Source organism: Vitis vinifera, chromosome 2 (assembly GCF_030704535.1).
Source record: "Vitis vinifera cultivar Pinot Noir 40024 chromosome 2, ASM3070453v1".
NCBI classification, from domain to species: Eukaryota; Viridiplantae; Streptophyta; class Magnoliopsida; order Vitales; family Vitaceae; genus Vitis; species Vitis vinifera.
The window spans coordinates 9,775,001-9,835,026 of record NC_081806.1 but is presented as its reverse complement, the minus strand read 5'-3'; the positions used below and the strand labels follow the sequence as shown (position 1 = coordinate 9,835,026).

Sequence of the window (60,026 nt, the reverse complement as noted above, 5' to 3'; positions counted from 1 at the left end):
ATTGAAATTTTGTATAAAATTATTTTGATAAAATAAGTGCAAATGAAATTACAAAAATACATAAAATAAATGACAAGAGAATAATGCAAATTGAATTATTAAACTGATTAAAAAAATGTTTAAATTAAGAACAAGAAATTTCAAAGAGTTTTATTAAAAAAATAATGTTGAATGAATGATTTCAATTTAATTATGTACAAACAAAAAGTTTAAATTTATTTGCAACAAATTATTTTGATTGCATTTTCATGTCATCAAATTTTATTTTCAAGAAAATTATTTACACTTATTTTATCAAAAACATTTATTAAAAATAATTTTTATTTACAAGAAAATGATTGTTATTTACCTTTGTTAGGAAGTGAATTGTTACAATTTTATTTACAAAAGTATCTCAATTTGATTTTTATTTATAAAAAAATTAATTTCTTTATAAACTTTATTCATGAAAATATTTTCAATTCAATTTTATCATAAAAATGATTTTTCCAACTTTGATTTGTAAAAATGACACTCATCCAATTCTTATTTAAAAAAACTCTAAGACCCCTATTCGTGAAAATTACTTTTAATCTTATTTTAATTAAAGAAAAATAATTTATTTGAAAAATATTTTTTGGACAATTTTATTAAAAATTAACTTTTTGGACAATTTTATTTAAAAAACAACTTTTCGAACAATTTTTATTAAATAAATAAATTTTCAAATAATTGTTACTAAAAACAATTTTTTGAAATTTTTCTTAAAAACAATTTTTTTTTGGATTTTCCTAAAAAACATTTTTTTTAACTTTTATTAAAAAAAACCATTATTTTATTAAAATGTATTTACTGAATTATTCTTCTTATTTAAACAAAAAAATTTATTTGTTTGATATTCAATTTTGTATACACTCAATAAATATATCCAAACGAATATTTACATAAACCAATATAAATAAAATTAAATAGAAATAGGAAATAAAATGTGTACCCTAACAAGCTTACAACAAGTTCAATATCTCCTTGAACCTCCTTTTCCTCCATGAAATTCAACCCTCTTTGCATCACAAATCCATTATTGGCCAACAAAATATCAATGTAAGTGGTGGAATGAGCCTATGTAAAATAAAAATGACCCAAAAATAATAATCTAAAAATATACGAAGTTCAAAACAAATATTTAAACCCAAATTCAAACTTCAAATTAGTCCAATAAATTTCACTAATAAAAATGAGTCCAAATTAACAAATATAACACAATAGAAATATCCTATATACTATAAGCCCTAGTCCAAAATTTTCAAATTAATAATCAAAATATAAACTCAATCAACCAAGTCCAAAATATGACAAATCAAAGTAAATTTCATTAAGCCAAAATTTAATATCCAATATTCCAAGTCTAATTTAATATGCAAACCCAAATCCATAACCAAAATCGATCTAATTTAACATGTAAAACACAAATGTAATAAAAATATACCACGATATTACCTTATGCCCAAATTAAATAATTTAAATAATAATTTATATAAATTATCAACTAATCTAACAAATTTCGTCAACCAAATTTCATTTTAATTCACTAACCCAATTTTCACAAACAATTACTATTGAATTCAAAGTAACAAACAAAAAAACAAAACAAAACAAAACAAAGAAAAACATAAATAAATTGCCCATTATTTTTTTTTTTTGGAGATCATGATGGAAATGTGAGAAAAATTGGTAGTGGAGTCGAGAAAGGATAACAAAATAATAAAACAAATGAAAAAAAATGAAATGAAAGAAAATGAGAGGAAAAGAGAAAAATAAAAAAATAGTGATGAGATGAGAAATGGGTGGAAGGAAGGTGGTCCCCAACAGTTGGAAATGGCGTCGATGTCACGTTGCCAATAGTGGTGATGGTGACAACTGACAGTAGAAGATGGGGGGGAAGAAAAATGAAATGGAAGCAAAAAAAAGGTAAAAAAATAAGAGATGAGATATGGTCGTAGGAATGAGGATGGTATGAGAGAAAGTGTGCGTAGGTGGGGGTACAAGGAAAGAAAAAAGAAGGAGGATGGGGAAGAGGGGGGGAAGGGAGGGAAGAATAGGAAAAATAAGCTAGAAAAAAAGAAGAAGAAGAGATGAGGAAGGTATGGAATGAGGAAAATGGGAAAATGAAGTCAAAAAAGGAAAAAAAAGAAGAAAAGAATAGATGAGGGAAAAAATAAGAAGAGGGGAGAGGGGGTATGGTTGTAGGAATGAGGATGTATAGGTACAGGGTTTGGGAGGGGAGGGAGGAGGAAGAGGAAAATGAATCCAAAAAAGGAAAAACAGAAGAAGGGAGGAAATGGGGAATGGTAGTAGGAATGAGGATGGTATGAGAGAAAGTATGGGTAGGTGGGGGTAAGTGGTAAGAGAGAGAGAGGAGGGAGGAAGGAAAGAAAAGGAAAGTAAAATAAAATAATATATAAAATATAAAATAAAAATGAAATAACAAAAATTAAGATTTAAAGGTTATAAATGGACAAAAAAAAATCAAATATAATCGAATTTAAAATTTAAAGATAAAATTGGACTCAAAATTAAAGTAAAATAAAATTTGGGACAAATCTTGGGGTCTAGACACTTCTACCTAGATATTATCAATATATATAAAATACTTTTCTCATTATTCCCTTCCACATCACATCTTCTTTATTCTTCTCTCATTTTTCTTTTTCTCAACTAACCTCAAGGTAAAATCTCCTTATCCCGAGCTTTCTTTGTCAATAAAAGATTATTTGAATTAAGTGCAAAGTTAATTACAATTTTTTTAGACACTTTTTGAATTCATATATTAATATTATGTTTACTTCAAAAAAAAAAAGAGTTTAAAATCATTTAAAAATAATTTAAAAGTGACTTAGAAGTACAAACATTTGAAATAATGAAAAGAAAATTGAAGAAATTACAATTGTCAAACTTCAAAATGTTTGAAGGAATAATATTAAATCCCGTTAAAGGGTGTCTAAAAGTACAATGTTAAACAATTTTAAGGGTGTTTGAAGATACAATACTGAACATTTTAAAAATCATCTAAGCCTCCAACTCGGGACACCCTACCAAATCTAAAAAATATAAAAGAAAAATACAAAAAAATGGTACAAATCTACCTTTAGCATGATTAGAGATAATTATCTATTCATTTGATTATTATTTAAGAATCACAACTTTCTTTAAAAATTTTATTAGGGTTTTGGAGAGATTAAAAGAAAAAAAAAATGAAAGAAAGAAGAGAGCAAGATGGGCATGTAATGAACTTTTAATGGTACTTTGATCTTTTTATGAAAGAGTGTTTTTGTTCCAAAAAAAAAAAAAAAAAAACTTACAATTTTGATGGATGTAAAGAGTGATTAGAGAAATGAATGTATAATTTTCTCACTTGTAAATCATTTTTTTATTAAATATATATCTTTTTTTAAATTACTTGATTAAAAGGGATAAAATAATTATTATTTGTAAATTTAATCTCGTTCATGTTTATTTTTCAAGAGTAATTATTTTTGACATAAATATCCTTAAATATTTTAAGTATTTACATATAGGTTTTAAAAGAAAGGGTTATTTTTATAAAAAAAAAATATATTTTTATTAAAATAGGGTAAAAAAAAAGGATAAATGATTAGATTTCCAAAATTGATAACTTTTTAATCAAATTGAGTGAATGGAAAAAGTACATTGAAAAGTGCAATGGGCCCAGATAAAGTCTGCCAAAGCCCATCTAGAAGTGGACCTGGGTTGGGTTGGGTTGGGTTGAACCCGACCATAGCTGAAAGAATGGATCCCAAATTTGGTGCTGATGAAAATTGGATTTGTGCTTGATAAAGGAGTGTTGAGCGGTCTGAATTGTGAGAATTTAGACAAACAAACACCCAGAGACGGAAAGTGAGTAGAAAATGGGGAAGGAAGGTGAATTGTGGGATGATTCCGCTCTCATCAATGCCTTCGACCACGCCATGTCCAAGTACAAGGTTTGTTTTCCTCTCTTTTTCCTTCGCTTTGAACACTATGAAGTGGGTTGCATCATGCATGAGCCTTTTATCAAACACCTGGCATGCATTTTACAGTACCATGTTTAAACCCATATCTTTATACCCTTAATTTTTCTCTATTCATTTGAAACTCCGAGACGGAAGTTCGTTTTAATCATCCCCATTTCAATGGTTATTTGTTTAAATGTAAAATCGTGAATGTTGCGGTTCAATTTTGATGAATTGTGAAACAACTTCGAGGACTTTGGCTTCACTTTCTCTTTCTCTGTTATGTAATTGTTGGACGATGGTTTGTTTATTTGCGATAATGGTCAAAGATTGAACCAATAAGGACTTGTTTGGTTGTGGTTCAAGTTGAAAGCAAGTGGGTTGCTGTGGAAGAAATTGTATAATAGAGGAAAATGAGGGGAAAGAACTTAGATGGTTGCTATCAGATAGGGTTTTGTAGAGTTGGGCATGCTTTCTTGGAGATATATGTGGTTTTTAAGGTTCTTTGATTGTGGGTCTGGGATTGAAAAACTGATGTATAAGAATCTCACATCAAATGTTATTGTTGTTGATGGATGCATGGAAATTGTAGACCAAGACCTGGAAATGTGGCAATTTGGGATATTGAAATTCTATTGTCCCTGTGTGGGATTCTTGGCCTAGATTGCAAAATAGTGAGAAGATAAGGCAGGACCCATTGATTTTATCAAATATGGAGAGCACTATGCACCTGAAATACAACATCTGGATTTTTCTCCCAAAGGGAGGTTGTTCATGAGGTGCATTCATCTTTCTGTATTTTTGTCAAGGTGGTGGGTGAAAGATATTTGTGGTATTTAGCATGGCAACAGATGGAGGTATCAAGAAAAGAAAAAACCACCTCCTAACTGAATAATAATAATAGTAATAAGATAAAACTGAAAGAGCGAGAAGCTAAAATCTAAGTGTCTGATTTTATCCTGATTTTTGAATTCAGAAAATAGTAGTAACTTTTATACAAGATGTAACAATTCTTAGAGGCTTAAATTGAATAAGTGATGGTTTCATTGGAAAATGACACACAGAGAAGTAAATATTTGATCTTGGACTTTGTTATTATCTCTTTTTATTTTTACTTTTTATTTTATTTTTAATTTTTATTTTATTTTTATTTTTTTATTTCTTTCATTAAGAATTAATTATCCATGTTTCATCTGATACTGATTTAGCTGACAAAATTTCCTAATATTGCCAGCTACAATTTGTTTTTATGCAGCAAACATTTAATACTCCTTGCTTACTGATTTATCCAGATAATGCATGGTAAAGGGCACCATGATGGTTCAACTGGGGGAGTAGAAGTCAAAAACATCATGGGAGAAAATGCATGTAATCTTGCTGATGAGAGTGATGAGGCTAAAACGTGAGTATATAAATTAGCTGAAGCTCTTTTTTTGTTTGATGTGTGTTCCTTCAAATATTCTGACTAAAGAAAAGCATCATTCATTAGGTCTTGCTACAGGCTGTCTATTTCATTGAGCTTGTAATATTGGAAAGGGTTTTTACACTTAGGTCTTGCGAAGAATATTGGTTAAATGGTTGAAAGACAGAAAATAGATTATTAAAGGACTACAAGGATCTAGTATTTCATAGGTTGAATTTGTAAAAATGTGACAAATTAATGAAATATAGTCCTGAGTTTTCCAGCATTTATTAACATCAAGCATAAACTTATCAAACAACAATTTATTGACTCAATGTAAGAATAACTGGGTGTACTTTCAGAATAAAATTGGAGTCTCAACTATTTCTGAGGTTGTATGTGCAAAAGTTTCTTATTCTCCTAAGAGTTTACATGTATCATATCAGAATCTCGAGTTGCAAGTCAATCTTGCTTGGTGGGCTTAGATTGTGTCATCTCAACTTGTCTTCTATTAAAATGGTCTGTATGAACAAAGATTTTACCCTCCTTTTCCTTTTCATGTTCCTAAAGAAGGTGATAAATAAGCTTACAAAAGCATCAGGTGCATTCACAATGGAAGCTTACTCATATGCCATGGTGGGCATTTGTCATCCCTTTTTTTGTCTCTCTTATTTGTCTTTTGTCATTGTCCATTGGTGAGCTTCAAGAATGCAAGATCTGTGAGAATTTTTTTTTCTGTTCCTTCTAGTCTTTTGTGATTGGGATTTAATTCAAAGTTAGATATCTAGGATATTTTCTCTCATCTCTCCTCTTACCTTTCTTAGAGAAGTTGAAAGTACACTGGTTTGAAAAGCATAAACTGCACTGTGATAAAAACCTTCTTTTTGGCTGTGATGTATCCTTGCTACCTAATTTTACATATTTCTTTGTTAAGAGTCAAGAGTTTAATTTAGGTGTTTGCAACTTCTATTGTTGTGTGTCTTTGTTTGGGTCTTAGGCTGCTAAGTTTGGATAATTGGGATGGTGCCTCTGGCATTGATGAACAGATGAAGATGATTCATTTACGTGCTGAGTAAAACAAAAGGATATAATTAGTTGGCTATGATGTCACCAGTTTTGCCCATTTTTCTTCACCTAAGGTTCCTCAATTGTTTCACTTTGTACTATTAATTGCTTTATTAATCTATCCAACTTACCCATATTAATCCAAAAATCTAGCTGTAGATTGTCCTGTATTCATAGACCAGGAATGTATTCCAGAAGATTTTCTTATTGTTTTTGTTCTCCAAAGATGTTGCCCTTTTTAATACGAAGTTTCACAAGAGATGCTTGCCTCTTGAATCTGGAGTAGATATTATACGCTTCAAATTTTACCTTTTATTGGGTGAAAGACAAAACCTTAATAAGGTATGCTTTGTGCAAATGGGGGGTTGGGAATTAGATGTCTTTCCTTGTTGAATAAGGCGTTTTTGTGCAAATGGAATTGGTGGTTTGCAACTGAAAGAGGTGCCTTTTGGACATAAGTCATTAGTGGAAAATATGGGGATGAAGAGGGGGTGGTGGTCTTGTGAAGTTAGGGATGGGAATGGAGTTAGGCTTTGGAAATCTATCAGGAAGGAATGGGACATTTTCATTTCTAGTCTTCCTTTGTGGTAGGTAATGGGAGGAGGATGAAGTTTCGGAAGGATAAATGGTGTGATGATGAGCATTGTGTGTTTCCTTTCTTTCTTTATATGCCCTAGCCATTTCAAAAGAGGCATGGGTAGCAGATCTTTGCATTCAGATAGGGGAGAGAGGTCACTGGAACCCTTGTTTCTCAATACCTTTGAATAATTGGGAAGCGGATGAAGTTGAGGATTTATTTTAAAGGTTGCAAGGAAAGGTAGTTGATAGTATGTGGGGTGAGAAGATGGTGTGGATGAACTTGAACAACAATAAGTTCTCTGTTAAGCATTTATATACCATGTTGGAACCGGGGGTTTTGATTTCATTTCCAAAGATGGCAGTTTAGAATTCATGAGTGCCTTCTAAAGCAACTTTTTTGCATGGGAGGCTACTTTAGGAAAGGTTTTGACTATAGATCAGCTTTAAAAAAGATAATGGTCTTTGGTTAATAGATGTTTTCTTTGCAAAGGAGAAGAAAAATCCATAGATCATCCTCTTCCATTGTTTGAAGGTTAGGGTCCTTTGGCAGTTGTTGTTTGATCTATTCGATATCCATTGGGTGCAAGTAGCTACCATTAAGGAAACTCTCTTAGGGTGGCACAATTCTTTTGTGGGTAAAAAATATGAGAAGGTTTGGAGAGCAACTCCTTTATGTATTTTTTGGACAATTTGGAAGGAAAGGAATCACAGATCGTTGAATAATGAGGAACATTCAACTCAATTTTTGAAGAATGCCTTCCTTAAAAATTTGTTTACTTGGGTAAAAATGTACTTAGAGACATATTCTGTCTTTATTTGATTTTGTAGAGTGGTTGGGGTCTTGTTAAGAGAGGATGTTGTTTTTCGTGTTTTCTCTTGCTTTTCATGCTTCTAGGCGCTATTTGTATACGTCTTGTATACTCTGGTGTGTCCTTTTGGCACTTTATATATTTTATGCACTCTTTGCTTATAAAAGAAAAAATAAGGTATACTTCAAATTTGACTTCAGTTGCCTGCTTACGCAGCAAGTTAACTAAAACATGAGCTTAAGCCAAAAACCTAATTCTTTGAGTAACAATATTCTAGTTTACAAGAAATCAGCTACTGTCCTGCACTTCTATTATCTTTAAATTATTCATTTATATTGAGTTTTGTATCTCTTGTTTTTTGTTTATGAAGAACTATGGAGGCAGATGATAAGAGCAATGTTGCGTCAAATTCCACTGCAGAAATTGAGAAGACTAATAATATTTCATCGATTAAAGAAAACTATTGTGTAGTTCCATCTGCTCCCAAACCCCATGTGGATTCATCAGATGTGCTGCCCGTGCAAGATGAACCCAAAGTCGGAGGCTACTCAAATTCACAAGGTGTAGAAGATTATACCCAGCTACTTAACCAGTATTATGAGGTTGAGGAGCAAAGGCAAAAGATTCTGCAGCAACTTCATCAATTGGGGAATTGGAATAATCATTTTTCTGCAGAAGGTTCTAGTTATGTACAGTGGGGTACCGGTTCAAGTTCTCAAGAATGTCAACTCCTTACAAGCCAAGCTTCTCATCCAACAATGGTCTGTTCTTGCTGTCCATATGTTTCTCAATGTGTGGTCACCCCATGTACTTTACCTGCTTGTTCCTTGGGTGAAGCATGTGTTGGTAAAACTTGTATTGATGCCACTGCTGCAACGGGTCCTGAGAAGCGAGTGGCTGTCGAAGATGGTGATATTGTCAAAACAGCTATGGGAACTGCAGAAAAAGCAATTTCTTCCATGAGAATGAAAATTTCAGGTATTCCTGATCAGAATGAAAGTATTTCTTTTTTCCACAGTAGGAATTTATACGAGAATCTTGTTTACATTGAGTTTGTCTCTATAACATTGTCAAATGGTGCGGTCATAAAATCCTAGGCATCAGGATGGAAACTTCTACTAGGATTGTTTTCATTTCTCAAATTTAACCGATGGATATGATAATTACCTATTATAATTCATTGGATGGCCATAATGTATTTAAATGTGTGAAAAAGATGCCAACTACACTGATGGTCAGTCTCATCCAATTGCACACCATGTTAGCCTAATGTTTTCTACAATGTTCCACACCATGCACATGTTGTGTTATGAACAATTGCTTATATACAAAGTAGCAAACATTATAATTGGATTAATATCAATAGTGGATTATTTTTCAGCTATTCAATGGATGATAAATCACTATGGTTGCCTCATAAATAGCTTAAAATTCTTACTGTCTCTATGCTTCTAAAAGGTTCTCCATGCTCATGGTTAGCCTTGATTCTTTCTCGCTACTGTGCTTGTTTTCTTTTTCTTTCCTTTCCTTTTTCCTTCTTGTTTATGTAAAGTTTTTCTTATTTTAACTTTAATTTTTCCTGAATTTCTTTAACTTCACACTACATGATTCTTTTGAGAATGCTTAAGTTTTGTTTTTGTTTTTTTTTTTATTGGAAACGACAAAGAGATATATTGATAGAAAAAAGAAGTACAAAAGAAGGATGAGAAATCCTCCCACCAAAGAAAACTAAACTACAAGAAAGTACACAGTAAAACAAGCGAACTCTCTAGATTGGACCATTCCTTATGGAGTACACACCGCTAACCAATCAAGTTGTAACACATTAAGGGGAGTCCCCTTAAAAACCTTGGAATAGAAAACCCAAAGAGAAGCAAGGAAAACAATAGAGTCCCAAAGATACTCTGAATTCCTTACTTTATCCTAAAAAATCCTTGCGTTTCTTTCCCACCACACAACCCGAATTAAAGCGATGCTCGCAGCTTATCACAAAACTATCCCCCTCTTAGATGAACCAAAACCATTAAATTTGATGGACATCATGTCAAAGATGCTCATCGGGGGAACCCAATCCATCTTGGTTAACTGAAATAATCTGTGCCACAACCCAATCGTCAAGGAGCAATGTAGGAAAAGGTGATCTGCTGATTCCCCATGCTTCATGCACAGAATACAAATATCAGGACTGAGGGTTTTGTAGGGTCTTCTCAATTGTAGCATGTCATTAGTATTTACCTTCTTGTGTGCCACTAACCAAATAAAGGACTTCACTTTGAAAGGGACTTGAGATTTCCAAACGAACTTAGAAGAAAAAACCTGAGGAGAACCAGAAAATTGGGATAAGGCTAGAAAGAAAGATTTGACTGAAAAAAGCCCTGAAAAAGATAAAGACCAAAATCTAGCATTTGAAACCGAAGGTGATAGATGCAAACCATCAAGTGAGCGCATGAGGCCTTCTAAGTCTTCTATCTCAGAATCTGAAAGGTTACGACGGAAATTAAAGTTCCAAGAGAAAGGACGAGTAGAACCGAGAACTGAAGAAATAAGAATATTTTTATCCAAGACTACTCTAAATAGTCTTGGATATTGGGATCCCAAAGGTTGGTCCCCCCACCACAAATCTTCCCAAAAACGAATTATTTCCCCATTTTCCTACCACAAACCGAGTAAACAAGGAAAACTCCTGAAAGACTTGTGCAAGAGCCTTCCAAGGACAACGATGTGACCATCTGACTAAAGTGTTAGCATCCCAACCATTAGAGTGTGAACCATAAATGCTTAAGATGACCTGATGCCATAGAGCTGAACCCTCTCTAGGGTACCTCCACGACCATTTTCCTAAAAGAGCGAGATTCCTTAGAGAAATATTCCTAAAACCCAATCCCACTTTTGCCTTCAGTTTACACACTACATCCCAACTAACTAAATGATTTTTTTTGCCTTCCCCAATCCTTGACCATAAAAAATCCCTTTGCAACCTCTCGATTTTTGCAGCCACTGAAGCGGGTAACTTAAATAAGGAAAGGAAGTAACGGGGCATATGGGTGAGGCAAGATTGGATAAGAGTTATCCTTCCATCGAAAGATAAGTAAGCCTTTTGCCACCCATCTAATCTTCTTGAGATTCTCTCAATCATTGGATCCCAAAAGCCACACGCCTTGGGGTTCCCTCCCAAAGGAAGACCCAGATAGAGTATAGGCCAACCAGAAGCCTTGCAATCAAGCAACTCAACCAATCCTGAAAGATGATTCTGATCAAGATTGATGCCATAAATATTACTCTTGTCAAGGTTGACCTTGAGCCCAAAAATATGCCCAAACACTAGCAAAAGACTCTTGAGAGTCTGCAGTTCTTCCTCCTTAGTGTTAGAAAAGAAAATGGTATCATCTGCAAATTGCAAATGGGACACCCTAGTTCTGTTTCTACCTACCCTGAAACCCTCCAACAAATTTCTTTCCTCTGCTCTCAATAGCATCCTGCTCAGTACATCTGCGACTAAAGTAAACAAAAAATGGGATAAAGGGTCACCTTGTCTTAAACCTCTAGATGCCTTAACCCACCCTTTAGCGTTTCCATTCACCAAGACTTCATAAGATACCGAGGACAAACAACCACTCATCCATTTCCTCCATCTAGGATTGAACCCCTTCTTCTCCAACACATGATCCAAAAAATCCCAACTCACGTGATCGTAAGCCTTTTCAAAGTCAATTTTGAAGACGACACCTTCCTTCCCTGATCATCTTCTCTCATCCACTATCTCATTGGCTATGAGAACCGCATCCAAAATTTGTCTCCCTTGAACAAAAGCGCCTTGAGTAGAGTGGATGGTTTCATGTAGAACCCCTCTTAGACGCCCTGAAAGCACTTTGGCTATTATCTTGTAGAGGCTAGTGATCAAGCTAATGGGTTTAAAATCTGAGATTTTCTTTGTCAAACTCTTTTTGGGTAACAAAACTATGAAGGAGGCATTAGTGCTTTGATTGGTAATTCCGCTCCTATGAAACTCTGCAAACACTTTCATTAAATCCTCCTTGATCACATCCGAACAATCTTGAAATACTGTAATGGTAAAGCCATCAGGCCCCGACGCCTTATCCCTATCCAACTGAAAAATGGCCTTAGAAATCTCTTCTTCAGTAAAAGGGGAATCCAACCTAAACGCGCTCTCTTCCGAAATAGGGGACCAATCTAATCCTTCAACGCTCCAAGACTCTCTTGTAGAACTCGCGTAGAGCTTTTCAAAGTAAAGCAAGATCTCCTTTGTGATACTCTCGACATTATTCAACACTAAGCCCCTTTCATTCTCCAACACCTTGATAAATTTCCTATTTCGCCTACCATTAGCCACTTTATGAAAAAACTTAGAGTTACAATCCCCTTCCTTAACCCATTTCACCCTAGCTTTTTGTCTCCAATGAATTTCTTTCCTCAAAATTAATTCCTTTAGGTCCCCTTTTCTTAAGGCTCTTTGAACTAACGGATCAGAAGTGAGACCCTCTACTTGCTCAATGGCATCAAAGTTAGCTAAATCATTGAGGATGCTTTTTTTCTTTTCATTTAGCTCTCCAAAAGAAACCTTATTCCACTCCTTCAATTTGGCTTTAACAAATTGTACTCTCCTCATGAACTCGTGACCTTCCCACCCATTTCCTCCACCAATTTCTAAAGTTCTCCTTGAAACTAGGATGTTGCAACCACATATTCTTAAACCTAAAAGGTGTTGGGCCCTACTTGAACGGGTTGGTATCCAAAACAATTGGGCAATGATCCGAGGTCCTTCTAAGAAGGGCTTCTTGAAGGCCTTGGGGAAAGAGCTCCCCCCACTCATTTGAGTAAAGAAAACGGTCCAATCTCTTACACATGGGAGACTCTTGCAAGTTTGACCAAGTGAATGATGCGTTCCGTAAAGGTGGATCAAGCAATTCACATTCTCTTATAAAACTATCAAAGTCCTTCATGCTTGAAGTTAGACTAGAACCCCCCAATTTTTCTAAACTTCTCCTTATGACATTAAAATCACAGCCCACACACCATAATGGAAAAGATAGGCCAAAAATGTCAAAAAGTTCCATCCAAAAATCCTTCCTAAGTGAGGGGCTGTTTGAGCCATAAACTGCGGATATACAAAGAGGTCCGCAACCATCCAAAGCAAACTTGATTGAGACCGAGAAGGATCCTATTACCACCTCCTCACTATGCAGTTTTTTTGAGTCCCAAATGATCAAAATCCCACTTGAAGCCCTGCACACCGAAAGAACAACCCATTCCTTATTTTTGACCGTCCAGACACTACCCACAAACCTTCTGTCACACTTCTCCTTTTTTGATTCCTGAATCATCACAACATCCGGATTCTCTGACCTTAGAAAATCTTTAACTACCCTTCGCTTATTCCTTGATCCCAAACCCCTGGTGTTCCAACTGATAATTTTCATGGAGAAACTCATAGACCCTAACCCGCCAAACCATTTCCAACAGGTCTTAATTACTTGTGGAGCAACTGTTCTTCCTCCTGGAATAAACCTTAATATCCAGAGAGCATAAAACCTCTCGCACTTTAGCCATTTTCCTGGGGGACAGGCCATCTATATGGAACTCGCCCGATGGGGATACCAGAGTATCCCCTTGGCTGTCTGTAACCAGGTTGGAATTCTCCTTAGGCAAGCTGGGTTTAGACTTATTGGAGGTAAAACACTTGGACAACTGGTTTGATAAAGCAAACTGGTTCTCCTCCTCATCACGGACAATGCCAACATAATTTTGATAAAAAGTGCCAACATCTTTTTTAGAAAAAATTTCAGAAATTACCTGATTTTCTATAGGAGACTGAGAAAGAGAGGCTGAACTAGGGAGATCTGGACCAGAGGGACTCGACAAAGGAAGTGCCAGATTACAAGAAGGGATAGAAGAAGACTCGGGTGGTTGAGAAGGAGAAGACAGACATACCTCTGAGTCTTCCATTCTTGGAATTTCGCAAATCCCCTCAAAGATGAGCCCTTTACCTCTGATTTCTGGACTAGAAGGTGAATCCGTGATTGATGAACCACGAAGATCGGACCCCACTCAGCCAAAAAAACCTTCTTTGTCTTCTTCGAAATGGGGATTGCGCAGATCCGCTTCGCCTCTTGACGACGAGGTCCCTTTCCCCGAACACCGCTTTCGATTCCTTGACAAATGACAACGAAAGAGAGGACTCGCTCTGAATCCTCGTTCCATCTGAGATCCCGTCCCGAAATCCTCTTCCAAAATGCAAACTTCGCTAACCGACGATGACTTCCCGAGGAAAAGAGGCTCGTTGCAACTCCGAAGTCCTTATCGGCGATTGAAACTTGGAGGGAAGAGGGTGGTCCACATTTTCTTTGAAACTACCTTCTCTTCCTTCTGCGCAGAGCCTCTCGTCTGAACCTCAGGAGCTTTCCTTTTTTAGACTGCAACATCTTCTTCTCTTCGAGATCGACCTTTCTTAACAAAAGACATCGTTCCTCCTAATCTTTGGCACAACCACGACGAACCTTTTAAATTATAGCCCACGATAGCGTCTGAAGGTGGGCTAGGGTTGGGAAGAGGCTGGGCCTTTATCTCAAAAGCCCGACCATCCTCTCCAGAGAAAGTCTCGTCTCCTGCCTTAACTTTGATTGGACCTTGAGAGCGTGCAAACAACAGGACCGCCTTTGCAGAAGAACCATCTCGCTGGAGTGTTGAAGACGACAACGCTATAGTCTCGTGGGCTTGAGAAACAACTGGACCAGCATGACGCCCACGATTTTTTGTCCCACTTTGGGCCCTAACAGGCTGGGCTTTAAACATGGGCTCAGGCGTAGTGGGCCCATTGAAGTTTTCTTCCGCTTGGCCCAAAAGACTCCCTTCCCAGCCATTCTCCCTTTTGGCCGCCAATTTTGTACTTAAATACTGGTAACGTGACTGGGGAAGAAGCCTCCTATTGTAGCACTCATTATCCCTAATGCTACTGCGTAGCCCCTCTGCATTTTTTGACCACTGAGAGACGCAACCTCCCACTTTCAACAACTCGTCCCTGTTACGGGTTGACTTAGACGTGGAAATGTCATCTTCATCAACTTCTCCGGTGACTGAAACTGCGACTGTGAATGTCCAGGCCCCATCTTCCACCTCTAGCAACGCTGGTAGCACGACATTTGGAAGCGTCTCCACCCACAACTTCACCTTCGACAAGTCTGCAAGCTTTAATGATTCCCTTACCACCTTCGTTACCCTCTCCCACTTCTTCAGAATGAATTTCAACTGATCTTCATCCCACAAGTGAAAAGGAAGACCTTTCAATTCTAACTAGCCCTTTCTGAATTTTTTGAAAACAACCATATTTTCACTTGGCGACCATCTCCTCAGGAGAATAGACCTTCCTCTCACTAATAATCTTCCCTGCTCTTGGAACCATTCAACTCTTCTTGTTGAATCCACAAAGAAACACCCTTTGAAAGTGGAAATGGGAGTTACAAACACCATTCCTTTCGTACCCATCATCCTCGCAATAACTTTTCGTTCGTGAGTTCAATCTTGAACTTTTTCTTTGCATTCACAAATTACAGCTTTGACCCATTTTCCAACTGACAATAGAACTCCATTCCTAGGTCCATCCTCTGCAACCACTTCTGCGTATGACTGACAACCTCTGTAAATGCCCTTACTCACGTGAGCATCTCTAAACGTCTCCTTCAAAGCTCCTCCAACTTGATCAGAATAATCTTGCACTGAAGAAATCGCCTTCCTAAGGTCTTCCCACTCATTGCCTTTAACACCCTCGGAAACGACAAGGATTAATGGCTTCCTTTTTGTAACAATTTCTGTAATTTTCATGTAACGCCCTCTATTATTGAAACAAATCTCCATCAAGTGAGTCCTAGTCTTGCCCCTAATCTTTCGTATAAATCCCCTGGAAGCTCCAACTCCACGGCTTTCTTCAAATGCTCCGTCAACTAATCCAACTCCTCTTTTCCAAATCCTACTGAGACAACAAAACCTCGGCTCCTTTCTGTTACTGATATCCAAGTTCCCCCATTCGAATCCTTCAAACTTTACCTGGAAAGACTTTTTCTCCACTTCAAACTTTTCAACCTTCATTCTCTTCCCGTCAAGGAATAGTTCTCTTGCACTTTCAGCCCACAATAATACTTGGTATCTTTTATCAAGGACCTTTTACCCCCATTAGAGTTAACGATTGTGAGTGGTTGTTGTTATGCTTAGGTTTTGTTGGGGAAGTGTGAAGTGTTTTTGGAAATAGTTTTTGAGAACAAATTTTGAAAATTGTTCTTTGATATTTTGTAGAACAAAAGTCTGTTTGGGGACTTGAAATATTTTTAACCTGTTTTCTATGTTTCGAATATGTTTTAAAAATAACTTTTATATGTAGTGCTTTATTTTTAATCATTCTCCATGTTTATATAATTATTTTTTAAAACCACTTTTAGAAAACAAGTGAAAACAACTAAAAGATGTTATCTGAAAATACCTTATTTTCTATTTTTAAGAATATAAAATTGTTTTATACTTTTAAGAACATGATAATATTTTCTGCTTTTTGGTTGTCAAATGTGTTTTCCTATTTATTTTATTTTATTTTTGGTTCTGGAGAACAAAAAATTATTTTTTAAAAATAGTTAACAAATAGGGCCTTAGCCTTTCACCACATGGTACTATTACTTCTCATAGACCTAGATTTGGTGTATGAAATTTGTTGATTAATTTGTGGAGTTTAGCTCTTCCACTTCTCTTTAACCTTGTTTACCGTCTCCACCTTTAAGATGCCACAAATTTGTCATTTCTCTTTCCTTATTCTGTTGTCTATATGGATGTCATCCGAATCTTGTGCACCTAACTCACAATAACAAATTATCTTGAGCCTTAGATTTGGTCTCTTATTGCTTTCTTTGATATATCTAAAAATTCTCTTAAGGACTACTTCATCTTTGTAAAACATAGCAAATGGCTTTTTATGTGCTAGTTTTGCTTAAACCACATTATTATGCGGTACCACAAAACTTGCCAAATGGCCAATTATATCTTGCTTCACTGTGTTGTGGCAAGGAGCTTGTGACATTGTTTTTCTTGCTATATGGTTGTTGTTGAATTCTTCCTTGGTCAGTAAAAGAGATGTTAGGATGAGATGGGAGTTTTGTTGTAAGAAATGAAGCAACATTTGAAGGATTGCTCCTTTATGTTTATTCTTATCTTTTTTAACCATTTGACTATAGTAAAACTGAAGAAAATTTGATGGTTAGAAGTGATCAAATCAAATTTTGTAGGACGTCTCCATTTGAACCATATCTCTTTGGTTTAGATTTCGCTTAAAAAATGGGATTAGATAATTCTTATAGGCAATAATATAATTTTATAAAAAGGCACTATAGAAATAGTGCACCAAAGAAACAATAAAAAAATGGAGCCAAGGAACAATTAAAATGAGAGTACAAAAAACAACTCCCTCTCTTGGGAAAACCCAACCAATCAACAAAATCAATTAAACGCTTATTGAGCCTTCACCTATGCACTACCTTACCTACAAAATGAGATTACTAAGGAATGTGCTATTCAAAACATGGACAAATTGTTTCTCATTCTCAAACGACCTTTGATTCCCTTATTTCCAAATATTACAAAAAAATGCATAAAGAAGCAATTCTTCCAACCTTGCACCTTTTTTCCCATCAAAGGTCCACATCACCTTAAAAGAGTCTCTCATTGTGGTAAACAACACCCAAGGAACACAAAACAAAGAAAAAATGTACCAATGAATCCCTGTCTTCGAATTTTGAAGAAGAATGTGATCAGTTGATTCTTCTTTGACTTTGCATAAGAAATATCTATTAACTAATGTCCACCCTCATCATTGAAATTGATCAAGAGTTAATACCCTTTCCTAACAAGCTTCCCACATAGAGAAACTTACTTCAAATAGAACCCATAGATTCCAAATGACCTTTGTCAAAAAAAGAATTAAATCCCCTAACTATGAGGTAACATAGAGAGACCATATGGAGAAGGTATCATTCCTTGAATCCGTCCACATTGCCCTGTCCTCCTCCTCTTATTCACCACCTTACCTTGCGGCTATGTTACATGAGGCCCGACATGGGTGTCAAGTGCAGGTACATGTCTAGGTGTCGGATCCTTTGCATCTCAAAATTTTAAGACATGGGGATTGGGCTGAAAATGATCTCAACTATGGGTGCGAATACTTGGATATGACACTTTTAGAGTAGATTAGAGGTGAACTTTTGTTAGTTGAACACTTTCGAAGTTTACATTAAATTATAATAAATGTTGTCTTATACACTATGATTTTGGTGCAATTGGATTGATATTAGAATTTCATGTAATATGAAAGTTATTTTTTATGATTGAATTATTATGATGTGTCTTTGTTACTTGTATAAGAAGATATTTATCTCATTTTTTTTTTTTTTACTTTGATAAGATGCTAAGTATAAATATACTTTAATTTACTTTGTTTCTTGATCTCATAGCTAATCTTCACCATTTCTATATTTAAAACATTTATATATAAATGACCGGGAGTTGGAGGAAGTACATGTCTTTTTTGGGAGGTTGCATATTCACTTCATCTTTTTGGGTATTGATGATGTTATGGTTTAGCTGAAGACAAAAAATGGTGATTATTTTTTAAGTCCTTCTACTCCTCCTTAGCAAGTAGGAGAGTGGGGCCTTTCCCTCATAGTGTAATTTGGAATTCTTAAACTCCTGTAAAAGCTAGCTTTTTTTAATTGGGAAGTAACTTGGGCTAAGATATTGACTCAGGATAAGCTCAGAAAGAGGGGTTAGAGGATGCCTAATAGATAGGAGAGTCTTTAAGAATTGTGAAACTTCAGACTAAACAATTAAAAATGATGCCTAACAAATAGGGGAGTCTTTAAGAATTTTGAAACTTTGGACTAAACAATTAAAAATTCCTTTTTGTATCTATTTTGGGATTGAGTTAGATTGTACATTGGGGATGGTTCTATGTCGTTGTTAGATTTTACAGATTGGTTAGGTTCTCGTAGGGTGTGGTTGCTTATTTTTGTATACTCGCCCCTTCTGGTTTTTGTTGCTTTATATACATCATGTATATATATATAACATTAACCAAATATATCTCAAATGTACCATAAAATAGTTCAAATTGATGCAAGTCAAATTAGTCCGAGAGGTTTTAAGCATGAGTTTGGGAGACTTATGTCTAGTCTTAAAGAAGGTCTAATAATTCTTACATTTTAACTTCTCAAACTTCAATAAGATGACTCATACTAATTAATATCATTAAAAAGATCAAATTTCACATAATAAAGTATTTCAATATCAATTCTATGCTCACTTGTCTAATCCCACAAATCCCTCACCGAAGCTTCTTTTGATAAGGTTAAAGCATACAAATATGGAAAAGAGAAACTATCGAGAGAGAACGTGAGGGGAAGGAATGAATTGGTAGTCTAAGCAAGTTTTTCCCCAAAATTAAAATTTTAAATTAGATCATTCAATTAATAGTCAGATATATCTATAACAAATAGCTATTGAATCATATCAAGCACAAGAATAACCAATTGCATGATGTAGTATAGATAAACCATCGAGAAATCCCTAGGTGTAAAAAACTATGGATGGTCTATTCTTTGCAACCAATCCGCTAAATCTGAAAAGAAGGTATACAATTTTACCTAATCAAATGCACCTAGTCTCTAGGGTCTTGTATTGTCAGCACCTACCTCTTATTCCATATCCTAGACACAACATTCCTTGTGCTCCTTAGTGAATCACCTTAAAATTGTATTGAGGCTAAGTGGTTCGAATCCTAAACCTCTAAATCACTTGACAATTTCTTTCAAGAATGGTGTTGAAAGGTTGAAAGATGGAGTTATTAGGGCCATAGGGATAGCTAATCTCTTGTGCATCATATAATAAACCTATGCATTTATCCAAAAAACCTAGGGCGTTTATTTAAACAATTATAACTTCAATTACAAAAATGCCCTTGAAATTACAAAGATAAGACTGAAAAATACAAAAAAATATGTCTAGTGCTTGAACGGGATGTTTGAAGGTTGAAGGGGGGCACATTTGTACTTTCTCTGGGCAGCATTTGAACATCCTTTAGGACGTTTGAATGCTTCCTTTGGGAGTTCGAATGTTCAACCCTTCAAACTGCTTTCCTACTTTGTTTTTCATGTGTTTGTCCAAAAATAAGCCATAGTAATCTTCGTAGCCATTCCTTAAACCCCAATAACATCAAATATATACATACCTCTAGAATTATCAACTTTGAAGTTGCTTGAAGTTGATTGGGAACTGGTAAGACCCTTAAAAGTCTTATGCATCATCGACAGTAAGAAATGGACCAATATTACCAACCTAATACTAATATATTTACAATCTTCCTCTTTGATAATTTTGTGATAAAACAAAATATTACAATGAGACCCCTCAACTCTCATGATAACCTTGAAACAAATTATGTTTCACATAAATTGTATGAATTAGAATACAATCTGACGTAAATTGAGAGAGCAGAATTGTGGAAATAATTTTATTCTCCTTCCTTCTCAGAAAACTACATTAGCTTTATACAGAAAAATCTTAGCTATAGAAAAGGAAACTAATTACTAGGCTATATCAAATCCCATGATTTATGGGATACTCTAACAAAATAGGAAACTAACTAAATTAACCTAATTCTAGGAATTCTGGCTGTTACAAGCAAACTCTCCTAAACTAGCATAATTACTATACACAGCAAAATACAAGCCATTAATTTACAACCATAATTCACGTTTTCCCACACTCCCCCTCAAGCTGGTGAATAGGTATTCACCATTCCCAGCTTGGATACAAAGCTTTGAAACACTGAACTACTTAGCCCTTTGGTAAGTATATCGGCAAGTTGACCATGTGTAGACACATAAGGTGTACATATCAATCCACTATCCAACTTCTCTTTGATGAAGTGTCTGTCAATTTCAATGTGCTTCGTTCGATCATGCTGTACTGGGTTGTGAGCTATGCTGATTGCAGATTTATTATCACAATAGAGTCTCATTGGGCCATCCCATTTAATCTTTAAGTCTTCTAAAACGATCTTCAACCATAGTAGTTCACACACACCCTGAGCCATTGCTCAGAATTCTGCCTCCACACTAGACCGCGCTACCACATTCTATTTCTTACTCCTCCATGTCACGAGATTTCCACCAAGAAAGATGCAATATCCAGAAGTTGACCTTCTGTCAATAATTGAGCCAGCATAGTCAGCATCTGTGTATGCCTCAAGTACTAACCCGCCATTCCTTTTAAATAGAATACCTTTACCTGGTGTCCCTTTGAGATATTGTAACACTCGATAAGCTACCTGCAGATGAGCTTCCTTTGGACTATGCATGAATTGACTAATCATACTCACTGCATATGCTATATCTGGTCGTGTATGAGATAGATAAATGAGCCTTCCCACCAAGCGTTGATACATTTCTTTATCTACTGTAGCATCATTTTCTGCCTCTTCAAGTCTAAGATTCGGATCTATTGGAGTACTTGCTGGTTTGCATGCGGTCTTTCCAGTTTCTTTGAGAAGATCTGTAACATACTTTTGTTGGGAGATAAAAGTGCCTTGCTTAGAGTGAGCCACCTCAATACCAAGAAAATATTTCAACCTCCCTAATGCCTTGATCTCAAATTCCTTAGCCAAACATTGATTTAGAACCTGTCTCTCCTTGTCATCGTTTCCTGTCACTATTATGTCATCGACATACACCAAGAGAGCTGTGAGTTTCCCCGAAGATGAGTGTTTAATGAACAACGTATGATCTCCTTGACTTTGCCTATATCCCATGGTTATCATCACTCTTGCGAATCTTCCAAACCATGCTCCTGGTGATTGCTTAAGTCCGTACAAGGCCTTTTTTAATTTACATACAGTATGAGCAGCCAAATTATTGTCATAACCTGGCGGGACCTCCATATAAATTTCTTCCTCTAGTTCTCCATGCAAAAAAGCATTCTTGACATCAAATTGCTGCAAATCCCAATTGTAATTAGCTGCTAATGACAACAAGACTCTAACAGTGTTCATCTTTGCGACCGGAGCAAAAGTTTCTTAGTAATCAATCCCATAGGTTTGAGTATAACCCTTGGCAACCAATCTAGCCTTGTATCTTTCTATTGATCCATCTGCTCTGTATTTCACAGTATAAACCCATTTACACCCCACGGGTTTCTTTCCTGTCGGCAATTTTACCAACTCCCAAGTTTTGTTTTTTTCTAATGCCTCCATCTCCACATTCATAGCTTGTTTCCATTTTTCATTGGTCAAAGCCTCGGATACGGTGGTAGGGATAGAAATAGTGTTTAGGCTAACAAGGAAGGCTCTATGAGATGGTGAAAATTTTTTAAAGGATAGGAAGTGTGTAAGAGGGTATAGAGGTCGATTTGTGCATTCTCTAATCCCTTTCCTAACAGCAATAGGGAGGTCCTGGTCATCATTGTTCACATGAGATTCAGATTGCAATGAAGGATTAGAATTTGTTACCTCATTCTCAGAATTTGGGTTGAAGTCTTGGACTTGCACAGATTCAGGGACAACTGTCTTCTTCCTTGAAAACACTTTGTCAAATCTCACATTCTCAGGGGCAGATTTTGGATTTTCAGGCACAGGTTTAGGCTGATCGGGCAATTTAGGTAAGGTTTCAATCAAAGGATCAGTGGGACGAGATTGTTTTGACAAGGGAAGTGATGGCAGATCAAGGAATAAAAAATCCCCCCTATCCTTATCTTCCATTACTGAATTCTCCCCCTGAAGATAAGGAATAGTGAAATAAGATTCTTGTTCATGGAAAGTAACATCTACCGAGACATAGAATCTTTTTGATGGAGGATGGTAACACTTATACCCTTTCTGAGTTGAAGAATAACCCAAAAAAACACATTTTAATGCCCGTGGATCTAACTTCCCCCTGTTTTGATTATGAACATGGACAAATGCCACACACCCAAATATCCTAGGAACAAGATTGTTTGTAGTGTGTAGGTTTGGATAGAATGTTGAAAGTATGTCCATTGGACTTTTGAATCCCAAGATCCTAGAAGGCAATCTATTTATGAGATGAGCAGCTGTAAGAACTGTTTCTCCCCAAAAGGATTTAGGCACATTTTTCTGAAACATGAAGGATCGGGTTGAGTCAAGAAGGTGACCGTTTTTTCTTTCTGCCACTCCATTTTGCTGTGGAGCGTTAACACAAGATGACTCATGTATTATTCCTTCCCTCTGAAAGTATGGAGTTAGGACTTGATTGAAATAATCCTTAGCATTATCCGACCTAAATCTTTTGATATTGACTCCAAATTGAGTCTTAATCATAGAACAAAAATTTGGAAGGACAGTACTGACATCAAATTTATGTTTGAGCAAAAAAATCCAAGTGACTCGAGTACAATCATCAATGAATGAAACAAACCATTTAGCCCCAGTAATGTTAGGAATAGGAGAAGGACCCCAAATGTCACTGTGTATGAGATAAAAAGGAATAGAACTTCTTTTATTGCTAACTGGAAAAGACACATGTTTGTGTTTAGCAAGTTCACACACTTCACAATGAAAATGTTCGACGTCTAGACCTTTAAATAAAGAAGGAAACATAATTTTAATAACCTTAAATGATGGATGTTCAAGTCGGCGATGATGAAGCCAAACTTTTTCTTTATTGAATGAAAAAACTTCTGAGACAAAAGAATGAGATGATTTGCCTTTGGTAATGTTTGATTGACTTGGTGTTTTGAGATAGTAGAGTCCATCCCGTTCTCTAGCATGTCCAATCATCCTCCCCGAATCCTCGTCCTGAAATACACAATGACTATGATAAAAAACCACATTGCAATGTAAATCTTGAGTGAGTTTTTGGATAGAAATGAGGTTCGTGGTTAACCTAGGGACATGAAGAACATTTTTTAACATCAGTGATGGGCTTATTTTGACATCTCCTATACCTGCTACAGTGGTCAAGGAGCCATCAGCTGTGGCTATTTTTCTATTGCTTGAACATGGGAAATATGTGGAAAAAATGTTTGGTGAATGAGTCATATGGTCGGTAGCACCTGAGTCAATGACCCAGGAGTTGGCAAAGGTTATATCCGAGACATTTAATCCAATAGAGAATGGAAACTTACCTGAATACGCCAATGAACCAGTACCTGTTGGTTTGTCAAGGTTGCAAGTAAGAGACCTCACCCTCTCAACTTCTTCTTGATTAAGACTGCCTGTCTCTTGCGGTGTTGCTCCATTCTGTTGTACTGTTGTAACATGGGCCTGACCATTATTACTTGGTTGTTCTCCCTTCTGTCCCCACTCTCGACTTGGTGGTTTTCCATGTAGTTTCCAGCACCGCTCACGTGTATGGTGTGCCTTCTTACAATAAGTGCACCATAAGTTGTCCTTGTAGTCACGATTTTGAGTCTTTGGTTGACTAGATCTTCCATTGCCAGAAACTAGTACTCTTTCCATATTTGTGGCTGAATTGTTACCACTGCCAGCCACCATAGCCGAGCTGTCCGTGTTCTGTGGATTAAGCATCAGGCATCTTCTGCTTTCCTCTCCTTGAATTAATGCCACCACCTCATTAAAGCACGAAACTTCTTGCTTGCCAAGAATCTGGATTTGCACTTGGTCAAATTCTGGATTGAGTCCAACAAGAAAATCATAGACTCGATCTTGTTCTATGAAATCCTTGAGAATAGCAGCATCTTTGGGACACTTGGTCTTTATCACCCTGTAATGATCAAGTTCTTGCCATAAAGATTTCAATTGATTAGCATACTCAGTAATAGTTTTATCTCCTTGTTTAGCAGCAATAGTTTTCACCTTGACCTCGTGTACTTGGGCCGCATCTCTCGCCTTAGAGTACGTTTGTTGGATTGCATCCCAAATGTCCTTGGCAGTAGCTAGGAACATGCATGTGTCACTGATTTCAGGAATCATAGAATTCCACAACCATGCCATAATCATGGAGTCTTCTTCATCCCATGCTTCAAAATGAGGATCTCCTAGTTTCAGCCTTGTACCCATGAGATGGCTGATCTTCCCTTTCCCTTTCAACACGGTGCGTACAAGTTGGGACCATTTCAGATAATTTTTCCATCCAGCCTATATGCAGCCTGGATATTTTGCAATTCTCCGAAATGTTGGGGTCGAATAATCTCCTCTGATTGGACTGTAGTGGTTGTTTCTGCAATCTTTGACATTTTTTACGGAAAAAAAACGGCAATTTCTAGGTGATTCAAGCAAAGCACGTGGGTCAACAATAGACAACGTTGAAAGCCAAGAGATCAGATTGACAATGAAGGCAAAAAAAGGCAAATGAATGGCAATGAAGGCCAAGAAGAAAATGAAAATTCTAGGAGAGGAAACAAATGCTCTGTTTTGAGTTTCAAAAACAGAAGAAAAATTGGGCACTGTATTCAACAATGAAGGCTGAAACAAAAAAAATTCCAAGGATCCTAATTCAGCTCTGATACCATGACGTAAATTGAGAGAGCAGAATTGTGGAAATAATTTTATTCTCCTTCCTTCTCAGAAAACTACATTAGCTTTATACAGAAAAATCTTAGCTATAAAAAAGGAAACTAATTACTAGGCTATATCAAATCCCATGATTTATGGGATACTCTAACAAAATAGGAAACTAACTAAATTAACCTAATTCTAGGAATTCTGGCTGTTACAAACAAACTCTCCTAAACTAGCATAATTACTATACACAGCAAAATACAAGCCATTAATTTACAACTATAATTCACGTTTTCCCACACAATCAATACATCCTATTTATATACAATTACTCTAAGCACCAAAATAGGAAAGCTACACCTACCACCCATTATCTTATAATCTCTTCCATAAATCATGGATCAGATTCTACTAAGAAAAAAAAAACCGAAAAGAAATAAATACAATTAGTACAAAATCAATTCATTGACCAAGATCACAATAAAATTCCTAAGGATCTACAACAACAATTAGTCATCACTCATCCTTTAAATCCCCAAAATCATCATCATCTCCATCATCTCATTGGTAACCCTCTTCTTCTAAATCAGTCCCTTCTTCATCTTCAACTATTAATGAAAGAGTTGGCATCAAACCTAGCTTCCTTAGCTCCCGTAGCTCTAATAACATCACCCTATGTCAAATCATCATATGATTGGACACAAAATCATCTTCTACACCTCCATCAAAATTGCCATCGTCTATTCTTTCTATCAACCATTTATTGTTATCATCTATATTTTTCATATAAATTTAGTCAGTGGTGCCAGGTTCATTGTTTCTTTTCTTCAAGGCTTGATTATAGCTAATGTACACCAAATCGTTCAAGTGTTTATGAGTTAACCTATTTATGCTCTTGCCATGAATTTGTAAAAAAATTCATAAGCACATAGAAATATATAATAAAGTTCTAAATCACCTTTAAGGCTTTAATATACTGGTAATTATTTTAGTCGCTTACATTTTCAAAGATATTCCAATTTTATTTACAACCCGATGCACTATGTGTTACATTTAGGATTTTTATTGCAAACATTTGCAAATTTGGAGCTATGGCTTCATATGAAAATGTAACATGTAGTGCATCAGGTTGTAAATAGAATTGGAATGTCTTTGAAAAAATGTATATGTATTTTAAATATATACGTATATATTAATAATGTAGTAAAACAATCAACTTATTTTAGCAAAAATATGATATAAGCATTTAAATAAACAAAATTAAGTCATTGAAGCGGTGGTCCAATCTTCCTTGTCCTAACAACTAATTCATTTTCATATAGACCTTGAGCATTTATGTACAAACTCACTTCTTTTGCAATTTTTTCTTGTTTGAAGATCTCTTGTCAACCTTAGGATGCATTTATTGAAATCACTAATAACATCTGTATTGAGCCCCATTTCCGATATATGGCAGAAGAATTTCAGGTTCAAAAAGTACCCAACAACATGCAAAGGTCCATAAAACTGAATCTCCCGCCTCTTATCAATGATTTTGAAGGTTTCCTTGTATTTCTCTTCATTTTCATTGAAACTTCTAATAATTGTCTTCTTTGCTCTATTCATAGCCTTGTAAATGTATCCCATAGGAGGTTTTCTTTCTTTGTCAACTAAACAAAGCACACGAACAAGGGGACTAAAAACCTTTGAGGAAAAGACACTGGTATTCCAAAATGAAGGCATTAAAACTATGTTGGTTATACTTCTCCCCTTTTGCTCTTTTACCTATTTACTTTCTGACTAATCTGGACTTATAAACATCTTTCTGAAGTTATGTTTTTTTGCTGATGCAATCTAGATAATGTGATAAAGGTCATTGGAAATTGAGTCTTAGCAAGCCTAAGCAATTCTGTTTGTCCAATGAACTGTTTTATCATGTTAAGTAGTCCTGAATAGTTATGCATATAGTCATTTAATGTTATAGCTCTCTCCAATGTCCTCTTGATGTTGGATGGTTTTCCAATATCCTCTCACATCAAGTCAAGGCAATAGGCAATATGGCGTCCAAAACAAATGTGGCCATTTTAAATTTAACAACCTTCCCATGTGACATTGTAAACAATGAGAAAAAATTTGAATAAGTTATAAGATAAATAATTTAAATTTTAAAAATTTAAATGAAAAATTCAAAAAGTAGTATTTCTTACCTAACAACACATAAATTGAGCAATTATTTGTTATGACTTTGAGCGACATTTTATTCACCAACTTGCTCCACCCATTTGTCAAGTAATTCAAACATCTTATCTCTCTCTTGTCGTTCCATCCATCTAATATGATTGAACATCCTTTTTTTTTTTTTTTGCCATTCTACCATATGGTGCTTCATTAGATCCTTTGTAAGACTTAATTCTTTCTTAAGGTTTGTAACTCTTACCTCATAAAAATTCCGTCCCTTTATACCAACATCATATTGACCAATGGCATCAATCATTGGTTGAAAACTTAGATGAGAAATACTGACGTCATACATCTACCTTGTGAGAAACATAAAAACTCTTTCTCTTGCTTCTTTTTAGTAGGCATCGTTGATAATTGTTTGGTTCACCCTTCCACACTCTCGATTTTGAACAACCATCTCTAGATTGGGAGTGAAAAAAATGATCCATAATACTTTTTTTACTTGGTCTTTGTAGTGAAGGTTGCACCATCCTACTAACTCCCCCTACCCCGGTTACTACCTCCATGAGAGGTATTAATGGTTATTAATCTCTCATAATCTTTATCTTTAAGGCCAAACAAATCTTCATTCACATTCTGGTTCTCCATATTTATTTCTTCTTTTTTACTCTTTTTTGTACTCGTATATTCTTCCATTTCTTCTTTAACATGTTTTAGAGGTTTTTAATATTTTTGTATCCACCAATAAAATGTTGTTTGTGCCTATATATGCCTTGTTTTGTTACTTTGCCCCAAAATATGTATATGAGAGTGTTCAAGTCCTTTCCATTCTGCAAATTGGTATATTTCCATCTAGAAATTTGCCTTCCACTTGAACTTGACTTAGATTGTTCATCCTTGCAAACAAATTGTCTATACTAGCATAAAAGATTATTCATACGTGCTCAGCGTCTAGTCGAAGTTAGGTGCGCCCAAAACCTAGTTAAAGTCAAATGTCTCTAGAGAGCTCCCCTTTCAAATGCATATTGTCAACTCCACTTGTACAAAAAAGCCTTATTAAGCAAAGAAAGAGTTCCAATGCCTAATCCCCCTCCTCTCTTTACTCCGCTTAGATTGTTGACCACTTTACCAAATGAAATTTTTTCTCCAAAGCCCTGTCTCCTTAAAGGAAATCTCTTTCAATCTTCTTAAGCCTTATTCTAACTTTTGTCAAAATGGAAAACAAAGGCATAAAACAAATGGACAGGTTGGATAGTGTTCTCTAGATCAAAATAAGGCTCCTCCTTCTGAAATATATTTCCTTTTCCAGATTGATAGCCTCTTGCAAAAACACTCTTCCACTCCATCCCAAGCCACCATTGGTTTAAAAGGAATGTGTAGTGGAAGCCCTAGATAAGAAGCCAAGAGCTCCTACCTACACCCCAATTCATAGGCCAACACCTCCACATAGTCCACCTTTGCAACTAGAATCAGCTCACTCTTTTCTAGATTAATTTTGAAATCTGATGTAGCTTCAAACCCAATGAGAAACCAACTTAATTGAATCATTTGGTCTTGAGTAGCCTCACAAAAACAAGCGTATCATCTGTAAATAACAAATGAGACAGCTCCTCCCACTCACCTCCTGTCCCCCACATTTAGATAATGTGGTTGTTGTTCTTTTTCTCTTTTTCCTTTGGCTCCCTTTGTATAATTCCTGTTTACTTGGGCTTCAGCCAACTTTTTGATGCTCGTCTTTAATTATATATGATCCTCTACTGGCTACTAATGTAAATATTATAGCCAGGTTCTCCTCTCTTTGGTTTCCCAGAACCCTTGTTACCAGTCTTCTAATATATATTTATATATATTAGTCAACTCATTCCACACAGCAGTAGTTTCTTTTTTCCCCCATATCTACGCTCATTTGTCACTATTTTTATTGTAAGTATCATTAGTTTTTACCAATTAAGTTCAACCACTTATTTCTTTAATATCCATTTTCCTTTACTCTTCTTCCTCCTTTCTCTTAGTATGAACATCATATGGCACATGCTCTCCCTGTATTACTATACATTCTTTAAAATATTTTCTTGCTCTTTGTCTCTCTCTTTACATTTATGCACACACACACATACACACACACATCCGACTATCATTTGATCTACTTTTAAACACTATTACTTGCTAATCCCTCTTGTGTTTGCTTTTCTGAGATCATGTGTCATTTCAGTCACATCCCATCCAATTTACTGTCTTAAGTTCTTATCACATTTACTTGGATTGCCTATTTTGAATCCAGTAAACATACAAATGTACTAGAATCTCAGTCTTCCTTTCGTGATCCCTTGAGCCTATCTTTGATTAGACCACAATGTACTCTTCCCTATCAACAATAAACATCTAATATGTTTATTTATTTATATATTTATTTGTCAAAGTAGTTATAATTGATGGCTTTCAAATTTAGATTAGTGAAAGAAGCTAAAATAAATGTTGTAGAACTTAGGAAAAAAAGTATTACCTTTTGCAGAGGTGCCTACATGAAAGTTTATGCCTTATTTACTAAGGCTTGTAAATTCAAGACCTCATTTCTAGGCTTCAGTAGTAGCTGCTTTAGTTGGATCTTGAATTTTCTTTTGAAAACAATAAAGCTATGTGAAAAATTATGCCTTATTTACTGTAGAGACTTGTAAATTCAAAAACTCATTTCCAGGCTTCTGTAATTGCTGCTTTAGTTGGATCTTGATTTTTTTTTTTGAGAGAATAAAGCATAGATAAAGCTAAGTGTCACTGTCTGGGATCCGGGGCGAACATTGATATAATACTCTTCAAAGAAATAGAGAGAAACCTTAAAATTGGGATTTGAAGATCCAACAAATTGAGGAGATCTAGAAGCCCAAAATTGTTGTATGTCACTAAAATGTGAAGATAGCAGTTCTGTAAAAGAAGAGGTGGAAGTATCTTTCCACCATGTGGGACTGAATTGGCCCCAAGGGAGCAAATAATGTTGCACCCTAAAATATGTAACCTTGTTATTGCATGCTATGTTTGTTTAAATAATATAACTATAGAACATAAGAACATATGTGTGCTTTGAAAGCTCTACAGAGATTCATCTAGTACAGTGTCTTAATGTGTCACATATTCTTTTTCTTGGAAACCAGAGAAAGAGGATGAGAAAAACGAAGGTGAAGTGACACACAGTGCCTGCTCTGAAACAGATCTGACTGTTGTTTTGAATGCTTGGTATTCGGCAGGCTTCTACACTGGCAAGTAAGTATTTCTTTTATTTTCATTCCTCAAAATGATGATACTTCAATTACTTTCTTAAAATGATTATAAGGAATAGCAATTACTCCAGCTAATGCCATGCAACAAACTTGGTTTACCATTTAGTCATCATGACAGGATTCACCTCCCTCTATATATGTCTGATATTAATGACTGCACCCAGTTATCCTGAATTTATTACATTAGATTATCATGTTCTTGTTCTTCTAGACTTTCAAAAACCTGGCACTCTGATTTAGGTATCTGATGGAGCAGTCCATCGCAAGGAAGCATCAAGGTTAGGAGGCCTAGATCGCCAACCAGATGCAAAATGGTCTACGTCAAATCTTGTTCACGCAAAAATATAAAATGAAGGCCTGGGCATTAGATCATTAACTCTGGAAGCTGCACATAGAAGTTGAACCAAGCTGGTGCACAGTGATAGCATTGAGTTAGCAGATAAAGCGAGAGAAGTTTCTTTTTTTTTTCAAACTCCTTCAATACGATTGTCAGAAAAGTATTAGTTTTGGATTGTGCTTGTGCCAGGTAGTTGTGTTCTTCACTTTTAAAACCACACTAATGGTGGATATGCAATAGTTTTTTAGGCACCAGTGACTAAGGTTTATTTGTTTGAAACAATTTTCTTTTAAATGTTGTGTTGGTGCTTGACCCATGTGAGGAAAACCGATATAGTTGTAATACATGCATTTTCCCAATGTCTTTTTCTTTCACTTTTTTGTTTGGTCGATGAGAAAATTGAAGATGAGTAGGGGCCTTTCCCTGAAATTTCTCCATGTTTCATTCTTGTCTTACAAAGCATAACAAAGTAAACTCTATTAAGGTTATAAATGGATGATTTTGTAATTTATTTTTGTATATATCAAATGTGTTTTCTAAACCATCTTGATATATGATTCTTCAAATTTATTTCTATTTAGGAAAATTAGGAGAGAAAGAGCATTCTCTACTCCTATTCTTTGTTCTCCAACATGATATCAAAGTAGGGTTGGAAGCCCTAACCTACTAGATGCAAACCTCCTAAGATCGTAGGTCTTCACAACCACTAAATGGAATTCTTGCCATTAAACTACAACCAGTCACCATTGCCCACTTATACCCTATTTTTATCCTTCACAACACCTATCTCATCAAACTCCAACTGCTATCATGTTCACCTCTGTCTAGATTAGGTTAAGTTTCTTACTTGATTTTGGAGTGTTGATCAAATCCGATTCTCCATTGTTGTACTTCAATTTTCATTTCTATCCAAATCTGATTGAAGTTCCTAAATACTAGATTATTAATTAGCTTTACAAATTCAAACATTTACCACAATAAACGTAGTTGTTAAAAACTTACATTAGACAATATGATACATGGTACAAGAAGTAATGCATACAATACAATGATACATACACCTTCAGCTATTTTTCATAATTTGTAAGAAAAATCAAATTCAAATATTGTTTTGTTAATAAAACTATTATATTAATTGTTTAAAATGTAAATAAAAAAAATTAAAAAAAGAAGGAAAGGAAATTGATCATAAAGGAAGAAAGAAGTAAAATAATTTTATATGAAAAGTTACTCTTGTTGTTAAGGGTGTGAGGTCCTATGCCTTGAAGGATGGATGAAAGCCACTAGTACATACCTTGTATATACGTCTCCACCACTAACACCTTAGATAATCTATCACTATAGTCAAGACTTAAAAAAGCCAACAGTTGATGTAGTCAACAACTGTTTCATTTTTCTTCTACTTGGTATTTGTGAGCTCTATCATGCTTATTGCTCGTCGAGTATTATAGAATTGATTGAGGAATTCATGCTCCATTTAATCCCAACTATCAATGAATTAAGTTCAAGATATGTGTCAATCAAAAGTGTTCTCATAGAGGGAACAAACAAATTTTTTGACAAGGAGGTTACCCTTCATGATTGCATTACTGCAAGTTTCAATGAAGTGGACAACATGTTGCTTTAGATTTTCCTTTCCATTAAATGATTGAAATTTAAGATGTTGATAACCTATAGGCATACATATCTTGTCAATCCTCTTAGTGTAAGGTTTAAAGTATATGAATGTATTATGTGATGATCCACTATATGAATGTTAGTTATCATGTCCTAAAGTTATTGGATAGATAGTGATGCCACCAAAACAAATTTAGTGGTTTGCTTTCTAACCCTACATCAGCTTAGACACATTTGGTGGATCACCTTTAGATGCAATCTTCGGGGGTTGAGTGAATCCATGACTTGACTCAACTACATGTGTATGTGCCTCAAACTTGTTCATGAGGGAGGCTATTTATAGATCTTTCTTTTTAATGGTCTTTGTTAGTTTGGTGATGACATGAGCCATCTCAAGTAGTTGTTCTTCTATGGATGTAACAAGATTAAATTCACATACTCACAAATAAAAGAAAGAAAGGGATAAAGAGATGTAAGCATGATTTATAGTGGTTTGACACAACCTAAACAATGTCCACTCTCTTTAGGCTTCAATCCTAAGTTGCCTAAGTGATACCTTTGACAAAACTCAACTGATACCTTACGCTTAGCAAAGCTAAGTGATACCTTTGACAAAACTCAAGTGATACCTCACGCTTAGCAAACCTAAGTGATACCTCATACTTAGAGGTGCAATGAATGAGGATTAACTAACTTAAAATAAATAAATAAAAATGCTTCATTTTCTTCTTTTCTTGAAGGCACTTCGGAGACTTATCCCCCTAGTGTTTTTAGTAATAAATCCCTATTTTTCTAACTTACATTTGAATCATCCAATGCTTTGTCTTCCTTCCCGTGTACTTGCATGTGTTTTCTTTGTATATTATGAGGCTATGGGTTTAGATAAAGTTTCTTCTCAAGCCACAAATCTGCACCTTCCCTAGGCATTCTAGAATTAAAAAAGGTTACAAGTGTTTTCATCACATTTTACATAGACACTTATAGAAGTAGTATTTTTAAAGTATGGTCCTTTCTTCTTCTCTAATGGGTTGAATCTTCATACTCTGCTGTTGTCTTCCCCTAATCAGGTTCCTTTTCCCACTATTCCTAAGCTTGAACTAGTGGTGCTGTTAGCTCTCACTCTTTCCTATGTTTAAGAAACCTTTCTACATCTGAGATTGCTTCTGACCTAGTTGTATTTAGTAGTATTAATTCTTGTTAATGATACACTTGTATTTAGTAGTCATTTTTATGAAATTGAAGAGGTGAGAACACAACTTCAAAGATTTTTCAAATTAAAGATGTAGGATTGCTGAAATATTTTTAATGCATTGAGGTTGTTCATGATAAAAAAAAAGGTTGGTTTTGTCATAAAGAAAATATGTGTAAGATTTATTAGGTGGAGTAGATAGTATAGATTTTGTTAATAGAAGAAAGTATAGAATTGGCCCTACCAATCCTAACATGCATTTGGATAGAGTAGATAATATAGATTTTGCTAATAGAAGAATGGTATAATAAAAGTCCATTTGATAGTGATTATAAAAAGCATTTTTAATATTTTTAATACTTGAAAATTTTTATCATTCAACTGTTAGAAATGTTAGAAACGCTTTCTAGAATAACTCTCAAACGCACTATAAGTCTTTTTAGAAAACTCAAAGTTTGACTTATATTACTTTTGTTATGGGTGTTGTTAATCAACATGGTAGGGAGAATCCTAAATAAGTTCTTTGAGATGCAATTTTTGTATTCTTAGACATCTAAAAAGAACAATTTGAATAGCATTTTGCATATGAAGGGCCTAAACTTGACATTGCCGCTTTATTTAGATGTCCATCAAGCCGATTCTCAATTTGACAAGTGATTTACTAGTAGCTATATTACACCTTGGTGGGAAGTAATTTGGTAGGTCGGAAAGGTAAGAAGTAAAATGTTAACAAGCAATCAACATTTCATGATCAAGGATGTAGTATTATTTATAATAGTTGTTCTTATACATCGTATTAACAATTGAAATATGGTCTAAAGAAAAAAAAATCCCCATTTGACAAGACTTCTTCCTATACTCACGAATTTCATTGGACCCAAAAATGATACATTGGAAGAATTTTTTGAATCTTCCAATATAAATAGGTCATAGTTTGGCTCCTCTATCTTCCAAAAGGAAAAAAGATCTTTGAGAGTTATTTCCTGGATCCAAAAGAGTGTACTTGGATTCTCCCAATAGTTATGGTTAAATCAAGCATTAAGGCAAAGTATTGTGCTATGGCTCGTGCAATGTATGAGTTCATGTGGATACAATTTTTTTTTTTATAATAAGAAGCAAGGTTCTAAAACTAAGAAGCCTACCATTATGTTTTGTGATGGTCAAGTCGCCTTATGTTTCATGAGTATATTAAACATATTGAGGTGAATTGTCATTTCAATTAAGGAGTAGTGATTAAAAATGATATAGATACTACTTAGCATTAGATCATAAGATTGGCTCAATGCATATTAAACAATATTGTGTAACAAAATTTATTTTGCCATTTTGTTCTAAGCTAAGCCATTAAAATTTCACAATAAGTATAATTCAACAAAACCCTTAAGGTTATGTTTGGTTCTCAAAAAATTTGAAGGAAATAAAAAAAATAAAAAAAAATAAAAAAAATAAAGAGTGAAGGAAAATAAAAAACAGATTTAAAATCAATAAATTATTTTTATATGTTTTTTCAAATCCATTCCATTTATTTTCTTTAATTATACAAAAGATTAAATAATTTTAAAATGTATAAATTTCTAACTAGTTTTAATTATATTTGATTTTCTTTCGCATTTTTCACAATAAAACTAAACATGAGAAAACCATTTTTCTTAGCATTTTTTTTTTCTTTCATTAATAGTTTTCGAGAATCAAACATAGTCTAAGACCTGCTTCTTACAAGAGTAGGACCTTTTAATTTTATCAAATCACAGGAGTCATGGAAATTTTCCATAACTACAAGTAGGTAACGATCAGCTGAGAAAGCTGAAGTATGTACATAAGAAACATGTTGGAGTCAATATCGGTTTTGCAACAAGCAAGCAACTTTCTGCAAGCATTTCAAAGTCTTCTCCAATAGTTTGTTTTCAATGATGCCAAGAGACATTCGGTATTTAAACCCACAGCTATAATATCATCTTGGTAAAATTCTGTATAGAGAAGCTAATCACACACTCACTTTTGCAGCAGCTTCCTTGATCTGTTCAATTGTGAAAATGCCAAAGAAATCATCATCTGTGATTGCATTTACCGCGGCAAGTGCAACATCATCAACACTAACGGGTGGGGCTAGTATTAGATCAGATGCTGGAAGAGCACTCAAAGGTCTGGTGAGGTTTTCTGTAGCACGCAGGATTTTCTCCAGTGGTTCCCCTATCAAATCCAGAGGAATCTCAAAGCCATCCACCCTCCTTTTCCCATATATGAAGCCTGGTCTTAGTACGACACCTGGGGAAGTTCAAATACAAAGAAGAACAGTGAAAACAGTGAAATGTGCAAAAGATACAGGAAAAGAAAGAAGTCTGATGCCGGTTGGGGTTGACACTCATCTAAATGGATACTGCTAAAGACATGGTATGAATTGTGCAAATCACTTCATCAAGCTTTTTCTGGACTGTTCGCTACTAATTGGTCAGGTCAAGTAGGTGCATTAGTTCTTTGAGAACTCTAGATGATCCACACTGCCAATCAGGCAATAATTTGCTTAATAACTGTCTTGCTTGATGCCTATTTTACTGGATTCTGCACCACTGTGACTACAAAATCAATGCTACATTGTTCTGTGTGGTATGTAACTTGAAGTTGGAACGAGTATGACCAAAGACTGAAAAGGCAATTATAAATTACCTGAGTTTGGATATTTGGAGAGAACCTCTGATTCCGCTTTCCTCTTTCCCGTGAAGTATCCAGATTCAAGTAAAAATTGTGGTAGATTGTAATCATGCACTGAGATCAAGATAAACTTAGGAACTCCTGCAAGGGAAAAGAGAAAATATAACAGTTCATTTCTACAGGCACACAAATATTGAAATCTAGATGCCCTTGTACAAAAATGAGAAACAATAAACAAACTAACTGGTGTGAGAAATAAATATCTATATTGCTGATTTATGAAATTAAATTTTGTATATTTTCCTAAGAAGTTAGATTTGCAGAGGAATTCATTTCTTTTGGAAGAGTTTTCCATTTTATGGCTGACAAGTAGTAGGTAAAGAAAAACTGCTGACATTTTAACCACTAATCGAACAGCAACCGCATATATGATAATCAGTTTTCATTTCTTTTCCAATGTTTTCTCTGCTATCAAGTGGAGCATTAAGTCATTGTATTTAGGTTTCAGAAATAAACAAGATGCACACATGAGGTAATTAAACCTGTTATGATCATCTAAATCAACAGCTCCTAGACAGATGCATATTACATATGTGTTAGTGGTGTAAAAATTCTTTATAATATTTTCAGAACTTCCACGATATAGGATCAAACCAATTATTATAATTTGATTTAACACCTTTCTCACAGTTTAAACTCCCATAGTAATGATGTAATTATAGTTCTCAGAATGTTGCTTGTGGGTTTTTGTTGGTGGACATTTTCTTAAAGCTACTTGGAAAGTATTCAAATCGGCAATACTTCAAAACCAACAAATCTTCACTCCTTTATATCTTTCTAAAATTCCAAAAAACAAAACACTTCTCATACACCCTATGGTTTTCTCCCCTCTGATGTAATCTATAAAATTATTGTCATCCATTATCCAATAACTAAACTAATATTTCAAGAGAACATTATAAGAAGCATTTACAAGTAGTGGGTCAATTCCACTTTTTCCATGCTACCATCAGGCAGAGAGAAACTGTCAATTCAATATCCCATTGGACGAGAACATGGCCCATATATACAACTACCTTAGCCAATGGATAGGTTCCACCAACCTTGCCAGGATCATTTGAAAGGACTCCTTATGATTTTTCCTCGCCAGGAAAATAACATTTGTACCTAAAGAATGAAGTTATTTCCCTCAAGTTTTTATTTATTTATTTATTTTTCTTAATAGAATTCCATTAGATGTGAATATGTGTGAATCAACTTTATCGAAAATCATATCCTTTTCTAATGAAACAAGTACTACCCAAGATAGAAGGGGGTTGGACCACTAGAGAGGTGAGGGAGTCTTATGGGATGGGCCTTTGGAAAGACATTAGAAAGGGTTGGGAGGAGTTCTTTCTTAGAACTAGTATTCGTATTGGAAATGGGAGATGCTCTAAATTTTGGTGGGACTTTTGGGTAGGAGAGTCTAAGCTGAAGGATCTCTTCCCTTTTCTATACAGAATTGCAACCCACAATTCTGCTGTAGTGGCCGATCTTTGGGGGAGACAAGGAGGGGGTTGGGAGGTGCAATTTAGAAGATCCTTTCAAGATTGGGAATTGGAGGAGGTGAATCGTTTGCTGAATCACATTTCTGCAGTAAAGGTTCAAGAAGGGGAGGATTCTTTAGTTTGGAAGATAGAGAAGAAAGGAAAGTTTAGTGTTAAATCTTATTATAGGTCTTTAAAAGTGGAGAACAGCCCCTTATTTCCAGCAAAGGAGGTTTGGGGTTCGTATACCCCTTTGAGAACCCATTTTTTTTGCTTGGGAAGCAGTTTGGGGTAAAATTTCTACAATTGATATGTTAATAAGGAGGGGTTGGTCTATGGTTAATAGATGCAATCTCTGTAAAGAGAATGAGGAATCGGCGGACCACATTCTAATCCATTGTGGTGACAAGGGAGCTTTGGACTTCGTTGCTTTCTTCTTTTGGGGTGATTGGGTGTTCTCGGGCTCAGTGAGAAATCTGCTTCTTGAATGGAAAATTAAGGGCCTAGGGAAGAAAATGAGTGTAGTTTGGAGAATGACGCCTATTTGTCTGTTTTGGTGTATTTGGGGAGACCGAAATCGAAGGATGTTCAAAGAGGAAGAGAAGTCAGATACGAGCTTGAGGAACCTCTTTCTACAGTCTCTTCTGGAGTGGTCTCAACAGTTTATGGACTTGGACTATCTCTCTTTTCTGAACTTGTTGGGTGATTGGGGTGTTGGTTAACTTTGTTCTTTCTAGGTTTTTTCTCTCCTTTGTTGCCTAGGGTTTGGCTTTCTTTGTATACTGTCTGTGTACATAGGGAGCGCCCCCTGTTTTGGTGTGTTTTAATTTAATTGTCTCTTTGTCTATCAAAAAAAAAAAAAATTTCCAAGAATGTAAAGATGGAAAAGGGCTCTGTGGTTCTCCTCTACTCTTTAAAAAGTTCAAGACTTCAATATGGACTATTAAAATTAGTCATAAATGTATGATTGTAATTTGAGTATTAGGGTTATTATAAGGATGCAGTACATAATATTTACTACTTTATTATTTTCTAATTACTAAAAGAATGGAAAATATATAAATGAAACACATTCTCTTCTCCTAGTCCTTATTCTATTACTTGGTATCAAAGCTCTAGTTAACTAGAGGTCCTGGGTTCAAGTCTACCCCCCATCAATTTATCTAACAATTACAATCACAAAAATATGATTTGTTTGCCACTAATGCAGTCTGTGCTAAATCGTAACAGTTTAGTAGGCTTTGGGCATAATCCTGAATGTGGCTTGAAGAAAAATCCTTGAGGGCATTTGGTATGAATTTGAAGCTAGTCTCTCTCTTGGCACAACACCACCACCACCACCACCTCCCCCCCGGAAAAAATGAAGACTATCATTGTGGTTATGATAGACATGAAGTTTCGTGAAGGACAACAGCTTAAGGTACACTGACTTTATTTTGGTAACCTAATATTTGGTCCTTTTATAAGGGTAGCTACATATGTGAATCTTGGTAGTTGAGTTTAAAACAAGTCCTGCCTCATGGCAAGTGAACACACAGAGAAGGCTACATTATTGGAAGCGACCTCTCAAAGTTCCCAACATTCTTGCAGTTTTTTCTGTTATAGTCCAAATGTGGGAGGAATTGGGATCACCTTTCACTGGAAAGCTATGGAGTAAATAAAAAACACCACCTAAGTGAATTGCAAGGTACAAAACACACCTTTAATAAGTATTAACTTTGCAAGCAAAAAATGAAGGAACCTTGCTATAGGGTGCAGAGAAAGTTGGGACCCCCTTTTGCATGCGTCAATCTTTGGAAAGAAGGAACCTCCTCTTATAAAAATAAATTTAATCTTTTTGGAAAGTTCTTGAAAAAGTCAAACCTAAATAATTATATTGGTATTCCACCATTCTCCAATTAGGATTTTGAATTTATATGAATAAATTTTTAGTGGTATGACCATAGTGTCTTAGTTTTAAACAGCCTGTCTGAAGCCTCAATAAAGGATGAGACTCAATAAAACAGCCTTGTAAAACATATGGTCACAGCTCAATTGTTCAGATCAAGGCTTTGTTGTGTTGAGTTGAGTATTAAAATCATACTTTCAGGTTCCTTTCTTTTTTCTTTTTTCTTTTTTCCTGGTACATCTTTCTTCCCTCCACTTCTAATAACAGATCCCAGTAAATTTCAGGGTGGTTATTTTGAATATATCAAGCTTGAGAACCTTGTTTTTTTTTGTATGGAGATATATAAAGGAATAAAGGTTCATCACCAAGAAAGAAAAAGCTGTAAAGATACTTTTAGTTTATAGTTTCTATGAAAATTAAAATCCAATCGGCGTACCATAATCCTTTGCAGCACCCACTGCCAAAACATTTGCCTCGCCATTAATTCTTTTCATTTGCTCCTCGCTACCAAAACCTCCCAGGGTTGAAACAACTGCAGTTGCCCCAACAAGCACTTCATCCCAATTTACATAGAAAACATCCCCTGCATAATACAAAGAAGATTTAAACAATCTGTGTCAGGGAGAAATACAAAAATATGAATAAGACTCAGTAGAGTCCAGAATAGTATTTTCCATGCAAGTAATTATAGCTACATCCATCCATTTCTCATGTTGATCACTTCTCTGGTTGGTGCCTCGTTCACCCCCTATTAAGTTTTTGGGATTCTAAATCACATGTCCAACAAACCTAAAACTATAAAATCTATATCTGGTCAGCCGCCCTCCATTTTCCCAACTTTTCTCCACAAGAAGCAGAAAACTCTTTAAGAGTCCTAGATTTTATCCACTAGCCTCAAGAAATGACACCAAAAGTGCCAGATTGCAACATAAAGTTAAAGATTAGAAAAGAGCCCCAAAACTTGCACACGTTTTGTGTTAGATGTGCACCACGATGATAAATGGCCAGTTTTGAGTTATATGATAATTGTCTTATTAAGGGATGGCACTGTTCAGGTTAAATAAGGAATGGACATAACTTCGCCCTTTTTAAATTCTACCCATGCATGCAGAATTTTAGAAGAGAGACTAGAGTATAAGTCTGCATGTTGTCTATTACTGTACCATTTTCTTTGGGTCTATTGCAGTTTTATTTTACAGTATAACAGGAAAAATTGCCTAAAACTTCCCATTTACAATCCAATAATGAAAAGACCAACATGTAATATGGGGCAAAGACACACTAAGGAAAAGAAAACTTACAATGAAAACCTTCAGTATCATGCTCAATCATCAAGAAAAGACAATCTGAGGACAAAATTGTCCACTCCCTTAGCTATGTGCTAAAGTGATTGTCAGTCATAACATTTTCTTGGACATGAGGTAAATTCTAGAAAACAAATTACAAAGCCAAATGATCAAACACCAAGTGATGACGTATTTATGACATAGCTTTAGCGAAGACAAGGATGACAAGATCAATGAGCTACAAGTAGAAGAAAAAATGAAATTAAAAATGAGTGCAAAGGTCCTAGTAACAGCCCTAAGACCCCTAACAAGTAACAGAGGCAAATTGCTGCTCAAGTTCAGACCTGTACAATGAATACCATGATCATCTTCCATGAGAAGATAGGTTGACACATGTTTGAGGCATTATGAGAGATTAAAGCCATGACAGCACAAAATAATAGGGTGCAACTTAACTCCCATCTCCGACTAAAATCATTGCTTTAAATTCTGGAACAGTGACAAGATTTGTTTTGCTGACCATGGAATGGGCAAGACTGATGGTTTATTAGTTGACTCTTCCAAGATGAGAAATCCCAAATATTTTCACATCTGTTCACATTAAAACCAGTCCTTTGGGCAGGGCCAGCAAACATTGCATGAGGCCTAAGGCAAAAGTTTAAACGGGGCTTTAAAAGAATATGTAGATTAGTAGGAAGTAGTAGAAGTTACAAGGCTTTAAAATATATGTAGACTAATAGGAAATAGTAGAAGTTATTTATTTTTACAATAAAAAATGTATTTAAAATTTATTTTTATGTATCAAATTTTAAAGCAATATTTTTTTCAAAATATATGGGAGACAAGAGTTTATTAATTTTAGCTTTGAAAAACTTCTTTCCACAAAAACCAGCAGTCATGGATATTGTCAATAATACTAAGCATTTTTTTTTCTATTTTTGAGCTCTCATTAAGACACTTAATTCTAAAAAAAATAAATTAAATAACATATAAAAAATCATCATGTTATAAAAAAATTCAAGAAAAAAATTATAAAGTTCTTATTAAAAAAATAATTGTAAATATGCCAAACAAAAAAACACCTCTGCATTGCATATAATAAAATCTAATTACACTTGCTCATAATATTGTTCAATGCCAGACTAGCACTTGATAGAGGCCCAAAACTCCTCAGTAAATGTAAGAGTAGTGAAAGATGGTGTAATTTCGGGGAAAAATAAAAAATAAAAATATAACAAAGAGAGGAAGGAGAATATACAAAGAAAAACATGTAAGAGAAGAAAGAAGAAAATGAGAAAGAAATCTTAAAGTTTAAACCCTCAAAAATATTATTGTTAGGCTTAGATAAAAAGATAATGAATATTCTACTCTCATATCTAGAAAGCTGGGATGCTATTTTTCTTGGGTCCATCTCAGCTGATCCAAGCTATGGACTATTTAGCCAAGCAGAAAGCAGATCAGTTGATTTCTTTTGTAGAAGACCTTCACCTCCTTGATCATGTAGAGTGGATTCTACATGTGGACACTACTTTTCCCACTATAAACTATGCCAATTTGTTTTAGTAGTATCGGTTGATTTCTTTTGTAGAAGACCTTCACCTCCTTGATCATGTAGAGTGGATTCTACATGTGGACACTACTTTTCCCACTATAAACTATGCCAATTTGTTTTAGTAGTAGTGGTAGTAGAAAAAGAAGAGTAGTAGTAGTAGTAGTAGTAGTAGTAGTAGTAGGCCTCCAAAAATTGTGATTGGTATTGGAGCCTATTAGTAGTAGTAGGAGTAGTAGTAGTAGTAGAAAAAGAAGAAAAAGAGGCCTCCAAAAGTTGTGATTGGTATTGGAGCCTGCTAGAAGCCTGACAGGCCTTCATTTGTGAAGTTTAACTCCTATTGGAGAAAGTTCTAATTGGCATTAGATTAAAGTTCTAATTGGCACAGCTTCCACTTTGAGATGGTGTCAACAAACTTAGCTAGAAATCAACCAAATATGGAAATTTTAACATATGGCTTTTAATATAATTTAAGCTATGTAATATATTTATAACCATGCCTAAAACAATATACTCAAAATTTATAATACTACCAGTTAGTTTCATCCCCAAGCTAGTCCTCCTACTCATAGTGTGATTAACTCCTCACAGTACAATAAGTAATGAGACAACAATCATAAATAGAATACTCAAGTTTAATTTTCTATTTCCAAGGGCACAAATTTCCTGAAAACCAAAACAAAGACCTTGACTTTCAATATTAAACATTAATCATTTTCCAGAAACAAACTACTTCACCATAAAAAGAAAACTAAAACATCTTTTATTGCATTAAGTTTACTTGAGCTATAACAAAACATATTCGAGATAGAATAAAGATTAGAACATGCCTGTTACCCAATTAACCTGATCAACCCATGAACTTGATTGAGAAGGACGCCCTGATCTGTGAAAATTTCAGAAAGAAAATGTTTCAGATTTTGAAAATTAAAACTATAAACTTTGAAATTACAATTGGAATGCAGTAAAAAATTTTAAAACAAAAATTCATTAACATGGTTCTAAAATATTAGCAAAATAAGAAGGAAAATATAAAAATCATGAAGATATATACATAAATGACATTTTAGATTGAAAAATTTAAACACCTGCTTAGGCTTGTGACCTCTATCCCCTTGGATACTGCAGCCTTGCATATCGCAGAACCAACAAAACCATTGCCCCCTAAGACTACAACCTACTAAGAGAAGCATATTGGTGAAAGTTGCATCTTCTAGAAAAAAAATCATCTTCTAATATAATCCCTGATGATGAAGAAATTAAAATAAGTCCTGCAAGTTCATACCCGTTCAGACTTGACATCAGCCTCGACATCTATAGTCGCAGATTTTGAGTCACCCTTTACCCCTGCTTCTGCATAACTGCTTCTTACACCAAACCTGCAAAAGCTATAACTAGAGTAGAGGATGCGTTAACATCATCATCACCCTTGGCCTCAAATTATAATACCCACAGCATAAGAAATGACACTATAATAAAAGAACAAACAATAGCCCAAATCATTTAGGTGCCCTTCCTATTAAGTTGTTTCCAACTCAGACAAGTTGTTTCAGATCTCAAGGCTACTAATGCAAGTTGCAACATAAACAAGTTAGAGCATGCATCATTCATATAATATTGTTTAAGTAGTCAAATCAGTTCCACCAACCAAGCCCTCACCATCTATGATGGTATTTCTTCTTTTTTAAAGGAAAAAGGAAAAGGAAGCTGTATCAATTTCACCAGTTGTTCATGAAGACTAAGCATCCTCCACTAAAATCCCCTCTAAGATACTCTTTGCTTACTTGAGTGAGAAAGGAGTACAACCAACTACAAGTTGAATGAACTGTGTATCATTATAGCAGCAAAGATGGTAATGCTATTATTCCTGGAATAATGATCAATACCAGAAGAACAAGATTTGCATCCCACAAAAGGAGAAAAAATTGATTCCCTCATTTAGTCAAACTCGTAGAATTCACGGAAAGTGACTATTTCAAGTGCTGTAAAGGGTGATGCAAAAGCAAAAGATTTTCTAAATATAATACCATAAAATTTCTCAATACAATTCATTATTTCTACATTTAATTTTTTCCCTGACAACAGTCCTGCCTCTATTAACAAGATAAATTGTACATCATTTAAAATGTAAGCGGGAAACCCAAATTCGCCATACCAACTAAAAACCTTAAATTGTATCAAGGAGTTCGGCCTTTATGATCTTCAAACTGCAACATTGGCAACAAAAATTAAAAGAATTTGCCTAAGTCCTCTAGAGGCCTCAAACCAGTACCTTCGGCTCCCCAGTACAAATACCACAAAGTTTGTGAAATACAATGTCCACTTCCCAGCCTCAAGTGGAAACCTACCTTGTCTAAACATTATCTAGACCGTCCTCTAACCATCAGTTACATGATCATCAGATACATAGAATGACCTTACCATGAATCCTATATTTTCCCCATAGAAAGCTAACCGTAAGACACCTTTTGCTCTTGATATTTATTTAAAATAAAATAAGATAAATAGAACAAGGAGGTAACATGGAAAAACAGAAAAACAAATGCCATCAAAATTCCCCCATTTTTAAGATGGATTTAACTTGTATGCAAATCCTTCTATCCCTTCCCAATTCCTTTTCATTACAAACTCTTTATCAATTCCCAATAATGGAATCAAAAATTTATAATGCTCCATTTGGATCCCAGGAAGTAACAGGGAAAGGGGAAAAAACAGAAATCACAAATTCTTTTATTTGAAGTGCATGGAAAATATGAAGGAAAATGAAATGGAAAGAAATTCTTAAAAACTTAAATATTTTCAAATCCCTTATTGTTTATATAAAAAGAGAACAAAATTAGAGAAGGGTGAAAACTTCATTGAGCTCAAACCATTTTTTCTTGACATTTTCTTTCCTTTTGCTCACACTTCCAAAGAAACATTAGTGTTAAAAAAAATAAAAATAAAAACTGAATAGGGTTTAAAATGAATTCTGTTCAAATTACACTTTTTCCCCACAAAATTCAAACATGTGACTATAAATCCCCTCCCGACTCCTTTCTATAACGAACTCCATCACTTCCAGATAAAGGAACCAGTTAAAAGGAAAAAACGCAAATCCTTCACTTTCTGCCCAAAACCCTCTTCAAATACAACATAATATTCTTCTACTATTCCATTTCAAATAGTTCGAACCCAAGTGGATTCGCATTTTCATCATGTTCAGAAACTTCCCACAAAACCCTTTTGGCAGGAATCAAAATCTGAGCTCCCATTAAAGAAACTGCGCGTTTTAACGAGTCCTAATCACCACTACAATCACCCACACACACAAACTGAACAAAGAATATCCACTCCCCTCTTTTTTATCACCAACCCCAATTATCCCAACAAAAAGAAAGAAACGAATTAGACCTGCAATCAGATAATTCAAAACTTAACCATACACAACAGACTCAGCAAACCCAACAAATCAATCTATACACAAAGAGAGAGAGAGAGACTATGGTGCTTGGGGAGAGAGAAAACTACCGGTGGTGAGAAGGAAGCGGAAAATGGGTGCGACAGGGAGAGGTTTTGAGAGGAGAGATTGACGACAGAGACAACATGCTTGTACGGCCAATAACCAAAGCTCCTCTGCCGGTCCTATTTCTCCGCCAAAATATGTGAAAGAAATTTGGTGGAATTTCCTTGTACGTAAAGAATAGAGGTGGCCCACTAAAATAAATAATTTCTATTTCTTTTCCAACAATCCAATGAAAAATGGGGCATTGGATTTAATGGAAATTTTCTTTAAGTATTATTATTACTTTCTAATTGTTTATGATATCTTATGTTATTAATTTGGAACTCTAATGTTACCTTTACCGGAGGGAAAAGACATGTGCATGAAAATCAAGTCAAAATTCGGATCAGGTTACTTATTGAGAAGCCTTAAAAGAAAAAAAAAGTTTATACTAAGTGATTAAAAAAAATTATAATAATTAATTAATTAATCATAAATACCGAAAATAAATCATAATAATAAACAACAATGGTAAAGGAATTACACAAGTTAATTTATAAGATTAATTGGAAAAAATGGTTTTTATTAATTCAAATGTTACCATGCAATTTTAAGAAATTTTGAAAGAATTTATTTGCATTAAAAGAACAATTTTAAGTTAGTGATTTTAACTTACAAAAAAAGTTTCAACTTATGAACAATAAGTAATTTGATTTGATTTAATTTGTAGTCAATTTCTATTTTCAAGAAAGTCCTTCTTACTTATTATTATTAAGAGAATTTATTAAATGTAAATATATAAAGAACAATTTGATTTTATTTACTAGAGAAATAATTTTTTATTTACTTTTGGTAAAAAAGAATGAATCTTTACAATTTTATTTACAAAGATATTTTAATTTAATTTTTACTTAAGTAAAGTGATTTTTAAAAATCACTTAGAAAAATATTTTTTTTAAAATTTATCTAAAAAATATACTTCAATTTAATTTTATTTACAATGAAAGTGATTTTTATTAGTTTTATTGCAAAATAAGACTTTATGCATCTTTATTTACAAGTATTAAAATCCAATTCAATTAGTAAAAATGATTTTTAATAGGAAAATGATATTGACAAATTTATTTACAAAAAAAAAAAAAAAAAGAACTTCAAACTCTTTTTCATTTTCCAAAAAGTGATTTTTTTTATTTGATTTATAAAAAAATAATCAATATAAAAAAATTATTATAAAATATAAGAATTTATTGAATTGAAAACTTGTGGATTATCATCCATATTTATATAAATCTCTTCTTAAATCTATATAAAAGGAGGAGATGAAATAATATACTTTTCTTTAAGTATTTTTGTTTATTCTCTCTTCTTTTCTTCTTCTCATTATTTTATTTTACAATATGTTATGAGCACGATTCTTTGAGTAAGTAGAAAAAAGATAAGAATTCATCTATAAAATTTCTTATAGGTATGTAGCCTTATTTTCTTTAAATGAAATATGAAAAGTAGTATGCATTGTATTCTATTATTATAATTTTTATTTACTTTTTCTCATAGTCAAAAGTTATGTAAATTATATTCCATATAATCAAGCTGGTAATTGGAAATATTCTAATTACTTAATAGCTAAAAGATATTTATAAAAAACTTTTCATAACCAAAAGTTAAGAAAAATATGTATAATCCTTATAACCAAAAGTTATGAGGTGAATTAAAAAATTGCAAATACATAATCAGAAGATATGTATATGATTCCTAATTGTATTTTAATTAATCAACAAAGAAACAACCAACATACCCTAAAAAGTGCAAAAAGTAGATCTCATAAAAACCCTTGCCTTTTTACAATGAAGAGGCAAATGATTTATGAATTCTTCAAGCTTATGGCACAAGTAACACCTATTTGCTAAAGACCATCCACATCTCCAAAGTTTATCAAAGTTAAAACTTTACTCCACATTACCTTCTAGGTTAAAAAGCAAACTCTAGATTGGACCTAAGAAAGCTAAATGCTACTCATTGGAAAAGGCCCGCCAATATCTAGTTCCAAAACATTATAAAAGAACTTAACAATAAACTTGTCATTCTTTGTTATTGACCAAAGCAATGTATCTTCCACATCCTTACACACTCTTTGACGTTGCAAATATGCTAGAAATCTCTCCATGCAATCCACCTCCTAATCATGAAAAGCTATAGAGAAACAACGATTCCAACCCCCTTTCCTCCTTTCATTTAAAAAATTCCAAACATCCTCCACTCATGCATCCTACAAAAAGCAAAAGTAAAACATGAAAACATAAGACTAGATCAAAAGGGAAATAATAGGTGAAAGCAAACTAATAATAAAATGAATGAAAGGTTAAGGTATCAATATTGAAATCAAAATACCTAGTAAAGTTAGTTTGACTTGAGAGATATATAATTGCACATTTCTTGATATTATGATTTTTTTGGTAATTTTTTATCTATAGTTATATAAGGTTTTGTCATTGTTATCTACCATTAGCTAAATTAACATAGAGTGGTAAAAGTCTAAAAATCTTATAGTTAAATATAGATTTCATCTCCATTCATCTATTAGGTAATTTAAAATGAAATAAAATAATAAAACTTATGATATGTATCAACTTTGAGATATGGAAGTCAAGTTTTGTTAGATCATCCATTCTAATCATCTTAAGACTAATTAAATTATATTCCCTTTTTTTGTCTAAAGGTTAAAGGCTAATACTCGAAGTTGGATTGTGGAACGATTAATCTTGATTAATTGAATTAAAAATCAATAATTATTTTACAATTTAAATAAGTTTATCTTAGGAAATCTTTATCCGTAATTTATTTTTATTTATTTAATTAGGTTTTATTATCTCTATTAAATAATTAAATTTTCTAATGTAAAAACAATTGAATACAAATTGATCATAGAGGACAACAACCTAGAATACTACAAAATCGAGGTAACCCTATTGTTGATACCTCGCGCTCCTGGTATTCCACGTAGTAGCCAAATGGATGGAGACACGATCTCAACACACAAAGGTTCTTGATTCAGTCGTTATACCTGCAAAAAGGCATTCGGACAGGGTGTCCGGACGCACCCTCCGATGGTTTTGTTAGCCATGGTTAGAGAGGGAGATATAAATCAGTTGGCCTTTTTCTAGGTATTTGGAGATTACCTTCTTCTTCGTGCGAAGGTTCATATATAGTGCCAGGAGTACTGTTCCTCTCATTAATGGCGAGGAGATATTTTATGTTTGTCATGATGACATTCGGCGGCAGCATGGTCATCGCCACCCTACTGGCGGCTGTCAGAAACCGTGGTAGGTGATGCTGCTGTTTAGAGATCGTGGGAAGTGATCATGTAGAATGATCGCGGGAAGTGACTTGTCACTTCAACCCGTCCTTTCACTCTGCAGGTGATGGGACGTGGGTCATGGCTGGTTGTCGTGATAGCGTGTAAGACTTGCTATACTTTAGTCAATGGTCTGGACCATTGTATCCGAACGACCTATGTTGATCATCCGGATGCATTGTGTAAATGGTCCGGATGATATGCTTATAAGTGCCGTTTGGTATTCCTTGAGGTAGTCCTTGATCATCCAGATGTATTGTGTAAGTCGTCCGGATGATGTGCTTATAAGTGTCGTTTGATCTTCCTTGAAGTAGTCCGGAAAAGCGTGCCATGTGTGCTTTATGAGAAGGTCCGGATGAAGCTGACCCGGATGACAATGCGTGCCACGTGTCACTGTAAGATGCGTGCCACGTGTCTCGGAGGGAGGGGTCCCTACACCTATCTCTGATTTTTCTTGGTCAGAGTTTGTTGTAACTTCATGTCTTCTCCATTTAACACCAAAACACATACATGATATATACATATATATATCAATTCATTTATTCTATCAATCGTGCCTTCTTCATTCGTGAATCAAACATACCTGAGTCCATTGTGGATGCTGAATACGATATGAATCTTCTAAGGCTAATGGAGGGTAACCACCGTCACTGGATTCTCTCTGGCAATGGGAAGCGGGAGAAATTATGGTTCTGTTCTATTCAAAAGATGTGATTCTTCAAAATGAACAGACCCTTGACCTTTTATACCCTCCTGCCTTAGGGACCATACCCATTGGGCTATTAGGTCTCACGAGTCTTAGGCCCATTATCTAAGGCTCGTGATGGCGTTTGGGCTCTACACATAGGTGGCCCATACTCTTGAACGAACAGAAAACAAATTGAAGAAGTGAATAGCTTAATCATGAATTATTATGAGATATATGAGTCCATATCTTAACAATCTCCCACTTGGACCACATATATTACAAAACAATATTCATGATAGTACTTTATTGAACTCATCTTGCTATTCTATCTTAATATCCTTAAACAATCCGGTCTACTAATTATGTTAACATAGGATTAAAGCGGTCTTCGTTAATCATAATTTAACTAGACCCATCAATGATCACAACATTAACAAAAATTAGCAACATGGATCAAGTATGGATGTGTAGCATGGAAATTACATAGAATGTGATATTTAATATGTCTATTTCCAATTGGTCCTACTTTATGACTAAAAATAGTCAAATTCCACTTTCAACACTTGATGCTAAACTGCTTTTGAAAGTCATCATTTCAATTTAGAGTATTCAAATACAATAGTCTTTAAAATCAAGGTCTGTACAGATAACACAACATAATATCACATCAAGAGAATAAACACAAAATCTAAATACAAACTCCCACTATACTGGCACATCATCAATGTGTACAACACCCATATGTGTAACGTGCTCATGATATACTTTAGGTGGCAAACCCTTAGTGAGTGGATCTGCAATCATGGAGTTTGTGCTTATGTGTTCAATCGATACTTGAAGACTCTGAACTCTCTCTTTCACAACCAAGAACTTGATGTCAATGTGTTTGGACTTTGACGAACTTCGGTTGTTCTTAGAATATAATTCTGTGGCCTTATTATCACAGTTGATTCTCAACGGTTTCTCAATCCCATCCACTATTCGTAACTGAGTGACAAAATTCCGTAGCCATATCCCATGGTTTGATGCTTCGTAACAGGCTATGAATTCTGCCTCCATGGTGGAAGAAGCAATAAGTGTTTGTTTAACACTTTTCCATGAAACTGCTCCTCTAGCTAACATGAAGATGTAGCCTGAAGTGGATCTCCTACTATCAAGACATCCCGCGAAATCGGAGTCCGAATATCCCACGATCTCTAAGTGACTTGATCTACGATATGTGAGCATGTAATCTTTAGTTCTTTGTAAATACCGCATAACCCGTTTTGCCTTTTTCCAATGATCCATACCTAGGTTACTTAAATATCTGCCTAACATTCCAACAATGTACGCAATATTCGGACGCGTACAAACTTGTGCATACATGAGACTTCCTATTGCCGAGGCATAGGGAAATCTCTCCATATCCTTTTTCTCACGTTCATTTTTCAGACATTGGTGCAAACTAAACTTATCGCCTTTTGCTACAGGCGTCTCTTGGTGCACAATTGCTCATGCCAAATCTACTCAACACCTTATCGATGTAAGCCTTTTGTGATAACCCAAGTATACCTCTTGAACGATCCTTATGGATACCCAGCACAAAAGATGCATTACCAAGATCCTTCATGTCAAATTTACTAGATAGAAATCGCTTGGTTTCATGCAAAAGTCCCACATCACTACTTGCAAGTAGAATATCATCAACATATAACACCAAGATAATAAATTTGCTCCCACTGAACTTGTATGCATTGATCAACGGTGTTCTCCTTAAAACCAAATGAAGTAATCACCTGATCAAACTTTCAGTACCATTGTCGGGATGCTTGCTTTAAACCATATATGAACCTTTTTAATCTGCATACAAGTTGCTTTGAATCATTAGACTCAAAGTTCTCCGGTTGCACCGTGTATATTGTCTCATCAATGTTGCCATTAAGAAACGCAGTTTTAACGTCCATTTGATGTAGCTCTAAATCATAATGAGCTACAAGTGCCATGATGATTCTAAAGGAGTCCTTTGATGAAACTGGTGAAAAGGTCTCCTTATAATCAATGCCTTCCTTTTGAGTGAAACCTTTTGCAACTAGGCGTGCCTTATACCTAACAATATTGCCTTTTGAATCCCTCTTGGTTTTAAAAATCCATTTACAACCAATCGGTTTTACACCTTTAGGCAACTCTACTAGGTCCCAAACATCATTGTCTTTCATTGATTTCATCTCATCCTCCATGGCTTCTATCCACTTTTCAGAATCAGAACTTTGTTTGACTTGACTTACTGAAATTGGATCGTCTTCCAGACCCATGTCAAAATCATGTTCTTGGAGATATACAACATAATCATCTGAAATTGTACTTCTCCTTTCTCTAGTGGATCTTCTTAGTGGCACTTGTACTTGAGGTTCTTGAGGTTGTTGAGTTACCTCTTGATGAACTTGAATCGGTTCCATAACTTGAGTAGGAGGAATCTCAAGTGTGTCTTGAATCCCTGTTATCGACTGTACATTCTGAATAGTGTCATCAAACATAATATGACCATGTCCAGTCGTAATAATAGGAATATTAATAGATTCCTCTTCAAAGACCACCTTTCTTAATGGCTCTCTCCCACTTAACTCAACATCCTCAATGAACTTAGCATTGCCCATTTCAAAGAAGGATCTAGTTGAGGGATCATAAAATTTGAAACCTCTCGACCTTTCAGAATACCCTATAAAGTAGCAGCTCACTGTTCTGGAGTCCAATTTCTTTTCATTTGGCTTGTAAGGCCTAGCTTCAGCTGGACAACCCCAGACATGCAAGTGCCTAATACTAGGTTTCTTGCTAGTCCATAACTCATATGGGGTTTTGGCTACTGCTTTGCTTGGTACTCTATTCAAAATATAAACTGCAGTTTTAATGGCTTCGCCCCAAAGTGATTCTGGTAAGGTGGAATGACTAATCATACTTCTTACCATATCCTTAAGAGTACGGTTTCGCCTCTCTACTACACCATTTTGGCTTGGAGTCCCTGGCATGGTGTACTGAGGAACGATAGCACACTCCATCAAATATTTGGCGAATGGCCCTGGACGTTGTTCACCTGATCCGTCATATCTACCATAGTATTCACCTCCACGGTCAGATCTGACGGCCTTTATTTTCTTACTTAGTTGGTTCTCAACTTCAGCTTTGAAATTCTTGAACACATCCAATGACTGAGATTTCTCATGAATCAAATAAAGATAGCCCTAGCGAGAATAATCATCAATGAAAGTGATAAAATATTGTTGTCCATTCCAAGAAGTTGTAGGGAATGGACCACAAATGTCCGTATGTATCAATTCCAAGACGTCACTGCACCTATTGGCATCTTTTTTCCTCATATTTGTTTGTTTACCTTTAATGCACTCTATACAGACTTGAAAGTCTGAGAAATCAAGTGGATCAAGAATTCCTTCTGACACAAGCCTTTGAATCCGTTGATTTGAAATGTGACCCAAACGCTTGTGCCATAACATTGATGAATTCTCAGTTATTAATTTTCGCTTAATGCCATAATCACTTGAATGCAAGGTTTCATTTCCATTAGTGGCCTTTATGTTCAATTTGTATAATTTATCTGTTAGACTACCTGTACCAATAACATGTGAATTTAGATAAAGACTAACCATTCCATTTCTAAATGAACAACAATATCCAAATTTGTCCAGACAAGAAACAGAAATTAAATTTCGTCTAAACGACTGTACTACAAAAGTCTCTACCAAATCCAAAGTACATCCAGAGTCTAACTGTAATTTGAAAAGACCAATAGCCTTGACTGCAACCTTGTTGCCATTTCCCACATAGATGTATCTTTCACCATCAGTTGGCATTCGGCTCCTTAGGCAACCCTGCATAGTGACACTTATGTGAGTAGTTGCACCCGTATCTATCCACCAAGTGTCAGTAGGCACTACAGCTAAATTAATTTCTGAACAAACAAAGTTGAGAAGTGTACCTTTTTTTTCACGCCAAGCAGCGTATCTGGTACATGTCTTCTTCATATGACCAGTCTTCTTGCAAAAGAAATAAGTGATCTCCTTATCTTGTTTCTTTTGCTCATTTTGCTTTGATGTCCCAGAAACTGCAGTTTGTTTTCCTTTATTGTCCCTCTTTCTTTTCTTGTTGGTACCAAATCCCTGAGATGTGGAAGCCAAGTGAGCACTTTCTATCTTTTCTTGCTTCAATCTCTCCTCCTCTTGCACACATTGAGCAATAAGCTCATTCAAAGTCCATTTTTCCTTTTGTGTATTGTAGCTGATTTTGAATGGACTAAATTGTGTAGGCAGAGAGATCAAGACCAAGTGCACGAGTATGTCTTCCGACAACTCTAACTTTAGTGCCTTGAGTCTCGTCACAAGATTAGACATTTCCATAATGTACTCCCTGATATTCTCTTTCCCTTTATACCGCATAGAGACAAGCTTACTAAGAATAGTGTTTGTCTCAACCTTTTCGTTTGCAGCGAATCGGTTTGCTATCTGGTCCAAGAATGCCTTAGCTTGGGTTTCCTCAGGTATTGCACCCCTTATTGCTTCTGGAATTGAGTGCTTCATAATCATTAGACTCATGCGATTGGACCGCTCCCATTTTTCCATAGTAGACCTTTGCTCAACAGTGCTGGCACTAGTAAGATCTGAAGGGTGATCCTCCCTTAATGCAAAGTCTAAATCCATACACCCGAGCACAATTATAACGTGTTCTTTCCATTTCTTGAAATTTGTGTCGTTAAGCACAGGAATGTTATTAACATTTGCAGATATAGAAGATGCTGAATTCATAATAATAAAGCTCACAATCAGTCACATAAGCATCATACATACATGAATAAATAAACATTTAACATATATATGCATGTGGACATTTAACAAGATACCTAGCACAAACATCAATATTCAATCTTTGGACAGAAATATCAACTTGTAAATGGCATCTTTTTCAATATTAATTCATAAATATTGACAATAAAACGGAAAATAATATGTTTGTCTTTGGACTAACATATCGAATGTAAGGTAAACTTTATATGTCACATATTTATGATTACTTTATTTATTATTGTATTAAAATAATCCTCCTTTGGGTTGATTATTTTATACAATAATACCATGCTTATATATTTCAAAAACAAATAAAATTATGTAATATGTTACTTTGGCAACAAATATACATAATTTATTTATTTTGAAATAAATATAACAAACAATAATTTAATCAAAATTATTTATGCATAAACTCATGTACATATCCATATATACATTTATATATATAAATTAAAGCATAAATGCAAATTATGGGCTTTAGTCCAATGGTTCAAGGACTATTCCTAATTGATTAAGTAGCTAATCCATGGTCACGGGTTCAAGCCCCGTGGACCTCTTCCTTCTTTTTTTTTTTTTTCTTTTTTTTTTTTTTTTAATATAAACGCCATTCATGGCGTTGGCCTCCAACAGCACGGCTTCTAAAGTGGTGCCCCAAGCACGCCCTGAACGGCGCCGGAAGAGGTGCCGGCAGTGGCGCCCAACGGCGTCTAGGGAGACGCCTTAATGGCGCTGCGGACAGCGCCGGAAGTGGCGCCTAAAGGAATTGAAGCGACGTGCTTAAATGTGCCTGAACGGGGGGTCAAAACGGTGTCGAAAACGGCACCTTTCCGATCCCTTTGAAGGCGCGCACCAACGGCGTAAGCACCAGCAGCGCGCACCAGTGGCGACGCCTGCAAACGTGGCCCTGAAAGACGTTGGAATGGCGCCCTGAAGCGCCCCTTAATGGTACCCTGAAGCGTCCCTTAATGGCGCTGGTTGAACCGCGCTCTGAACGGTGCTAAACGCCGCCTGAACAATGGCCCCACTGGCGCCTGGACGGCGCCCCCACTGGCGCTTAGACGGTGCCTCCACTGGTGCCTGGTATGGCGCCTCAACGGCGGTGCCTGAGCAGTGCCTCAACGGCGCGGCCTGAAGGGCCTGAAGCGCGCGCCAACAGCGTGCCTGAAGCGCTCCCCCAGAAAGATGTTGGAAGCCGCGGCTGCAACGCGCACCATCACCGTGCCTGAAACGCGCCCCATTGTAATTCATGTTTCATACTTCAAAATGAATAAAATTATGTGATATAATTAGGATCCTTTAAAGGGTCCTGGATCTGTTTGATTCCCAATGCAACATGCAACGGAAAGAACTTGAATGTGGTTTTGGGGAAAATGGGAACCTATGCTCTGATACCATTGTTGTAACTTCATGTCTTCTTCATTTAACACCAAAACACATACAGGATATATACATATATATATATATATATATATATATATATATATATATATCAATTCATTTATTCTATCAATCGTGTCTTCTTCATTCGTGAATCAAACATACCTAAGTCCATTGTGGATGCTGAATACGATATGGATCTTCTAAGGCTAATGGAGGGTAACCACCGTTACTGGATTCTCTCTGGCAATGGGAAGCGGGAGAGATTATGGTTCTGTTCTATTCAAAAGATGTGATTCTTCAAAATGAACAGACCCTTGACCTTTTATACCCTCCTGCCTTAGGGACCATACCCATTGGGCTATTGGGCCTCACGAGTCTTAGGCCCATTATCTAAGGCTCGTGATGGCGTTTGGGCTCTACACATAGGTGGCCCATACTCTTGAACGAACAGAAAACAAATTGAAGAAGTGAATAGCTTAATCATGAATTATTGTGAGATATGTGAGTCCATATCTTAACAGAGTTACCATGTATTAAAGTTTTTGTATTTTAATTATAGCAAAGATTTGTGGCCATCTGCCCCTTTAGATCTCTTAATATATCTTAGAAGATGGTACAATCATCTTATAGGTTGAGAGAAAACTTACAAATTCATATGCTCTCATGAAAATCCATATTTTTACTCTCTTTTGTAATAGTTACTTTATGTTTAAATCTTTCTTAGACTTAGGGATTATTTCTTCTAGGTTAAAACATGAATTAACATGTCACCAAGTTTATTATAAAACTTAGAGAAAGTCTCATCATCCTCCATCTAAGTACAACTCAACAAAAAAATTGAGGTTCAAATAACTCCACAATGGAAGGGCCCTTATGAGTTACTATTAAGTCATGTTCGACCATCTTAGTGTATTTGCAAGTTACAATCCCGCAAAACTTGTAAAGACTTTTGAAAATGTGAAAAAGGGTTTTGGTATTCATAAGTTTTATTTTATTATCACAAAAAAATAATAATTTAGAAAAATTATTTTAATATAATTTTTGTGTTCAAATATTTTTTTCTTCAAAATAACTATTTTTTTATATTATTATATTTTACCTATTAAGATCATGTAACTTTGATGGTAATGCATTATGAAACATCCAAAAAAAATAAAAAATAAAAATAAAAATAAAAATTTTCACTAATAAAATCCTTTATAATAAAAAATGATTGTACCATATATATTACATATGTGGACCCCGTATTTCGGCTCATGCGTTTCCCACTCGATGACAAGCTCGATTTTTATTTTGAAAAATGATTTTATTGATTAAGAAAAATGACTTGGAGTCGCCACTTATTTTTGTTTTATTTTAAAAGGGTAAACAAAATAAGAAAGAAAACATTAAGTGTGACTCCTTATTTTGGAAAAGGCGATCTACAAAAAATCAAATCAGATTCGGGGGTCAGGTTACTTATCGGGAAGGTACAGTAAAAATCGTAGCACCCCTCTAAGTCCTTAAAGTCGGGTCTCTACTAATAAAATTGAAGCAATCATGACAATGGATGGGTAAATCAATAAATACCCAGAATAAATCGTGCACATGTGGGAATCGGGACACGCATAGACAACGACTAGAGGGAAAGTGGGTACATACCTGGGCAATGAGCCACCATGTGCTATTAATAGAGAGGGTTAGTGCACAATTTAGGAATAATCTCATGCATGTCAGAGAGTAAGATAAATCAATCATGTATAATAATCAAATCAAACAATCAATCAATCATAAAGTCACCCATGCTGGGCCCCCACCAAAGCCCGTTTATTTTGCATGAATTAATGTCACAGATTCCATTATTCTGGAATTACGAAAAATTTGTTCATGCTTATTAAAATCAAGAGGAGCATAAGATCGTTTGAAAACCAAAGCGGAATTAAAATTATTTGAGGGAAAATTGGATTTTTGAAATTTATTTGAAAAATTGGAATCTCAAAGATCACTGGAAAATTGGAGTTTTAGAGTTTATTTGAATATCAGACTTTTTAGAGATTAAACGTGAGAATGAGAATTTTAGAAATTAAATTTAAACGAGATTGGAATTTTGAAAATGATTTGAGAGTTCGGGATTTTAAATGAGCGGATAAGTGGATGAGTGGATACGTAAATGAATGGAATAATAATAATGACGAAATAATAATGATTGGATAAATAATTACGGAAGTTAGGATTTCGGAAATTTGAAATTGAACTTAGGGATTGGAAATTTAAAGAATTATTTAGGGATGAAATTTTAAATAAATGAACAAATGAATAAATAAATGAATAGAATAATTAAAATAATAATGATAGGATAAATAATTATGAAGATGAGAATTTTCGAAATTGGAAATCAAATTTAGAGATTGGAAATTTGAAGAATTATTTAGAGATGGAATTTTAAATAAATGAAGAAGTGAATAAATAAATGAATGAAATGATAATAATAACGAAATAATAAAGATTAAGTAAATAATTACGAAAAATAGAATTTTAGATATCGGAAATCGAGTTTGGAGATTGGAAGTTTGAAGAATTATTCAGGGATGAAATTTTAATTAAATAAATAAGTGAATGGAATAGTGATAACAACAAAAAGAATGATGGTTGGATAAATAATCGCAAAATTTGGGATTTTAAGAAATTAAATTTAGAGATTGAAAATTGGGAGAATTATTAAAAAAAGAAATTTGAATTTTAAATAAACGAATGAAGTGAATAAATAAATGGATGGAATAGTGACAATAACGAAAATAATAATGCATAGATAACTAATTGCGAAAATTGGAATTGTAGATTTAGAAATTCGAAGAATTATTTAGGGATGGAATAAATAAAATAATACTAATAATAATGAAAATAGCGACGATTAAATAAATAAATATGGAAATTTGGGATTTTGGAAATTGGGAGATGGAATTTAGGGCCTAAAAAATTTTAAAGATGAAAGAAAAAAAAATGTGAACTTGAATTATTTAGAAGCCTTTCAATAATCAATTTTTAAAGTTTGTGGACTTTGAAGATGGGCCAAGGAGGATGACCATGCAAGGTGGGGCATTTGGATACGGCCCAAGGTTGGATATGGGTCCAACCAACATTCATTTTCGTGGGCCTTAAGTACCCTGGCAGCCATTGCCCAACTTTGGCCCAATAAACATTCATCTTCATGGGCCTTTGATATATGTACACCAAGATTTAAGGATGCCCAGTTTGGTTAAGGTGCCATTCACGTGGGTCTTCCATATTCATCACAACAGCTTCCAGAAAGCCCAAGAAACCCGCGGCATGAACCAACTCCGAAAGCATGGTATTGGGTATAGAGACGGAGAGAAGGTCGGGGCTTGGTGATGGGCATGGGTGGTAATATAGAGAGAGAAAAGGTGGTTAGAAAGATGTTTGACGGGTATGAGAAGGTTTAGAGAGGATTGATG

The 60,026-nt window shown here is 35.0% G+C and overlaps 2 protein-coding genes across 3 annotated transcripts; one reads left to right on the top strand and one right to left on the bottom strand.

Moving 5' to 3' along the window:
* The first annotated feature begins 3,689 nt into the window (after nucleotides 1-3,689).
* On the top strand, nucleotides 3,690-31,508 carry LOC100267862 (uncharacterized). The gene is made up of 5 exons (XM_002277002.5): nucleotides 3,690-3,980; nucleotides 5,282-5,391; nucleotides 8,215-8,822; nucleotides 30,672-30,780; nucleotides 31,038-31,508. The coding sequence occupies exons 1-5, from the start codon at nucleotides 3,906-3,908 to the stop codon at nucleotides 31,078-31,080; spliced, it is 945 nt and encodes a 314-aa protein (XP_002277038.2). The 5' UTR covers nucleotides 3,690-3,905; the 3' UTR covers nucleotides 31,081-31,508.
* A 4,142-nt stretch (nucleotides 31,509-35,650) lies between these two features.
* On the bottom strand, nucleotides 35,651-46,528 carry LOC100247104 (uncharacterized protein At1g32220, chloroplastic). 2 transcript variants are annotated; one of them, XM_002278353.5, is made up of 7 exons: nucleotides 46,349-46,528; nucleotides 44,124-44,232; nucleotides 43,927-44,015; nucleotides 43,669-43,724; nucleotides 40,440-40,586; nucleotides 36,605-36,730; nucleotides 35,651-36,205 (listed from the first exon to the last, which is right to left on the bottom strand). In XM_002278353.5, exons 1-7 carry the CDS (start codon nucleotides 46,423-46,425, stop codon nucleotides 35,925-35,927), a joined length of 885 nt encoding a protein of 294 aa, XP_002278389.2. In that variant the 5' UTR covers nucleotides 46,426-46,528; the 3' UTR covers nucleotides 35,651-35,924. The 2 variants fall into 2 exon arrangements, with proteins under 2 accessions (XP_002278389.2, XP_010663188.1); XM_010664886.3 differs by having other exon boundaries at nucleotides 44,124-44,226; nucleotides 46,349-46,484.
* Between the last annotated feature and the right edge of the window lie 13,498 nt (nucleotides 46,529-60,026).

What these genes read in the sequence shown, in the direction of transcription:
- LOC100267862 (XM_002277002.5), top strand. Translation starts at nt 3,906, where the DNA reads ATGGGGAAGGAAGGTGAATTGTGGGATGATTCCGCTCTCATCAATGCC. An exon ending in ACGCCATGTCCAAGTACAAG is followed by an intron (nt 3,981 to 5,281) that starts GTTTGTTTTCCT and finishes TGATTTATCCAG; the next exon opens with ATAATGCATGGTAAAGGGCA. An exon ending in GCAGGCTTCTACACTGGCAA is followed by an intron (nt 30,781 to 31,037) that starts GTAAGTATTTCT and finishes ACTCTGATTTAG; the next exon opens with GTATCTGATGGAGCAGTCCA.
- LOC100247104 (XM_002278353.5), bottom strand. Translation starts at nt 46,425, where the DNA reads ATGTTGTCTCTGTCGTCAATCTCTCCTCTCAAAACCTCTCCCTGTCGC. An exon ending in CTGATGTCAAGTCTGAACGG is followed by an intron (nt 44,016 to 44,123) that starts GTATGAACTTGC and finishes TTCTCTTAGTAG; the next exon opens with GTTGTAGTCTTAGGGGGCAA. An exon ending in CTCCAAATATCCAAACTCAG is followed by an intron (nt 36,206 to 36,604) that starts GTAATTTATAAT and finishes GAACTTCCCCAG; the next exon opens with GTGTCGTACTAAGACCAGGC.